The sequence below is a fragment of the Castanea sativa genome, chromosome 4 (assembly GCF_040712315.1).
Source record: "Castanea sativa cultivar Marrone di Chiusa Pesio chromosome 4, ASM4071231v1".
In the NCBI taxonomy this organism is placed as follows: Eukaryota; Viridiplantae; Streptophyta; class Magnoliopsida; order Fagales; family Fagaceae; genus Castanea; species Castanea sativa.
In genome coordinates, this window is record NC_134016.1 from 7,529,972 (window position 1) to 7,602,060 (window position 72,089).

The 72,089-nt window shown below is 36.0% G+C and overlaps 2 protein-coding genes and 1 long non-coding RNA gene across 5 annotated transcripts; all 3 read left to right on the plus strand.

Moving 5' to 3' along the window:
* The first annotated feature begins 7,543 nt into the window (after nt 1–7,543).
* Nucleotides 7,544–11,741, plus strand: LOC142631024 (uncharacterized). Of its 2 annotated transcripts, none has more exons than XR_012843489.1 (4): nt 7,544–7,912; nt 10,116–10,200; nt 10,961–11,374; nt 11,516–11,741. It is a non-coding gene; the product is annotated as an uncharacterized LOC142631024 (long non-coding RNA). The 2 variants fall into 2 exon arrangements; XR_012843490.1 differs by having other exon boundaries at nt 10,964–11,374.
* Nucleotides 11,742–18,421: 6,680 nt separating this feature from the next.
* Nucleotides 18,422–23,612, plus strand: LOC142631353 (zinc finger BED domain-containing protein RICESLEEPER 2-like). The gene is made up of 6 exons (XM_075805494.1): nt 18,422–18,484; nt 20,668–20,722; nt 20,779–21,010; nt 21,176–21,871; nt 21,963–23,254; nt 23,362–23,612. Exons 1-6 carry the CDS (start codon nt 18,422–18,424, stop codon nt 23,460–23,462), a joined length of 2,439 nt encoding a protein of 812 aa, XP_075661609.1. The 3' UTR covers nt 23,463–23,612.
* A 24,810-nt stretch (nt 23,613–48,422) lies between these two features.
* Nucleotides 48,423–59,304, plus strand: LOC142630996 (zinc finger BED domain-containing protein RICESLEEPER 1-like). 2 transcript variants are annotated; one of them, XM_075805048.1, is made up of 8 exons: nt 48,423–48,715; nt 48,792–48,902; nt 50,635–50,733; nt 54,777–54,831; nt 55,674–57,574; nt 57,669–57,759; nt 57,844–57,925; nt 58,940–59,304. In XM_075805048.1, the coding sequence occupies exons 4-8, from the start codon at nt 54,790–54,792 to the stop codon at nt 59,242–59,244; spliced, it is 2,421 nt and encodes an 806-aa protein (XP_075661163.1). In that variant the 5' UTR covers nt 48,423–48,715; nt 48,792–48,902; nt 50,635–50,733; nt 54,777–54,789; the 3' UTR covers nt 59,245–59,304. The 2 variants fall into 2 exon arrangements, with proteins under 2 accessions (XP_075661163.1, XP_075661164.1); XM_075805049.1 differs by lacking the exon at nt 54,777–54,831.
* Nucleotides 59,305–72,089: the final 12,785 nt, after the last annotated feature.

Here is a 72,089-nt window from a genome sequence, read left to right on the forward strand (position 1 = left end):
ATGTTTGGTTTGAGAGAAAATAGAAGGGAAAAGGGCTTTTATGATTGTTTATTTGTTTGATTTTGATGAAAAATTGGTAAGATTTTAGTAGAACCCAGGTATTTTCTCCCTTGTTAACCGCCAAAATGTTTTCTCTTAGAGAGAAAACTTGGGTGATATTTAATTTTTTTTTCAGCCGAATAACTTACTTTTCAGTCCCTCCTAAGTCCTACACCTCTGTTGTAATGTGAACAACGACATCTCTCTCTTTTTGATTTTCTCTGGTTTTTTTTTTTCTTAATTTTTTTTCTTTGTTGGTTGGTTCTTTTTGTGCTCTCTTTCTCTCTCCCCAAATACTGTTTTCTTGTTTTTTTGGTTGACATCGTTTACTTTTTTTTTCTGCTTTTTTTTTCTTTCTTTTTCTACTTGTTCGTGTCAATTTCTGTGCTCTTCTTCTTATTTTTTTCCATTATTTTATAAAAAATGTAATAAATATAATAACAAAGAGAAAATTTTATATAATGTGTATAATGTTTTCATTTTTATAAAATGTTATTTTATCAATTTTAATTGATAAATATGTAATATTTTGTTACAAAGAAATTAATTCTCATATATAATAAAATAAGGACATAAGAGTAAATTTATACAAACTACATTTTCTGTCCTCTCGTCTTTCTTCTCAACTAAGCAAACCAGTTTTCTATCCCTTCCATTTTCTACCCTCCAACCAAATAATATTAAAGAAAACTAAAATCTCTTCTATCTCCCCACTTTTCCATTCCCTCCCAATTTTTTATCCCCTACTTTTCTATCTCCCCAACCAAATGGTCCCTAAATGACAATTAAGGGAAAAAATTGCAATTGCTTTGAATTACATTAGAATTCCAAATATATTGTAACTCAATTTATTCACTACTTTCAAACTATTTTCCATAGAATATATGTGTGAGTGAGGGGCTAGAGAGCAAACTATACCCTTAAAGTTTAAGGGTTTTTAAATTTTATATCTTGAAATTTCAGAATTTGAATTTTATCCCTTGAAGTAATATCTTGTTTGCATCAACAACCCTTTGTTTATATTTTCTATTAAGTGCCACATAAGCATGTGTTTAATTCATCAAATAAAATGATGTCATGTCATTTTTGTAGCTTAAAAAACCTTTAAATAATTAAAACAAAAATGAGTGACATCATTTGATTAGATGAACTAAACACAACAAACTTACATGGCACTTAACATAAAATATTGACGAATAGGCTGCTGATGCAAACAAAACATAATTTCAAGAGATAAAATCCTAATTCTGAAATTTTAGAATGTAAAATCTAAAAACCCCCCAATCTTAGAGATATATTTTGAAATTTAACCTATATATATATTTAAATGTTTTGTTTTCACTCAACCATCTTAGACAAAACAAAATGACTGCCACCATTCTACCTGTATTAATATTGACGCATATACGGTGTCAGCAATTCCACTAAAAAGTAAAACCCTTAAACCCAACCAAATGTTCTTAATTTATTTGTATTTTGTAATACAACAAGTTATAGTTGAAACTAGGTATCAACTTAGTTTTGTGTGTGAGTGTCGTGGGATGCCTAACATTTGTTATGTATAACTGAACAACTGGATATATGTTTCTAGTTCAAGACAAATTTCTGCCTAATTTAGATTATACTATTATAGGACCTTAGAGCATTCGCACCCGGGATTGTAAATATTATATGTAAGGTTTATTTAGCATTTTTCTCTCAAAAACCTCCCACATCTAGAATTGCTAATGCTCAGAATTGTAAACAATTTTACAATCTTGCTACAATGCCATTCTACATGTAGAATGGCACTGTAGACTATTGGATATGTTTTCTTAATTTGATTTATTCTTTCTCTCTCCTTTATCAGACTTCTCAACTCTCTCTCTTTCCTCACATTTTGTCTTCCTCTCTCTCTCTTTGAATTGCTCTCAACTCTCAATCTCTCTCTCTTTGTGCCGGTGGTTGGATCTCCACACCGGTGGATCAGCAGGTTTTGTGGTTTTGTTTTTTTTGTTGTGACTGGTGCTTAAAGGAGATTGGCATGGGTCACAGTGAGGTCATGGCGAGGTCTACAGATGAGGTTGTGCTTGGTCAACGAGGTCTGGGTCCTGCATTTTTTTTTTCTTCTGTTGTAATACTGTGTTTTTTTTTTTTTTTTAATATGGGTTTTGTTCCGATGGGATTTTGGTGGGCAATGGGCAATGGTGGTGTGGTGGGCATGGTGGAGGCGCGATGGTGGTTACTGGGCAGTGGAGGCACGGTGATAGAGGTTGAGGGAAGGTGGAGGAGAAAATTGGGAAAAAACAAAAAACAAAAAATATATTTTATCGTGTGGATATATTATTTTAATAACGTGACATGCTAAATTTGGAATGTTGTGAATTTTTATTGTATCCTTAGCAATTTGTTTTTTTTTTTTTTTTTTGTTATGAAACTTGTAACTTTATTATAACGAAGATAGATTCAATACATCATGAGTAATAGCTAACTCAATCAGCGGTAGATTTTCTTTTATCCAGGTTACAAAAAGATATAGTTTTCAACAACTTTTATGTCAAATGTGTGAGAAAAAGCTAAAAGATAATTTATTTCCAAAAGCTAAAAATTGGATTATTTGCAAAACATATCTAAGAAAAAAGAAAAAGGAGAAAATGTTTTTTAAACAAAACCCAAATGCACACTTAGTGTTTGTTTGGGTACCCTACAATATTAAGTACCTTATTTGCATAATATTTATCAAAATATATTTTAATAATTTTATGTCAAATTTGTGATAAAACACTAAAAGCTAATTTTTTTTTTAAAAGAGCTAAAAATTAGTTTATTTGTCAAAGGGTGAGACAAAAGCAAAAGAGTGAAATTTTTTTGTCTTTTCCCAACCACTCTGTTAATTGTGTTTATTATTGAATGATTATCATTGAGTTTCAGATTGGTTGTAGTCTTGAAATTTCAGGTGTATTTACTTCACAAAGTTTAGATTATCTTTGTTTAAAAAAAAAAAAAAAAAACCTAAGTGTAAACTACACCTCTAAATTTTGGGAGTGTTTGACTTTTTATACCTTAAAATTGTAGAATTTTGATTTTACCCCCTCAAAATATATTTTGTTTGCATCAACAACCTATATATCTATATTTTCCATTAAACACCATATAAGCTTGTTATACATGTTTAGTTTGTTCAATAAAGTTATTACGTGCCACTTAACAGATGGGTTGCCACTTGCTGATACAACTAAAATATATAAAATCAAAATTTTGAAAATTCAAGGTGTAAAGAATTTAAGTACTGAACACTTTAGGTTCTAAGTTTAATGTTTGTCTCTTTGGAAAAAAAAAAAAAATTGATAGTAAGAAAGAAAAAGTGAAAAACACAACAGTACAATGACTTTCATGGGCCAATGATAGTGAGACCCACGTACTGCTACCCTCCACCTGAAAATGGTTTAAAGCCAACTTAGTGCAATTTTTAGAGAAGTGAAGTGTGCGATGCTCTTTACATAGGAGGTGGGTCTTGATTTGGTAGAGTTTGAAGGCGACTCTATGAAGGGAATTTAACCTAATTTTCTAAACATGTGAGAAGTGAAAATAGAGAAAATTACGCAAAGAACAATCACACAACACAAATTAAGATTTATATGATTCACCATTAGGGCTAGGTCTATAGAGTTGCAACAATTTTCACAGCGTCATAGAGAATGATACAAAGGCGGCTTACAATGATACATAAAACCCTAATTTTGTAGCAACAAATATATAACCCAAACTAGTTAGCACTAGCATTAGGGATTGTAAAAACCCCCAATTGCGATTTTATAACCTAAAAGCATAAAATAAAATTAAAAAATTAAAAGAAAAACCCACTACATACGGGTGGGTATATCCAAATTTTTTTGCAACCTTGCTACAGTGGGTTCTTATAAATAAGAACCCATTGTAGCAAGTTGTAACACTACAAAAAAAATGCCTATTAGCGACCAAGAATTTTCGACGGACCCAAAAAGCCCTCTCAAGAAATATTATTTGTGATGGCAAAATAAAGCCCTCGCAAATACTTGGTAAAATGTGAAATATTTGTGACCAACAAAAAAAGCTATCGCAATTATGTGTTATAGCCGTCACAAATACTAATATTTTGGAGGGAAATTTTCCCTCCATATTATTTGCGAGGGACAGTTAAAAATCTATCGCAAAAAGTGTAATAATTGTGACGGTTTAAAAAATGCCGTCACTAATACTAAATTATTTGCGAGGGCTAAGATTGACCTTCACAAATAATCATTAAAATGTAAAAAATTTTGGAGGGAAATGTTCCCACCAAATTATTTCCGAGGGACAATAAAAATTCCTTGCAAAAAGTTTATTTTTTGTGTGAGTTAAAAATATACCCTCACTAATACTAAATTATTTGCAAGGGCCATAATTGGCTTTCGCAAAAAAATCATTAAAATATAAATTTTCTTTTGAGATAAAAGTAATTCTAAAATTCAAAGAAAAATAAAAAGAAACATATAAACATATAGAACTTTGTATTCTTTAGATGAACCTTTTTTTTACAGTCTAAAAAAAAAAAAACCTTTTATATATATCCTATATAAGAAAGGTCTGTCCTTATTTTCTAAACAATTGTACCCAAAAAAAAATGATAACACTTTCAACTTCAAAATGGTAGCCTAAAATTCAAGAATTTCAGCCTTTTGTACTCTCTCTCTCTCTCTCTCTCTCTCTGAAAAGTGAATAAAATTTTTTTCCCATTAAAATAATGCATAAAAGATAAGTTTAAAGATCAAATGGTAAATTACACCCGATTGACATGAAAATTGGCACGCATGTGAAGAACATATAGAACATGTAATCCAATGGTTGGATTTTCAAAATATGAATTCAATAATAAGTTATTTTTTGGTGTAACATTTTTTAAAGTTACATTAAGTATAACTTGAACCCTATCTTATATTTCTTAATTCAATGTGAATTTTGACAAATCTACCGTTAGATTACATTATCTTCATATATTTTTCATGATTACAAAATTTCAAGGGGATCAAAGATTAATAGTCATGTCATCAATCAATTGTTTAAATTTAAGTTTTTGTAATTTAAAATAATGCATAAAAGATGAGTTTAAAGATCAAATGGTAAATTGCGCCCGATTGGCATGACAATTGGCATGCATGTTAATAACATATATAGCATGTAATCCAACGGTTGAATTTTCAAAATATGAATTTAATAATAAGTTATTGGATGGTGTAACATTTTTTAAAATTACATCAGGTGTAACTTGAACCCAACTCTATATTTCTTAATTCGATGTGAATTTTAACAGATCTATCATGAGATTACATTATCTTCATATATTTTTCACGCTTAAAAGTTTTTAAGGTGATCAAAGATTAATAGCCATGCCATCAATCAATTGTCTAGATTCAAGTTTTAGTAATTTAAAATAATGCATAAAAGATGAGTTTAAAGATCAAATGGTAAATTACATCTGATTGGCATGAAAATTGGCATGCATGTTAAGAACATATAGAAAATGTAATCTAACGGTTGGATTTTCAAAATATGAATTCAATAATAAATTATTGGGTGGTGTAACATTTTTTAGAGTTACATCAAGTGTAACTCGAACCCAACCCTATATTTCTTAATTCGATGTGAATTTTGACAAATATACCGTTAGATTACATTATCTTCATATATTTTCATGATTAAAAAATTTCAAGGTGATCAAAGATTAATAGCCATGTCATCAACCAATTGTCTAGGTTCAAGTTTTAGTAGTTTAAAATAATGCATAAAATATAAGTTTATAGATCAAATGGTAAATTACATCCGACTAGCATAAAAATTGGCATGCATGTTAAGAACAAATAAAACATATAATCCAACAGTTGGATTTTCAAAATATGAATTCAATAGTAAGTTATTGGGTGGTGTAACATTTTTTAGAGTTACGTTAGGTGTAACTCGAACCCAACCCTATATTTCTTAATTCGATGTGAATTTTGACAAATCTACCGTTAGATTATATTATCTTCATATATTTTTCATGCTTACAAAATTTCAAGGTGATCAAAGATTAATAGTCATCTCATCAATCAATTGTCTAGATTCAAGTTTTAGTGGTTTAAAATAATGCATAAAATATGAGTTTAAAGATCAAATAGTAAATTACATCCGATTGACATGAAAATTGGCATGCATGTTAAGAACATATAGAACATGTAATCCAACGGTTTGATTTTCAAAAAATGAATTCAATAATAAGTTATTGGTTGGTGTAACATTTTTTAGAGTTACATTTAGTGTAACTTGAACCTAATCTTATATTTCTTAATTCAATATGAATTTTGACAAATCTACCGTTAGATTACATTCTCTTCATATATTTGCCATGATTACAAACTTTCAAGGGGATCAAAGATTAATAGTCATGTCATCAATCAATTGTTTAAATTCTAGTTTTTATAGTTTAAAATAACGCATTAAAGATGCGTTTAAAGATTAAATGGTAAATTACACTTGATTGGCATGAAAATTAGCATGCATGTTAAGACCATATAGAATATGTAATCCAACGGTTAGATTTTCGAAATATAAATTCAATAATAAGTTATTGGTTGGTGTAACATTTTTTAGAGTTATATTAAGTGTAACTTGAATCCAACCCTATATTTCTTAATCTGATTTGAATTTTGACACATCTACCATTAGATTACATTATCTTCATATATTTTTCATACTTCCAAAATTTTAAGGTGATCAAAGATTAATAACCATGTCATCAATCAATTGTCTAAATTCAAGTTTTTGTAGTTTAAAATAGCGTATAAAAGATGAGTTTAAAGATCAAATGGTAAATTACATCTGATTGGCATGCATGTTAAGAACATATAGAACATGTAATCCAATGGTTGGATTTTCAAAATATAAATTCAATAATAAAGTATTGGTTGTGGCTGGAGTTTTTTTTTGAGTGCATGATTGTGTGAGAAAATGCTTAGTAAAAAGTTGTTTTAATTCATTGTTATTGATCGAAGAAATGAGTTATATTTTGTGGCCCTCTACGCGGTGGTATTAAAAACCGTCGCAATATAAATGTTTCAGTGACAATTCTATTACTTATAGTGGCGGTTTAGTGCACAATATTTTTAATATTAATTTAATAAAATTGGTAAATCAAATGTCAATGGTGAAAAATGTTTTTTCTCTTTAAAATTTGGGGTGAAGTGTAGCTTTTCCAAATCCCAAAATTTCAAAGTAACAACTACCAAAGAGAGGTAGTTTTGCCAAAAAAATATATACAAATTTTATTTTTTATTTTTTAAATATTGAGATTAAATTTCCGTAAATTAAATTCACTTACACAATTTTTTTTTTATTATTTTAAATAAATCCCCCCGCCCCAATATCGTTTTTACCTAAAAAACAAAAAAGAAAAACCCTATCTCCCCCCCCCCCCCCCCCCCACCCCCCCACAAAAAAAAAAAAAAAAAAAAAAAAAAAGGCGCCCAATTTTTTCCAATCCCCCGCCAGGTCTCTCCATCTCACTAAAAAAAAACCTTTACTTGACAAAAAAAAAAAGAAAAAAAAAATCTCCCTCAAACGCCTCTCCTTCTCTAACCAAGCCCTAAATCCCAAATCTCCAAACACAAATGCCTCTCCCTCAAATGCCTCTCTCTCTAACCAAACCCAAAATCCCCATTCAAACCCAAACTTAAACACCTTTCCTGCATAAACCACAAACCCCAACTCTCCAAATACAAACTCCCAACTAGCTACCATTACTGTACGGATCTGCAGAATTTCCAACTATTGCTGCAAAGAGGCCAACCACGCCACCTTGAGAGCTTTGTTGTTGTCTATGCTGCTATCAAACACGGTGTAGGTACATTTGCTAACCCTCTCAATTCTTTAAATGATACCCATAACCCATGTATTGGTTGACTTAGTCGTAGTTCTTAAAATGCAATGCTAGGTGTTTTGTTTCAATTCATATTTAGATATATAAGTTCCCTTGGGTGTTGTCTATTTGAGATGCCATCTGTATGTGGGGTGCAGGGATGGACCTAGTAGGGGGCCCGGGTCCCCCTGTCCTTATGTGAAAAAATAAAATCAAAGCCAAAAATTATCTTAAAATTAAGAGTGATTTACTTACCGGCCCCCCTAGAATTTTGGAAAAAAATAACTTCAGACCTCAAATAGTTTCACACTTTCAATCCAAAGAGAAAATTTTGATATAAAGAACCCAGAATCAAAAATAAAATTTGGCCATCATTGAGTTTTTGACCCATAGCTCCTCCAAAATAAGCAACAAAATAACTTTAATAAATTCAAACAATCACAAAGGGATAAATAGAAAAAATAAACCCAAATCTTTTCTATTTAGGACTCTTAAATCAAGAGATTCAAGACTCCTAATAAAAATTGGGGAAAAAAACTCATCTTTTTATATGTGTATATATATATATATATCAAACAAACAATCCCATCCTTCTCTCATCGCCGCTTGCTGCAATGAGCTCCATTAAGTTGAAGATTTGACCAGCCAACCAGCGACGATCGGCACAAATCTAGCCTCCAGGCCCTCTACGGCTCCACTGCTGTATTTATCTCTCTTTGAATCCCTCTCTTTGTTTGTATATTCAAATGTGTTCACTTTAAGTTTAAGACAGCTGCTCTTTGTTTTGGTAAAGTGATGGAAAACTATAGTAACTCATAAAATAGTAATATAAAATAGGATTGTTAATTATATTATTATTTTATTGATTGATATTTTTCATTGATGAACATAGGTTGATATGTTGATACGTGTAGTTCAATCAAGCAAAATAAGATCACTATGTAGTACTGTAGAGGACTAGTGGCTATATTGTTAACTTGTGAGTGATCATCAATTTGCTTTATATTCAATGTAATTTTTATGTCTACATTGCAATCTCAATGTAAACTTACATGACAGACATACAAAAAGTAATAAATACTGTACATATTTGTAAAGAAATGGTAAATATTGTATATTTTTTACAAATGTATACAATATTTGCCATTTTTTTTGTGTGTATACAATATAAATTTACATTATATGTACAATGTAAAAGAAGAATTTTCCTATATTTTAAATTAATAATAGTGTTTCTATAATAATAGTATTTGCTTGAGCAATTAAATTAAGCCATTCACTCATTCTTATAGACTTGTTTATTAATTTTGTAGAATAAAATATTTTTTTGTCTTGATTTTTTTTAAGTTAAAATTTTTTATTATCTCTGGCTTGGCCTCCTATAAAATATTTTTGACTTTGCCACTGACTATATGGATACTTATTTGAAATTTGGTTTTTTACACATTCTTTGCCCCCCCCTAACTTCAAATCTTGGGTCCGTCCTTGGTGGGGTGGGCTATGTGTCTTAAAATGGTAAATCTTGAAGTTTTCAAATATCTAAACCCTCACAATTCCTTCTAAACTAAAAGTTTTATATTAATTATTATGTGAATTAGTTTAATGGCCTTGTCATTGCAATACTTCTCAATTTAGACAAAAATGAACTAGTAACTAGGTATTAGATTCATATTATTTCAATAGCTTCTAAAAAAAATTATAGATTAATAAATATCAATTCAATATCTCATACAAATATATGAATAATTTTCTATAGATTGGTTTTTTACTGTTTTTACCTTGCCAATCCTGTTTTGAATGTACCTATTATATGATTTATATCATTATCATATAAAATATGAGTGGGTTGGGGGGTTAAATTGTGCTTATTCTTCTTTGATGATTGCTTACTATAAGGTTATACCACATGCATGTTTGAGTCTAAACAAATCCTTATCCTTTGTTCTGTGTTTTAGGACTATGTATGATTTGTTGTCCTGTTTGAATTTTTTATTAGTTTTTTTTTTTTTTTTTTGAGTAAAGAGACGAATTTTTTATTAGTAATGTAGATAATGCAAGTTAATTTAATTTCTTTGATTGACTTGATTTCATGTAATATAATTCAGATCCTCAGACCTGCCTTATTTACCAATATTATTGACAAAGTTTTATTATAATGAAAGTTGTTTGTTATGTTCTATAATTTCAGAGCTCTAACACAAGAGTTCCTTTTTTCCCTCTACTTGGATCAAGCCGCATTGGTTTTTGGTGGACTTAGGAAGAATTTTGCAAGGGTAGGTCATTTATATTATGCATAAAATACAAAGTTCAATTTATTATCTATGTTTTCTTTTAGAATAAACCCATAAAGTAATTAGTTATATATATCTATACTGAAATTGATTGAAGCTATTTATTTATATATGTGTTTTTTTTATCTCGTATACAGGCAAATACAAACTTTTGTATCTTATTGAAAATATATATATTGTGGTAATTTTCGGAACACTATAAGGAATGTTAAATGTGGAAATTTTGTAGAGTTCTCTGATGTGAGTTTTAAATGCCCAATCTCAATTGTTTGGCTTGAGATTTGCTTTAGGTTGTGTTAATATTTCTATTTTGTGGCCAAATATGCGAATTCTTGATATTTCTATTTTACAAGACCCAATGTTAACTATACTAGTTATTTTTAAGAGTTCATAATTATACATGTGTTAGCAACCGTTATTGTTGTTAGTTATATATTATGATGCTTTATAGGGAGTAGATAAAATGTTAGTTGATAAATTTTGGATGTATCATTCTACTAGATATATTAAAGGGGTTGAAAATTTTCTTGAGTATGCATTTAAACATTCAATAAATAAAGATATGCAAAACAATTATTTGTGTGTTGATTGTAGCAATAAGTATTGTTGGATTGAGGATAAGGTCTAGTATCATCTTATACTAGAGTATCATCTTTTACTAGTGGGTCATGTCTTTAACACAATCATATTGGAAATACATATTTATATTATATACTTTCATCATATTAATACTAACTAATAGTAGGTAGACGTGGCAAGGGCTTATCACAACAAAAAAAAGGTAGACATGGCAAGGGAAGGTAAAAGTAAACGCAGAATCATCACACCAAAAGCTACTCAAGAGATTACTATTCTTTTTTACCAAAGACTGAAAGGAGCTTGGACGACTTTTAGTGAATACCCAAGATCTGAGCTTGAAACTCTATATGCTTGCTATAGAGCTCAACATTTTCAGCATAAGCAACCAGATGAGGAAGTGAAGAAAGAATTTGTAGAATTGGTGAAACGATGTTATTCTAATTGGATGTTTCACATTAAAAGTCCTATTTTTAAGAAGTACACAGAGAAAGAAGATCGTTATAAGAATGGTCCTTCTTTCATTCCTACACTCTTTTGGAAAAAGATGGTGGATAAATGGATGGATGGAAATTAGAGGGTGAGTATAAATGAAATACATGTCATGAATTCTCTCTATCTCTCTTGCACTTTCTTTAACCATTATTTGTTATTATTTTTATAAAAGCTAATATTCTAGTGAATTATGTTTAAAGTTTTGTTTTGTTTTGTTTTTTTTAAGGATGGTACTAGTAGGGATGAAGAGGACAACTCAATCAATCACACGAGGGAGGTTGAAAACAACTTGGAGGGTAACTCGTAGGAAGCTTGGAGGGTAACTCGCAGGAAGACTAGTATAGATCTTGTCGTAATTCTAGTTGTTTAAGTTTAAAACAAGGTTTAATTTTAAGATTTCTTTGTATATACTATATTTTAAAGTTTGAACTTATATGAATTTTTATCTTTCAATTGATCAATTTTTAATAATTACAATTAACATGATGGTTAAAAAATAATAATAATAAAATATTTCAAAAATTATATAAAATATTATCATCGATGACATAAAAATTTGGTCATAAATAATTTTATAGTGACGACAAAGTTTCTCGCAATTTATAGAATAGCGATGCCACTTAACCCTTTACAAAAACATTTTAAGCGATAGTTTAATGTCGTCACTATTATTTCTAACTAATTGTGAGGGGTTAAAAGCTCTTATAAATAAATTTTAGTGACGACATTATTATTTGTCTCTAAAAAGTATGTCGTCAATTTGGAATTCACAAATAACTAATTGCGAGGGTATAAAGGTCCTCACAAATAGTTGTTAACGATGACTGTTTTCCCTCGCTAAAAATAAGTCGTCGACTTTTCTCGTCGTTTGATAATATATTTGTGAGGGCAGATTTGTTCAGTAGCGACGGTGGATTGCCCTCATAAATTATTTATTTGCGAAGGTATGGTCGCAAAATCTCTTTTAGCAACAAGAGCAAATACGACGGCTTTCGAGGGCCATATGCCCTCGCTAATAACCTTTTGCGACGATATTTGAATTTTTGCGAGGGTATTCTATCCTCGCTAGTAGACTCTTTTTTTGTAGTGTAAAGAATTCTTTGATATAAAAATATTCTCTCTCTCTCTCTCTTCCCTATTGTTTGAGTTAGATTTTATATTATTTTATTGTGTAGTTATATTATTTTAATATGTTATATGTAAAAATAAAAATTGGGATGTAGGATGTATTGTTTCTAAAAAAAAAAAAGATATAGGATGTATCGTAAAGTGAATTGGTATAATAGATAAAGTAGATTTATAAATAGTAAAATACCAACTTTTATACCATCTCCAATGCTAGCACTTAGCTTGTGCCCATGGACTAAGCTAGCCTCACAAAAAAACCTCATTTAAAACTGTAATACTTCCAAGTCAGATCGGATTCAAACCAAATTGAACAGAAAACCAAGCTACACATAACCCATAAGTCTAAACTGGTTGTGAAGTATCCCTTAAACTCGGCCCCTATTTTATCAATGTAAGGTCACATTTAATCTCGGCGAAAATGGGCAAATGCCCCATTTCCCAAACTAATTAAAGAAATGCTCCTTTTTTGAAACTCGATTTTCTCAAAATCGAATTTCAAAAAAAAAATCTGGAGCCCTATAGCAACATTTTAAGGAGCCTATAGTGACGTTTTAAAGACCTATAGCGGCGTTTTGTAACTTGACTTCCATGAAATCAAGTTACATGCAAGTTTTTCTTCTTCTTTTTTTACATATAACTCGACTTCATGGAGCTCGAGTTACAAAACGCCGCTATAGGTCCTTAAAAATGTCACTATAGACTCTTTAAAACGTCACTATAGGGCTTAACTTGATTTTGAAAAAATCAAGTTTCAAAAGAGGAGCATTTCCTTAATTATTTTGGAAAAGAGGAAAAAATGCCGGATTGTTTTTTTGAAAAGGGCAAAAGTCCATTTTCTCCCCATTTATCTCTAAAGCCAAGGTTGTTGGCAGTTGGTTTAGGTATAGTATAAAGTTTTCCCATGTAAGATGCTAAGCGAATGCTTTAGCGTGTGCTTTGGTTAAGTAATATTGAATTGCAATTATTAGAAAGTTTCCCAAGTAAAACTTTGAAATGTAGACTTGTTATCGGATTTTCATTACATCTGCTTTGACCTTACTCTATTGGCTCAAGTATATATGAATTCCTAAAAAGTAATTGAAGTCGATCTCATTTTACATTGTATTGGGACCAAAATACCAAATGCCTCACCACGTTTTACTAAAGGTCATGCTAATGAATTCCCTTAGGGCATCGGTTAAAAATCCATTTTAGGAAAGTTTTGACATCACTTTTATGGGAAATGAAAAAAGCTATCAAAACATTAATTGCCCTTTTTTCTTTTCCAATAAAAACTTTCTTTAAATAGATTATTAACCAATGCCCTGAGGGCATTCGTTAGCATTTCCCTTTTACTAATTTAATTTCTTCTTTGCTTCGTTGGAGATGGTGACTAGTGAGACTCATCTCAGTTGCCACGTTAATGTGTATGGTGTGGTTGAAGCCACAAATGATTTAATAAAATATCCTCTTATAAAAAATAAATTATTTCTTTAGTTACAAGACAATATCTACGACCCACTACAGGCCAAAATGGCCAAATACCACAATTTTCAGAAATTTGTAGCAAAAAAACACTGTTTTGGAACTAAATAGGGAAATACCACTTTTATGGTACTCGAGTTTGGCAAACTCGAGTACCATTTGGAACTCGAGTTTAAGACACTTGAGTTCCTAGAAGTTTTGCCACCCTGGCACTGCTGAGGTGGAAATTGGGCGATTAAAAAAAATAATGTGGTACTCGAGCTTGGTATACTCGAGTACCATGCAAAACAATACTCGAGTATGTCATGCTCGAGTACCTTTTATAAATAAAATGCTGTTTATTTTATTTCTACGGTACTCGAGCTCACCAAGCTCGAGTACCTTGTAACTTTTTTTTTTTTTTTGGATTATCGACAAATAAACATAAACATAAAATGCTGCTTATTTTATTTCTACAGTACTCGAGCTCACCAAGCTCGAGTACCTTGTAACTTTTTTTTTTCTGGAGTATCGACAAATAAACATAAACATAAAATGCTGCTTATTTTATTTCTACAGTACTCGAGCTCACTAAGCTCGAGTACCTTGTAACTTTTTTTTTTCTGGAGTATCGACAAATAAACATAAACATAAAATGCTGCTTATTTTATTTCTACAGTACTCAAGCTCACTAAGCTCGAGTACCTTGTAACTTTTTTTTTCCTGGAGTATCGACAAATAAACATAAACATAAAATGTTGTTTATCTTATTTCTACAGTACTCGAGCTCACCAAGCTTAAGTGCCTTGTAACTTTTTTTTTTGGGATTATCAACAAATAAACATAAACATAAAATGCTATTTATTTTATTTCTACAGTTCCCCAGCTCACTAAGCTCGAGTACCTTGTAACTTTTCTTTTCTTTTCTTTTTTTGGGATTATCGACAAATAAGCATTAATATAAAAATAAGCAGCTTTTTTATGTTTTTATTTATTTAAATAGAAGCATTGTAAAACATAGAGATTTTCATTTCAAAATATGAATTTAATTTCTACATTAAGTAAAACTGTTCACTGTTTTCTCATAAAAATTTTTCATTATTTTCTACATAAACTATTTCTAGGATTCTGAATAAAAATATTTTATGTTTAGCATTATTTAAAAAAATTATTCACTCTCTTTTTTGCGTAAATTATTTTCTGTTCACTACTTAAAAAATTGTTCGCTATTTTCTCTTAAAACACCTAGTGAAATCGTGTTTTCTAAATTTAAACATCAAATCTGAATCCTTTTTCATGTTTGAATTTCACAATAATCGAACCTATTTTTCTGCATTGATAAAATCTGTTTCTACATTAATAAAATTTGCTCTCTGCACATCATGTTTACTACAATTGGGAAATTTTGTGTTTACAACAATGAACAATTTTAAAATAGTGAACAGAAAATAATTTACGCAGAAAAGAGAGTGAATAATTTTTTAAACAATGTTGAAGAGAAAATAATTTTATGCAGAATGCTAGAAATAGTTTATGCAGAAAACAGTGAACAATTTTACTTAGTGCAAAAAAAAAAGATTTTACGAATGCTGTAAGCAGATTCGAATATACAGTAAACATGATGTGCAGAGAGCAAATTTTATTAATGTAGAAACAGATTTTATCAATGCAGAAAAATAGATTCGATTATTGTGAAATTCAAACATGAAAAAACATTTAGATTTGGCGTTTAAATTTAGAAAACACGATTTCACTAGGTGTTTTATGAGAAAACAGCGAACAATTTTTTAAATATGGAACAGAAAATAATTTACACAGAAAAGAGAGCGAACAATTTTTTAAATAATACTGAACAAAAAATAATTTTATGCAGAATGGTAGAAATCGTTTATGCAGAAAACAGTGAATAATTTTTATGAGAATACAGTGAACAGTTTTACTTAATGTAGAAATTAAATTCATATTTTGAAATGAAAATCTCTATATTTTACAATGCTTCTATTTAAATAAATAAAAACATAAAAAAAACTACGTATTTTTATATTTATGCTTATTTGTCGATAATCCCAAAAAAAGAAAAGAAAAGAAAAGTTACAAGGTACTCGAGCTTGGTGAGCTGGGGTACTATAGAAATAAAATAAACAGCATTTTATGTTTATGTTTATTTGTCGATAATCCCAAAAAAAAAAAAAAAAAGTTACAAGGTACTCGAGTTTGGTGAGCTCAAGTACTGTAGAAATAAGATAAACAGCATTTTATGTTTATGTTTATTTGTCGATAATCCAAAAAAAAAAAAAAAAGTTACAAGGTACTCGAGCTTAGTGAGCTCGAGTACTATAGAAATAAAATAAGCAGCATTTTATGTTAATGTTTATTTGTGGATAATCCCAAAAAAAAAAAAAGTTACAAGGTACTCGAGCTTGGTGAGCTCGAGTACTGTAGAAATAAAATAAACAGCATTTTATTTATAAAAGGTACTTGAGCATAACATACTCGAGTATTGTTTTGCATGGTACTCGAGAATACCAAGCTCGAGTACCACATTATTTTTTTTAATCACCCAATTTCCACCTCAGCAATGCCACGGTGGCAAAACTTCTAGGAACTCGAGTGTCTTAAACTCGAGTTCCAAATGGTACTCGAGTTTGCCAAACTCGAGTAACATAAAAGTGGTATTTCCCTGTTTAGTTTTGAAACAGTGTTTTTTTACTACAAATTTCTGAAAATTGTGGTATTTGGCCATTTTGGCCCCCACTACAAGTAAGGTTAACTTTAGGCAGTACACAAAAGACTTGAGCTGGTTCTCGGATTTAATCCGCTCCGAAATGCAAAATCTAGTCTCTTTTTTTTTCTCAGTGCGTTGGCTTTGTCTATCCTATCATTTCCCGTTTACTAATATTAATTTCTTCTTTGCTTCGTTGGAGATGGTGACTAGTGAGACTCATCTCAATTGCCACGTTAATGTGTATGGTGTGGTGGAAGCCACAAATAATTTAATAAAATATCCTCTTATAAAAAATAAATTATTTATTTAGTTACAAGACAATATCAATGACCCACTACAAGTAAGGTTAACTTTAGGCAGTACACAAAAGACTTGAGCTGGTTCTCGGATTTAATCCGCTCCGAAATGCAAAATCTAGTCTCTTTTCTTTTCTCAGTGTGTTGGCTTTGTCCATCCTGTCATTTACGCAATGAATTCTGGGCAAAATTTGCCAAACAATATAATTCTGAAAAAAATTTAGGCAGATGGCATGCGTTCAAAGTTTATTAGTTAGTTGGACTCTTTTTTGGAAATCGAGTATAATAAAATCAACTTCCAGCCAAAATTGCCAAAATTAAGTTTAATATACTCGACTTCCTATCGAAAATTAGCTCTGAGATGGATAAAAAATGAAGTCGAGTATAGCAAACTCGATTTTGGCTGGAATTTTGGCTGGAAGTCGATTTTGCTGTACTCGATTTCCAAAAAACAGTCCAACTAACTAATAAACTTTGAACGCATGCCATCTGCCTAAAATTTTCCCAATATTGTACTGTTTGGCAAATTTTGCCTGAATTCTGTCTAGAAAGGACAAATGTTTCAAATGATTTTTTTTTATTTATAAGTTACCCTTCAAATGATATTTATCTCTCCAAATTTATTACCGACTAAACCTTAATCCTTATAACTTGGAAAATAAGAGTCGAGAGATAGTAAATTATAATACAAAATTACATATACCATGTATGGGTTAATTAAAAAATATTGTATAAATTAGACAAAATCATCTTTTTGGCTCTTATATTTTGCGGTATTTTCATTTTGGTTCTTATGTTTCGAAGACTTTTAACTTGGTTCATGAGTTTTTTAACAAATTTTTATTTTGGTCTTTACCATTATTTCAATGATAGAAACTGCTTACCTGATTGATGGTTTACAGATTTAGTATACTTATGTGGCTCATAAATTTTTTAAAATAATTAATTAATTAATTGATAGGCAAAACATGGATTACTATCTTGTGAAAGAGCCCTGAACTAACATGGATAGGTATCTCATTATGTTTTGGGACATAGAATCTTTTTAAATAATTTAATTATTAAAACAAGTGGAGAATGAGATATTTGGACTCTAATTATTATTAACAAAATAGAAGAAAGTACAATCTCAACTAAACCATACAAAATATATGTGAAATAAACGACTTCCTGTCATACACAAATACACAAGCATTTTATTAATGGAGACAATACAATCTCAATGAAACTGTACAAATATATAGGAAGTAAACAATTTCGTGTTAAACAGAAACACAGAAGCATTTTATGAGATAGGAAATGTTTACTTCAAATTTAGTTTGATAAAATTTCTTCCAATCCAATTTGTGATAATTAATAAAAAAATTCATGTATATTTTTAATTATATGATCTATTTAACGAGTCTGTGATTTGATTAAATAATACATTTGAATGGTTTTTTAAGCTGTCCTGTAATGGATTGGAGTAGATTTCTCTATACTGATTTGAAAGAATTTTTTCTCTTTTCATATAAAAATATTACTATAAATAGCCAAAAACATGGAGTCTCCCAACAACATAATTATATCAGACCTGAACTACACGAAGCGGAATACAAAAACGGTGAGTAATAAGACACCATACATAGCCCAACTGAAAAACTTGAGGCTCAGCGGCATGGGTATCGAAATTCCAAGGAAGAATGCAGTGATCAGAAAGAAGACTGCAACTTTCTCTACCACTTGAGCCTGGACCGGAAACTTGGAGCTGATTAGTTTGGCGACAAAGAGAGTAGAGAAGGCAAGTATTACAGTGAGAGAGCAAATGGAAAGATAAAGGAAGTTGGGATGGAACTTGTGGGGATTGGAGTGCAATTCCAAGGGCTGATGTGAAGCAAAACCCAAATATTAAGCCTTGCCATTGTAGGTTTCGCTGTTCCATGTTTTGCCTAGCAACAACTGGAGCTTAGGGATGGCAATTTAAATCCGACCCGTGGATACCCGGTCTAGCCCGACCCTAATGGGCCGGGTTTTACCCGGTCCGATAAAGAATAGGGTCGGGTATGGATTTTTTTTTTAAAAACCCGAAGCGGGTCCGGGTTTTATCAAAAAAATCCAGACCCGACCCGAAACCCGACCCGGATAAATACCCGGTTAAATACCCAGTATATTAAATTACTAAAATACCCCTTATATATATATATATATATATATTTTTTTTTTTCTTCTGATTTTGTATTGTAAACCCTAAGTCTCTACTCTCTACTCACTGCACACACACAGCCAGCCGCCTCTCTCACACTCAGCCCTGCCCTCTCGCCTCTCTCACACTCAGCCCTGCCCTCTCGCCAGCCGCCCTTTTGCCTCAACACACAGCCCTCTCGCCTCGTGGCCTCGCCTCAGCCCGCAGCTCTCGCCTCGCCTCGCCGTCTCGCCTCGCCTCGCCGTCTCGCCTCGCGTCGCACTCTCGCGTCGCGGTCTCGCCTCGGGGCCTCGCCTCGCCTCGCGTCGCCGTCTCGCCTCGTGGCCAAAAGGTACCATAATAATATGTATGTGTGTATTTTTGATTAGTGTTTGTTTGACTTGTCCAACTTTCTGAGACGGACCAATAAACACATACATTGGTTGGACTTTATGTGGTATGAATTTTTATTTTGATATTTTCGTTATTTCTATAAAAGATCAAGAACGAGGTATATGGCTTTATTAACATTTTAATAGCAAGTGTAATGTATGTATATCACACATGATCCAAAGTGACACCATGTTTTCAAAAAAATTTCTCAACATTCATCTCCTGCCTTCATGTGATCCTCCACAACTAACTAATACAAACGCAATAAACTGAAAACCAAGCAAAACACAGTACCTTACATTTATTTATTTATTTTCTTCTATCAGCAAAGAAATTGAAACCGAGAATATACCAATCAATTAGCAACTCCATGTCCCTTAAAATATCCTAAACATATTCGAAAAACAGCCAATTTCTTAATATATCATGACCTTATGGATTTCCTATGAAATTAAACTTAATATATCATGACCTTAAGAATTTCCTATGAAATTAAACTGACCCTACCTTCTTTCTTCTGATTAATCCTTGTTTCAAATGTCTTTAAGAAAAAAAAATCCCAATTGATAATTTTTTGCTTACTGATCCCAATTGATAATTATATCATATAATTACACTGCTACACATATGACCCTATAAAAAATCACTTCAAAATTATTAGTCTATCAAGTAATTATCAACGATCAGAAACCAAAATAAAAATAAGTGAATCATCGATTCCACAACATCCAAATTGTGAGCAACAGCAACAAAAACAATGAATACGGATTCTCAAATTCTGTCTCCAAGTTCAAGCCTTTGTTTAATAATTACACAAAGAATTGGAAAAAAAGAAATGAGCTTTGCTTACAGGCATCAATTTCATCGTCCATGTCATCGGAGGCAACACCACGGTTGCGTGAAAAATTCTTAGGGTTTATGACCTTTCCTCTCTTACCCATTGCTACAAAGATTCAAAGTAGTAAAATTAATTAAATAAAATTAACAAAACCCCTATATCATAAATTCGTAGTTCTCTTTATTTACATAGCTTACTGGAGTTATTAAAAACAAGGTGATATGAATAGCCATTACTTTGATCTTTTATTTATGTGATATGAATTTTTATTGTGTAAATTGTAATAGTAGATGATTAGTCAAAAAATTATACAAAGAAATCTAATGAAAATTGATATTATAGTGCTTAATATTTGCTGGAGTGAATACTTTTTGGTTTGGAATTTTCATGTTAGGTTTTGGTAATTTTGAATTTTGTGGTTAAACAGTTTGTTGAATTTGAAATATGGGGTATGTGGGTTTTGGGTAATTCATGTCACATGATTTTGTGTTTGTTGTGAATGCAGAGCCTAAAACGGAGATGGAAAACACAAACAAATCTAGTTCTTCCTCGCCGAGCGGCTCTCCCTTGAGAAACAAATCTAGTTCTTCCTCGCCAAGCGGCTCTCCCTTGAGAACCGAACGTTTTCCTTTGCCAGCTATGCGGCCTTCTTCACCATTTTCACGTTCACCCTCACCATTGTCGCCTGGCAGCTCACCCTCAGGATCACCATCACCTTTATGCCCATTAAACAACAAGTATTGGAATTTGTAGTTAATCATGTTTAATTATGTTTGGGTTGATAGAATTTGTGAATCTGTGTATTTATGAATTTGTGTGTATTAATCAATGAGTATGTCACATAATAAATTTAAGTATATTTGTTGTGATTCTAATTCCTAAACTTTTGAACCAATTAGGAGTCCAAAATCCCCAACGGTGGACTTAGGAGAAGACTTAGAGTTAGAGGAACAAGAAGGGGGAGAGGGAGAGCGAGAGCGAGAGCCTACAAATGAGGGCTTGGAGTTGGATACAACTAGAAAAAGAAAGACTACCTCAGATGTTTGGGATCATTTTACAAGGAAGAAAGTTGATGGAAAAATTAAAGCCCAATGTCATCATTGTAGCAAACTTTACTTGGGTGATTCTAGCCAAGGTACAACCCATTTACGTAATCATTTAGCAAGATGTCCACGGTTGAAGTTTAAAGATATAAGGGATATGCGACAACAAGTGTTAATTAAACAACAAAATAAGGTGGATGGAACTATGAGTTTAAATGCTTATCAATTTGATCAAGGCAAAGTGAGGAATAATCTTGCTCGTATGGTCATCCTACATGAATACCCCCTTTCAATAGTTGACCACATTGGGTTTAGAGAATTTGTGGTTTCTCTTCAACCGTTGTTTAAACTTGTCACAAGAAATACTTTGAAGAGTGACATTCTTAAAATCTATGATAATGAGAGGGAGAAAGCTTTGAAGATGACGGACAAGAATGGAAGTACGATGACAATTACAACTGATATGTGGACTTCAAGTAATAAAAAGAGAGGGTTTATGGTCATTACCGCTCATTTTATTGATCATACTTGGACGTTGCAAAGCCGGGTTTTAAGGTAATTTTTTTATCTATAAATTGAATGTTAAAGACTTTACATTTAGAATGTTTATTGAGTTATGTTATAATTATTCCTATTATTTTTTTAGGTTTGTTTATGTTCCTTCTCCACACACAAAAGATGTCCTTGCTGATGTCCTTGTTGATTGCTTTTTAGAGTGGAATATTGATAGGAAGTTGTCCACAATAACCGTTGATAATTGTAGTACTAATGATGCTATGATAAGACTTCTCTTGAATAAGCTTGATAGTAGTTCTCTCATGTTGGGTGGGTCTATGTTGCATATGAGATGTGCTGCACATATTTTGAATTTAATTGTTCAAGATGGGTTGTCTCTTATTGGTGATGGTATTGAAAGGATTCGTGATAGTGTGATTTATTGGATTGGATCACCAAAAAGGAGGCAAAAATTTGAAGAAAATGCATGTCAATTGCGTGTTCAATGCACCAAAGAGTTAGTCTTAGATTGTAAAACTCGTTGGAATTCAACTTACTTAATGCTTTCTACTGCATTGATTTATAAAGATGTTTTTCCTCATTTGGCTAAACGTGAAACATCTTATTCTTCTTTTCCATATGATCATGATTGGGAGTTAGCTAAAGATATTTGTGGGAAGTTGGAGTTGTTTCATAGTGTGACTGAGTTTTTTTCAGGTCGTAAGTACCCCACAACTAATATGTATTTTACTTTGGTATGTGAGTTGAAAATTGCATTGAATGAATGGAGTTTGTCTTCAAATGAGATGATAGCTACAATGGCAGAAAGCATGCTTGCTAAATTTAATTCTTATTGGGCTAATGTTAGTGTTGTTATGGCTGTTGTTGCTATCTTCGATCCAAGATATAAGATGAAGTTATTGGAGTTTTATTATCCTAACATTTATGGTGATAATTCAAATTTGGAGATTGAAAAAATAAAGAATCTTTGTTATGATTTGCTTGATGAGTATGGAGATCTAGATGAGTCCCTTGCAAATAATGAAGGAAGTTCTCATATTCCTGCAAGTAGTGCTTCAAGCCCTACGGCTCAAATGAAGTTTAGGTTGAGTGGGGCAATGTCATGTTTTGATTTGTTTGTGAACAATAGTTCAAAGAGACATGGGAGTGATAGAATGGAATTTGATTATTTCATTGATGAGGGAGTGTTGAAGAGAAGTGAAGATTTTGATATTTTGGGATGGTGTAAAAGTAATGGTCTCAAGTATCCTACTTTACAAAGGATTGCAAGAGATATTTTAGTCACTCCTGTCACAACTGTTGCTTCAGGATCTGCCTTTAGCACTAGTAGGAGGCTTTTAAGTCCACACCGTAGTAGGCTACATCCCAAGACTATAGAGGCAATAATGTGTGCTCAGAATTGGTTATGGAGTGAAATCAACGGTTAGTAATTGTCTAATTTTTATTTATAAAATCAAAATTGTATTTTTATTTTTGCTTGTTACAAATTGATGAAGTTTATTCCATTTTTTAATTCATTGTTGTTGTAGGTTCTTCAACTATGTCTGGTGATTGTGATCTTCAAACAATTCTTGATGATGGGGAGCCTAATGAAGAGGATGGGAGTTGTGTCACAGTTGTGGACGATTAAACATTTTGTAATAATTTAGTAGCCGTTTTAATTTCTTAGACTTGTTAGATTAATTTGTTGGTTTGTAATTATTCTAAACCATTTGTAATTTCTTAGTCTTTTTAATTTGTTGATTTGTGGAGGATAAGACATTTTGTAATTTCTTAGACTTGTGAGATTTATTTTGTAGCTTTTTAAGTAATTTATTGCCATATAAGATGATTTTGGGTGCCATATAATGATATAAATGGAGGTAAATGATTTGGCTACCATATAACAGGGCAAATTTTGGCATTTGGGCCATGTTAAATGACTTGAATGGGCTTGAATTTAGGGGAAAAAATTTAATGGGCTTCAAATTTTTTTTTTTTTTTGGTTGGGCTAAATTTGGGCCCAATAAGTTAAACGGGGCTCGCGGGGCCTGGCGGGGCGGGTCTGGGCCCCGAGAAAAAAACCCGATTATTATTCGGGCCGGGTCCGAGTTTCGGGTCTTGGCCCGCGGGTTGGGTCCGGGTATGCAAAAACCCGGCCCGAACCCGACTCGTTGCCATTCCTACTAGAGCTGGAGTTACCAGTGGTGATCCAGGTCTGTAGTTTGTGAAGGTTGTGGCTGTGTTGGTGGCGAGTGAGATGATCTAGGTAGGAGTTGGGACATTAAGATAGATAGAAGGAATTCTTTGAAACTATGGACAATGTTCGTGTTGGATGTAGATATGCATGTAGATTTACGATAACATGCTTTATTTATATGGCATCGAAGAAAGAGAAATGCACGACTTATTAGATATGCATAGGTCTAAAAGGCCATCGGGTTGAAAGTCGGATTTTTTTTTTTTTGGGGATGAAAATTCGGATAGTTTTATTTTTATATAAAGTCGGATCTTCTTAATCTATAAGGTTGTATTTAGATCCGAGAATTTTAAATTAACAAATTTCAAGATCAATATTGTTTCTATAATTTGTTTATTATAAACTTAAAACAAGGTATGGTTGATTTGATTGTTAAGGAATATAAACATTTATGTTATGAATTTAATATTCTTCCATTTAATCATTTAAATCTTTCTATTGATGACTCTATTTATGAATTTTATCAATATACAAATTCTTTACACTGAACACTTTATTCAACTCATTCAAACTAAAACTAAAAATCAAAGTCTTTATTTCCATACAAAAGAACTTTGCAAGAGCATTAGCATTAGTTGTTCTAAAAACAAATTTTATTTCAACACATCAAAAAATTACTTTATTTATTTTAGCATAACATTTACAATACATCTTACATTACATCTCTTATTTTAGCAAATCAATTTTTAAAACAACTTTTAAAAAAAAAACCTCCTACCTTCTCTTAAAATGAAATAAAAACCCCACTAGCAACAGTAGCCAGCCACCTATTATCAGCATTTTATTTTATAAAATTACACGTTTCCCCCCTTAACATTATCATGGATTCTTTTAAGAGTGATATTATAGCCTTAAAGATTTCTACAACATCTTTACAAATTATTGAGGTAGCAAATTCTTATTAGTTCGAATATGGTCTACTACTTACACCACTTTTTTACTTATCAATAACCACTCACCACATTACCAAATTGTAAAAAAATTTGTAACTCTAGCATTTTCCTCCTTTTAAAAACTATACGAAAAAAAAATCAATAGATCTAAAATCTAAAAAAAATATATATAAATCCAAAAAAATTAGCCCAACAACAAAAATTACATGTATTAAAGATAAACAAAACTAAATCCAATCAACCAATTCTACCAAAACAAACAACCCAGCCCTTAAAAAAATTTAAATAAAATAATTTTTTCATTCCCCAATAGCAGACACACACATCAAATTAAAGACAAAAAAATAAAAAATAAAATAAAAACCTTTCAAGCAGTTAAGCAACAGCAGAGCCGAAGGCTGGAGCCGCTGCACACAGCCAACAACAGAGCTACTCCAAGTTCTAGCTTCGTCACTGCATATATGCCATGCTATAGTAAAAAGTATCTATATATATTTGGCAATGACTAAAGAACCAAAAGTCACTTTATTAGTGGTCGAGCTAGGATTTTTTTTTTTTTTTTTTTTGGTATAAAGATTTTGGTTTAAAGAGGAAAAATCATGCTAAAATATTGAAAACAAAATTAACTCAATAATGATTATTAATATAAAAAAAATTACTTCTTTTAAAAAAAAAATGATTGACATAGAAAATATAATATAAATATATTAGAGTTAGTATAATCATTGCATTGCTTAAGCTACTTCATAGAATAAGTTTGTTATGAATTAATATATATATATATATATATATATATATTTATTTATTTATGTTAAGGACATATTTTTATGTAATTGACATATCTTTTGATAAAACGCACTTTATTTGTATTTGGGTAAATCTAAGTAGGTTTAAAATGATCATTACAAATGGTTACATTGAAAACATGAAGAATACTCAATAACTACTCAAGAAAAGTACAATTTGTAGGTCTTGATACATCCTCAACAGAAGCTCGATCTGTAGAGATTCATTAAAGCTTGACACATGTCTTGATCTATCAAGCTTACGGGATTCAGACTATAGTCACCAATGTTTTTATTCTAAATGGCCTTTTGTTTATGGGTTTGTATAATTCTTATTGGATTAGGAAAGCCCAAGGTTTGTGTAAACCTATTTGGAATAGGAGAGCCCATTAAGCTCCTATTTAAAGAATGTGGGAAAAGAAAAACTTAACCCTAAAGAGCTTCATAAGGTTTTCTTTTTGAAACCCTAGCCTCTTTCTACAGAAGAAAGAGTTCTTGATGCGTTTCTTATACGTTTTTGAGTTTTGTAACTAAGCAAAGTCTCTTACACCAACATTAAAGATCTTATTGGTGTTTGTACGTGAAACTGTTGCAAATAAACTACATCAATCAAAGAGTTGCTGTGGTGTTAGTCACTTACTGAGATCCGTGCATCGATTGGTTAGCCACGTACTAGGATTCGTGCATTGAACGAAGAGATTGCTACTACATTGCAAGTCCAATTGGATATTGAGGTAAGGGTTCAACTGTAAGTTGGTATTAGGTACTAGGATTCCTTTTATTTGTAACTGCTTGTTTTGATAATAGTGGATTCTTAGGAATAGTGACCTTAAATTCACCCGGTGGGGTTTTACCTCAGAGGTTTTCCCTATTTGTAAGCAAATCACCGTGTCAAATTTATTTTCTGTTGTATTTAGCTTAGTTGGTGATTTGTTTCTGCTACCACGCTTATTGCATATTAAATTGACTTAATTAATTAACTCGGATAATTAATTAATTAATTTGCCAAATGGGTCAATACATTTTTTGCCTATCAATATATATATATATCAAAAAAAGTAATCCATAAATAGTCATTTGAATACTTAAAATTAAAATAAAATAAAATTAACTTAGAAATATTAACAACATTATCATATACTTGAAAATTACAAATGTTTTGTGTATGCCTTGATTTTTTAAAGATATATATATGTGGGGAGTAAAAGGACCCAAGTGGGCATATGGGCCTTTGGGCTGTAACATGGAGGGCCGACCTGCTCCAGGGTTAAACTCTATGAGTTGGCCCATGCGCCGAGGGTCCAAGGATACAGCCGAGGGAGAGTTTCACCTCGGACAGATCCAAGAGAACTCAAGATTTCATTATAGAGGTCAAGGCACAACTCTGGAAAGACTAATGGTTAAAAGGGGACATCCTGAATCTTCTAGATGCACCAGTATTAAAGAAAATATCAAGAGTAAAGGCTGCCACCTCCGCATTAAAGGCTCTGCACCTACCTCCCTGGCCGCATTAATGGGGAGGTGACCCCTGAACAGTGAGGTGGAAACTTCTAGTCACTGTTCAAAAAGTATCAGGGAAAGAAGTATAAAAGGGGGGTAAAGGCCAAGGAGAAGGGGGATCAAAAAACTAAGAAAGAAAATTAAGAAATTGTAAATCTTTAAGGAAGAAAGAGGAATAATAAAGAAGCAGTCCTCGGCTCGAGTCCGAGGAGATCCTTTTACAATCGTCGTTCGTTATTTACCTATACTTGTTTCTAAAAACCTGTTATCAAGCTCCCAGTACTTCTAACCTAAGTTTCAAGTCCACACTCTACAAATTTTATTGTTTAAGGCTCATTGGGCCTGAGCCCGTGACTGTCTTTGGGTCCAGGTGCAATTGTGCACTTACAATTGGCGCCGTCTGTGGGAAGTCTAGTCTAGAAGGAGTGGGAATACTATGGCAGGCTTAGGTTCTCCCCATGCAGAGTCACAGGGATCACAGCCGGAGGATCTTTTCGAGCGTCTTGAGCGTCGAAGGGATCGTGAGGGAAGCGTCCACACAGAATACCCAGGGGCTAGCCATACTCATGGTGGGGGTAGCACTACCCACGAGGAGGGTTCTAAGTCCATGCAGAGGGAAATCAATCGTTTGAAGAGAATGTTACGCCGTGCTAAGCGTAGGTTTTCACCGTCCTCATCTAATCCTTCCTCAGAGGAGGATAGGGAAGGTGGCTACAGCTCAAGGTCGTGCTCTCCCACCAGTGCAACGTCCTCCGGTGAGGAGGACGACCAGCCAACTCGCAGACGTAAGAAGCTTCATTCTAGGGGCTTAGGCAACGATGCTATGAGTAGGGCGTTGCACCAACTCTCCAAATCTCCGTTTACACGGAGGATTGAGAAAGGAAGGCTTCCCAGAAGGTTTACCCAGCCCACTTTTACCATCTACAATGGCCGGACTGATCCGGTGGAGCACGTGAGTCACTTTAACCAGAGGATGGCGGTGCACTCTCACAACGAGACCCTGATGTGTAAAGTTTTCCCCTCTAGCCTGGGACCTGTTGCTATAAGGTGGTTCAACGGCCTTAAATCGGGGTCTATAGGTTCGTTTGGGGAGCTTACTAGAGCATTCGCTTCGCGGTTCAATACGTGTAGCAGAGTACCTCGGCCATTGGATTCACTGTTATCCATGACCATGAGGGAAGGGGAGACGTTGAAAGCATACTCCGACCGTTATTGGGAGATGTTTAATGAAATAGATGGCGACTTTGATGAGGTGGCGCTCAATACCTTTAAGGTGGGTCTTCCTACTGATCACGACTTGAGAAAGTCGTTGACCAAAAAGCCCGTCCGCAGCGTACGTCGTCTTATGGATCGTATTGACGAGTACAAGAGGGTGGAGGAAGACCAACAACAAGGAAAGGGAAAGGAGAAGGTTATCCCGCAGGAGAGAAGGGATTTCAGGTCGGACAGGTACCACAATAACAGGCCGATGAGAGATTACGTTGGGCAGTCCGGCTCGACAGCACCTCAGGCCGTGAGCACTGTGTTCCGAGAACCAGTGCATCAGTTGTTGGAGAAAGTTCGTAAGGAGCCCTTTTTCAAATGGCCTAGTAAGATGTCAGGGGACCCTGCGAAGAGGAATCAGAACCTCTTTTGTCAGTACCATCAGGATATGGGCCACACTACCGAGAACTGTCGGACCCTTTGGAACCATTTGGAGCAGCTTGTCAGTGAAGGAAAACTGAAGCAGCACTTGTGTCAACCTACTGGGCAGGGCAGCCAGTTTGGCTCAAACAATCAGAGGAACAATTCGTCTCCGCCGGCATTGGGAACAATCAATGTTATCTTCGCTGCACCTGGTAGGACCGGCTCAGGTCCCACTAGGGTGATGGCGGTTTCCCATTCTCAGGCCGAGGATGTTGGCAGCAGGCCGAAGAGGTTGAAGGGCACTTTGCCCGTCTTAGGATTCTCCGACGAGGATAAGGTAGGGACTATCCAGCCCCATGATGATGCCCTTGTAGTTACGCTTAGGATAGGGAATTATGATGTGAGGAGGGTGATGATAGATCAGGGCAGCGGTGCAGATATCATGTACCCTGATCTATTTAAGGGGTTAAGGTTGAAGTTGGAAGATCTTACCCCTTATGATTCGCCGCTTATAAGCTTTGAAGGGAGAGCCGTTGTGCCGAAGGGACAGATTCGTTTGCCCGTTCAATCCGGCTCAGAAACGGTTGAGGTGGATTTCATTGTGGTTGACGCGTACTCTCCATATACAGCCATCCTCGCCAGGCCTTGGCTGCACGCACTTGGAGCTGTCTCCTCTACCTTACATGTTAAAGTTAAATTCCCCTCGGGGGAATGTGTTGAGGAAATCCTCGGCAGCCAATCGGTAGCCAGGCAGTGCGTATCGGCTGCAGTACTGCATCAGACAGAAGCCGAGCCTTCAGCTTTAATCACCAAAGACTTATAGCAGTTAACAGCTCCTGATTCATCTGGAATGGTGACGGGAGAGGAGACATATTGTGAGGAGTTAGAGAAGTTTCCAGTAGCCGATGACCCAGAGAGGTTCTTCCAAGTCGGCATACTTTTGCCACACCAAGAGAAGATCGAATTGTTGGAATTTCTGAAGGACAATATTGATGTTTTTGCGTGGGATCCTTACGAAGCTCCAGGCGTCGATCCGAGCTTCATTTGTCATCATTTAAATGTCAACCCAGCTATTGTTCCGAGAAGACAGCCACCTCGGCGTTCTTCTAGGGAACATTCTGAGGCTGTGAAGGAAGAGGTGCTTAAACTCAAGAGGGCTGGGGCTATCAAAGAAGTTTTCTACCCCGAATGGTTGGCCCATACAGTTGTTGTTAAAAAGAAGAACGGAACGTGGAGGGTGTGTGTGGACTTTACTGATCTGAATAAGGCCTGTCCCAAAGATTCGTTCCCAATGCCGCGTATTGATCAACTGGTGGATGCCATTGTCGGACATCCTCGGATGAGTTTTTTGGACGCCTTTCAGGGTTACCACCAAATTCCCTTGGCATTGGAGGATCAAGAGAAGACTGTCTTCATTACTCCGACGGGGAATTATCATTATAAGGTCATGCCATTTGGTTTGAAAAATGCTGGGGTTACCTACCAAAGGATGATGACTAGAATGTTCGAACAGCAACTGGGGAAGACCGTTGAAGTATATGTGGATGATATGGTGGTTAAGAGCAAAACAATACCCTCACACATGAGAGATCTAGCCAACACCTTCCAGGTGCTAAGAAAGTACAAACTGCGCCTTAACGCCTCAAAATGCTCTTTTGGCGTGGGATCCGGAAAGTTTTTGGTATACATGATTACCCATAGAGGCATCGAGGTGAACCCAGCACAGGTCAAGGCTATTCAGAATTTGCAGCCGCCTCAGAACCCAAAAGAGATCCAGAAATAGACCGGAATGATTGCTGCATTGAATAGATTTATCTCTCGGTCAGCTGACCGGTGCCGTCCTTTCTTCCAATTGTTGAATAAATGGAAAGGGTTCCAATGGACCGAGGACTGCGCGTTAGCTTTCCAACAACTCAAGCAATATCTTTCTCGGCCACCCATTTTGTCTCGCCCCGAGGCGGGAGAGGTTTTGTTTGCTTATCTGGCAGTGGTTGTCCACGCGGTCAGCCTGGTCCTTATAAGGAATGAAAGCGGGGTGCAAAGACCGGTCTACTACATTAGTAAGTCTTTGAATGAGGCCGAGGTGCGCTATCTGCCCTTGGAAAAAGCGCTTCTGGCCGTAGTCCACACCACGCGCAAACTTCCTCATTATTTCCAGTCTCATACTGTGGTAGTTCTGACCCAATTGACTCTCAAGGCGGTGTTACGCAGTGCTGATTACTCTGGCAGGGTGGAAAAATGGGGAACCATTTTGGGAGCCTTTGATGTTAAGTACAAGCCTCGCACCTCGGTGAAGGGCCAGGTCCTCGCTGACTTGGTGGCAGAGTTTACCGAACCATTGCTAGAAGAAACTCCAAAAGAAGCACACATGGGTGAAAAATCAGTTGGTGTGATTACAGCTGCAATGCCTTCGATTTGGAAAGTGTATGTGGATGGGGCGGCTAATCAGAAAGGATCAGGTGTTGGGCTTGTCCTGATCTCCCCTGAGGGAATTGTTTTCGAAAAATCTCTGAGATTGGCGTTCTCAGCCACTAATAATGAGGCCGAATACGAAGCAGTCTTGGTAGGCATGAAAATGGTACATAGAATGGGAGGAAAGGAAATCCATGTGTTCTCGGACTCTCAACTGGTGGTCGGCCAGGTCACGGGGACCATGGAGGCTAGGGATCCAAGGATGCAGGAATATTTGGCCCAGGTCAAGCGTCAGCAAGCTGAATTTGACTCCTTCTTCTTAGCTCATATTTCTAGGAGTGCAAACACTCATGCAGATTCTTTGGCTACGTTGGCGACTTCCTCGGTTTAGGACTTGCCTAGGGTTATCCTCGTGGAGGATTTGTTGGAGCCAACTCTTACTGTCGTCAGCACAGTTCACATCCATCTAATAAGGCCTGGACCTAGTTGGATCGACCCGGTCATATCTTTTCTTAGGAATGATATCCTTCCTGAGGACAAATCTGAAGCAGATAAGATACGTCGAAAGGCGCCACGTTTCTGGTTGTCCGAGGACCAGAAATTGTACAAACGATCCTTCACAGGACCGTACTTGTTGTGTGTGCACCCTGAATCAACGGAAGCACTTCTGGAGGAACTGCATGAAGGGATTTGTGGAAGTCACACTGGGGGAAGGTCCTTAGCCCATAGGGCCTGACTCAGGGTTATTGGTGGCCCAATATGCAGAGAGAGGCTCAAGACTATGCCAGAAAATGTGATAAATGCCAGAGGTTCGCCCCTAATATTCATCAGCCTGGTGGGGTTCTTAACCCTCTCTCCAGTCCTTGGCCTTTTGCCCAATGGGGACTGGATATAGTGGGGCCATTTCCGAGAGCTGCCGGAAACAAAAGATGGCTTCTTGTGGAACAGACTATTCACTAAATGGGTTGAGGCCGAGCCCTTAGCCAATATCAGAGATGTTGATTCCAAGAAATTTATCTGGAAAAATATTGTCACTAGATTCGGTATACCACATACACTTGTCTCAGACAATGGCGTTCAATTTGACAGCAAGGCCTTTAGGCAATATTGTGGTGACATGGGTATCATAAATAGATACTCCACCCCAGCCTATCCTCAGGGAAATGGGCAAGCCGAGGCCGTTAACAAGGTCATAGTTAGTGGGCTTAAGAAAAGGTTGGACGATGCGAAAGGTAGATGGGTAGAAGAACTCCCTCATGTTTTGTGGACGTATCGGACCACCCCGCGTAGGTCCACGGGAGAAACGCCATTCTCTATGACATATGGAGCCGAGGCGGTGATACCTCTGGAATCTGGTTTTCCCACCCTAAAGACAAGTTCTTTTAGCCCGGAGAATAACAATGGACTCTTGGAGAAAGGTCTTGATTTACTCGAGGAACGACGCGAGGCAGCCATGGTCCAAATGGCTTATTATCAACAGAAGCTAAAACGGGGATATGATGCCCACATGAAGCTAAGACCACTTGCACCTGGTGATCTTGTACTAAGGAAAGTTGTAGGCACTTCTAAGAACCCAGCTTGGGGTAAGCTGGGACCCAACTGGGAAGGCCCCTATCGCATTGTTTCAGTAGCAGGCATAGGGTCATATCGGCTAGCTGACCTAGACGAAAGAATTGTACCACGCCCTTGGAATGTAAATAATCTTAGAAGGTATTATTATTAATAAAATGTGCTTTTGTCAGTTAATATTTCAAAGTTATGAGTACCTCTGACGCTTGCAGTTATTATTCTTAAGAATCAAACAGAAACTTGGTTAAGTGCAGTCCTCGGACCACAAACCTTGTGGAAATTGATATCTTGTCATTTGTTAAACAGAACCTTAGTTATGTCGGGTCCTCGGACCTCCTACTTTGGGAAAATTAACATTTGAAGTTGCTGATCTTGAGAATCAAACAGAAACTTGGTTAAGTGTCGTCCTCGGACCACAAACCTTGTGAAAATTGATATCTTGTCATTTGTTAAACAGAACCTTAATTATGTCGGGTCCTCGGACCTCCTACTTTGGGAAAATTAATATTTGAAGTTATTGTTCTTAAGAATCAAACAGAAACTTGGTTAAGTGTCGTCCTCGGACCACAAACCTTGTGGAAATTGATATCTTGTCATTTGTTAAACAGAGCCTTAGTTATGTCGGGTCCTCGAACCTCCTACTTTGGGAAAATTAACATTTGAAGTTGCTGATCTTGAGAATCAAACAGAAACTTGGTTAAGTGTCGTCCTCGGACCACAAACCTTGTGGAAATTGATATCTTGTCATTTGTTAAACAGAACCTTAGTTATGTCGAGTCCTCGGACCTCCTACTTTGGGAAAATTAACATTTGAAGTTATTGTTCTTAAGAATCAAACAGAAACTTGGTTAAGTGTCGTCCTTGGACCACAAATCTTATGGAAATTGATATCTTGTCATTTGTTGAACAGAACCTTAGTTATGTCGGGTCCTCGGACCTCCTACTTTGGGAAAATTAACATTTAAGGTTACTGATCTTGAGAATCAAATAGGAAATTGGTTAAGTCTTGTCCTCGGACCACAAACTTGATTAAAGTTAATTTCTTATTGCGTCTGGAAATTAGTGCCTTACTGGTCATTAACTCGGATCTTAAGTTCTATATATTTAAGCGTTAAGCAAATTTATATAAGGAATGGTCCTCGGATCTTACATCCTACTGAAAACAATACCACAAATTATAAGGGTTTAATCGTTATATGAGGTCTTCTTTTTTTTAACCAAGGCATTGTTTAAAATATCTCAACCATGTCATCTGCTGTTAAGTTTTTAATGCTAAAACATGCGCATGACTGCGTGGAGGTTATGATTGTGCAATCCTTGGAGTTAGATTTGTTTACTCTGACCTTTTTTTTTTAGCTATGTACTAATGGGAAACTTTTGCGACAAGTACAAAAAGAATAAAGTAAAAATAGATACAACACGAGTGAAAATCAAACAAAATTGTTCTTCATTAATCATTTAGATATGCATTACATATTAAGTCTGAATATAGAGAAAGAGAAGTCCTAAGCTAGATCCTAAGCTTTTGGAGGAGGATCTTGCTGAGAAGTGCTGGTTGCCTCAGTCTCTTTCAGCTCCAACTCAAAAGGAGACAGAACTTGCTTTCCTTTGTCTGCTGCCTTCGTTGGAGGGACATTGGATTCTATGGTTTGGCTCAGGCCCTTCTCGGCACCCTCGCCTCCTTCCTTTTCTTTATTGGAACCTGAAAGTTCTGTAGGATCTGGAATTAGCTTTGGGACCATGGGAGGAAGAGCAGGAAGAGTTGTTTCAGGGGTAGGAACAGCAGCAGGAGCCTCTTCAATCTCCTGTATCTCCAGGGGAAGCCAAACATTATCGGACTTCCTCAGCTCCGAGGCTAGAGGAACTCCTGCTATGTTTAGAGCTTCCCCCCAGACTTTCTGACAGTATTCCCGGCACAAGGCCGCGAAAGCCTCTGTCAGCTGCTCCTCGGTGGCAGCTACCCCTTCCTCGTAACTCGCCTGCTTGGCAGCTTCTAAAGAGCGTTGAAATGCGCCGGCTTCTTTCTTCATCAGCGCAAGTTCCTTTTCCAAATCTGAGCGTTCCCTTTGGACTCGGGAGAGCTCATCATCTTTTTCATGAAGGAGCTTACGCTGCCCTTCTATCTGGGTCTTCATGGTCTTCAGGCTTGCCTTGGCCCCATTCCTCTCTCTTTTTAGCTCAGCCACCTCAGAGATAAGCTTCTCATTTTCAGCAATGGCCGTGCCTAAGGACTTCTCAGTCTCCATCCGAATTTCAAGCTCTGTTCTGGCCTTCTTCCTAGTATCTTCTATAAACTTCTCGGCCATGAAGACTTCCTGAACGGCCTGCAATAAAGTATGAGGAAATTAGGTATAGCAGGACACTCATGAATAATCTAATGCTGTTAAAAATGTAATCTTCCTAAAAAGTTAAACTTACCAGGGCTAGATCCCTTTTTAGAGACAGGAATAATTGAGGTTGGCTCATCCTCTCCAAGGTCTCCATATCTTTCGGCAGCAGAAGAGGGCGTTCCAACACTTCTGCCAAGTGATGGGCATGACCTTGCTGGGCCGCCCTGATACTGGACTGGCAAGAGATAGGTGCGCCGTCCAGTCTTAAATCAGGGGACCAGGTGGCCGGTGCTCGGCGCACTTCGGCCATGTCCCTGATCTCCCCGCTTTCAACTGAGCGGGCCCTGCCTTTGCCTTTATCCAGCTTCCGCTGCTGAACGAGTGGCGGTTGTTGTCGCGATTTCTTTGGTTCCTTGCTGCCTGTCTCCTCAGCCTCCCCCTTTCTTTTCTTTTTGGGATCCTCGGCTGGAAGTTTTGGCTCAGCTGGAGGAGGGGGAGGTGGCAAAGATGAAAGAGCTTGGGACCCCCCCGTCTTTCTCTCAGCAACCTTCGTAGCCCTCGTGGTTAGGAGACCCTTCATCCTGTCCATATCCTCCTCGGATTCGTCCTCTGGTTGGGCAACGACTAACCCTGCAATCCCAGAGGCCTCAGTGGCTTCTTCTTCCTCGTCAGAAAGTACAACGAACTGGTTCCCTCGAGGTCTTTCGGTGTCTTCAAGTTGGAACTGTTCTATCTCCTCGTCTAGCGTGTTTGAAGAAGACACTTGCTCCTCTGGGACAACAGTTGCCTGGGAGTGTGTAGCTAGAGGGACCGCAGCAATCGGTTGTAAATACAGTATGGTGTTAGGGCTGTCAGGGAGGTCGTGATCGTCCAGGAAGTGAGGTCTGGCTACGTTGATCTTCCTACGCCGCCGGTCACCTGCAATAATGGCGTTCTCTATTGCCTAGAAGTCTGAGGATACAGGATCGTACCCTAGAATCAAGTGAGCGGCCCTAAGTTGTAGGTCCTCGCTGACAAACACCTCGGAGCGCAGTACCCGGTTTAGATCTGCAACGTTGCAGTGGCTCAAGCGCGGGCGCACGTGTTGCTTATCTGCAAAGAAAGACATCAAAGCAAACGAACATGGTCAGATTCACACAACATATAATAAACTTAAATAAACGTGAATATATGTGAATACGCATTTTTGTGAGTGTTAGAGGAGTTTGTGCGGGGGGGAGGTTAATCCTAAGGTGTCGCACCTGGATCTTCCCACTCAACTGGGCAGTGGAGGCCGTCGTGCCAGTTCCCAGAGACGATCAGGTAGTCGTCCTTCATGCCTTTGTTGGATTTGGGCAAACAGGAGATTAGCCTAATGACACTGGAGCGAGATTTAATGTAGTAACCTAAATTGGTAAGTTTATGGGACTCGTACAGAAAGACGACATCGTGCCAGGTGAGGTTTAGACCCATTTGCTCGTTTAGAGCATCGACGCTACCCAAAACTCTAAAAACGTTTAGGAGGCACTGATCGGGACACAACCGGTGGTTGCGAAGGTACTCCCTAGTTACAGGCTTCATTGGGAGGGTCATCCCACCCTCTACAAAGGCTACCATTGGGATGATAACCTCTCCCTCCTTTCTAGAGCCAGCCACGGCTTCTGCCGGGCAATATTTTAAACCTACATCGCCGGGAATGTGATACTTGGCTCTGAAGCCTTTCATTCCAGCGGCGGTATCAACTAGACACTTGAACTTTCCCATCAAATGTGAACGAAAGGTTAAATTCTAAAAGGGGGAATGATTGTAAGGAGAGCCGAGGACAGGGTCCGAGGAGAAAGGGTTAAGAGAAAAAAGGAATAAGAACTTACAGACTTGAAGTTGTGCGAGTTTCCACGGAGTTGTGTAGACAAAAGGTGATTGCTGATGTTTTCATGGGATTAGTCTCTGGAGAAATAAATGAAGGCGCAGGTTCCCGAAGCGTCACGACGTGCGGGAAGCGGCCTCGAAATTGTATTTGTCCCCCCCCAAATTTTCATGGAATGATAAGGACCGTTGGATGTTCATCTCACCGTTGAACGTGGGGGACAAGGTATAACTTACGGTAATAAATGCGCGCGTTTTTGAAAATAAAACCGCCAAGTGTCACCCTCCGGAACGCGAAACGGTTTTCACACGTGTGGTTATTTGCAGAAAGTGTGGAGGAGGTGTTCGTTGGATCAAAACCCTATTTTTCTCCTCGGATGATGAAAAATAGAGTTTTGAGGGGCTATTGTGGGGAGTAAAAGGACCCAAGTGGGCATATGGGCCTTTGGGCTGTAACATAGAGGGCCGACCTGCTCCAGGGTTAAACTCTATGAGTTGGCCCATGCGCCGAGGGTCCAAGGATACAGCCGAGGGAGAGTTTCACCTAGGACAGATCCAAGAGAACTCAAGATTTCATTATAGAGGTCAAGGCACAACTCTGGAAAGACTAATGGTTAAAAGGGGACATCCTGAATCTTCTAGATGCACCAGTATTAAAGAAAATATCAAGAGTAAAGGCTGCCACCTCCGCATTAAAGGCTCTGCACCTACCTCCCTGGCCGCATTAATGGGGAGGTGACCCCTGAACAGTGAGGTGGAAACTTCTAGTCACTGTTCAAAAAGTATCAGAGAAAGAAGTATAAAAGGGGGTAAAGGCCAAGGAGAAGGGGGATCAAAAACTAAGAAAGAAAATTAAGAAATTGTAAATCTTTAAGGAAGAAAGAGGAATAATAAAGAAGCAGTCCTCGGCTCGAGTCCGAGGAGATCCTTTTACAATCGTCGTTCGTTATTTACCTATACTTGTTTCTAAAAACCTGTTATCAAGCTCTCAGTACTTCTAACCTAAGTTTCAAGCCCACACTCTACAAATTTTATTGTTTAAGGCTCATTGGGCCTGAGCCCGTGACTGTCTTTGGGTCCAGGTGCAATTGTGCACTTACAATATATATGAATTTTTCATTTTGAATTAATTTTAAAGCATCAATGTTTGATTTTGACCATCTTAGACTTCATTTCCAATTTTAAAGGGAAAAAAAAAGGGTTTCTTATAAAAGATCCTAAAAATTAAATAACATTGTAAAAGATTTTAATATATATATACTAGTAAGTACATTGGTTAGGAGATTGTTTGTTGTTGTGACGATTCAATAATTACAACTTGGTGAAGAATTTGAATCTTTGATGCATGAATGCATTACATTAAGAAGTATCAATCTTTGATGCATGAAAGCATTATATTGATAGTGGGTTCTAATTAACTTAAATAGTAAAGTGTCTGATTGTTGAATAAGAGATCTAGGGTTCAATTCCTGCCTACATCAAAAACCGATTGGTACCTTGGTTTAATAATAATGAGCTATCATCAGAAGCCGACACCACAAGCTAAAACTTTCTAAGAAAAAAAAAGGCTCTTGATAATATAACATGTTAAGTTTTTTTTTTTGGATTGTTTAGGTGTTAAAAGTTATTATCAATAAACAAATTTTGAGTTGAAATATTAATAAAAAAATGTTTTTTTAGAAAATACACAAGCCTTGGGGGTTAGTACTTGGGTCCCCGACCAGAGTGAGTCGCGACCCACCTGCTGCTAAAAGAGCCAGAAAAGGTCCAGTTTCAACGTTAAAGCCACCCAAAACTTGCTTTGCAAATTAACAAGAGTGAGTCGTGACGCATGTGTTGTTTCAATTTTTTGCTTGCATACCGGGCAGATGAGTCCGGTTAATTTTACACGCAGTACACAAATAGTCTTGAGATTGGTTTTATCGGATTTAATCCGCTCCGAAATGCCAATGACCCCAAAAGCAAGGCATATTATACAGTATACACGCTTTGAATTTTTAACAAATATATAGGTAAGAAGTTTCCCTAACTTGACTAAAATAAATTAGTTGATGGGTTCTTGTTTTCGAGATTAACTTTTGTAGTCGGCAACGTGAATTTCAAATCTTAAAAAGAGTTTCCCAAGTGCTTTTGTAAACAAATGTACACCACTTATCGGATCTCATTACATGATCCGATTTGACCCTATCGGTTCAAGTATGAACTTGCAGAAAATAACTAAAGCGGATTTCATTACATCCGATTTGACGCTATTTCCTAAGTAATAGGATTTAATTACATCCGCATCTGACCAAATTGCTCAACACTTTTTTAATTAATTTTTTCCTTGGTGCGTTAGAGACTGGAGGTAATATTCTTCAAGATTAGTGAGCTTATCTCAGCCACACTAATTTGTGGGATTGAAGTTACAAATAATTTAATATTTGGAGAATTTGACTCCATAGAAACAAGGTGGTTTTTAAATTCACGTGTGAACCTTGTGCTTGTTAGGGAAGTAAAGCATGTCGCTTTGTAATATTCTGAACAAAATATCCTTTTAGTTTCTATATTTTGGAGTTACTATTTAAATTGGTTCATACATTTTAGTAGTAGTCATTTGATCCATATTAATTTCAACTTGCCATCAATTTGGTCCTTATCATTAAATTATAGCTTTTTTTTAGCACTTTCTCAACAAAAAAAAAAAAAATCAAATTTACCAGTATTCAACTCTAGTAAACACAAATCAACTACTACCATAATGGTATTTTTGCCTAATATTTTTTTACACTACTTGGTCTTGTGTGAGAAAGAATAAACAAGTAGTGAGAGTGAAATAGACCAAAATAGATGAAGCTTGATACAAATTAAACATTGATATCTCTTTATAGGTGGTGGAGGTATTATCTAGGACCACATATGCCTTTGGATTGTGGATTGTTAGATTAAATGATTAAATTCATCATTTCCTAACAATTTAATCTTTTTGGAAATTTGATAATTTATCATGATATCAAAGCATAAAATTGTGGGTTCAAACCTTGTCCTCATCTTACCTCCTATTTAAAAAAAATGGTCACCTAATAAGGTAATTTAGGCTCACACGTGAAGGAAAAATATTAAATTAAATTATTAAACTTGATCCATAAGTGCGGCTACTATTGTTGATGCAGAGCTTTGGAATATTAGAGTAGGCCTTAAGTTGTGCATAAACCTTAATTTGCTAGTGGTAGAAATTGAAATCGATGCTTATATAGTTCTTGGTTGGGTTAGTGATACTTGTAGAAACAATTTACATCATGCATGTTTCTATCTTGGATTGCAAGAACCTTTTCAAACAAACAACATTGCTTTCGTGAGGCCAACCTGTGTGCATATATGCTCCTACTAGAAATGAATGAATTTTCAACAGAAATTAGTTGTTTTTAATAGTCCTCCTATAGATGCTTATATTTTACTTTATTATGACATTGTGGGTAATTATTATGAGAGGTTTTATTCTAATTCTGCTTTAATTAGTTAATATATGCTAGTCCTTTGTTTTCCAAAAAAAAGAAAAAAGAGACAAATAATATTTAAAATATCTTCTAAAACAAACAATTTCTTCTTTATAATTCCTTCGGACTCTAAGTCTATGACAATAGGATCTAGGGTCCACTATGAACAGGTAATTATTAATTTTTTTTTTTTTATTTTTTTATTATAGAACTAAGATGGCTTTGCTTAGTTGGGATAAGGTTTTTACATCAAAGGAAGAGAGTGGTTTAGGCTTTCGTGATGGTATAGCTTTTAATCTGGCACTCTTAGCCAAGTAGGGTTGGCCTCTTCACACAAATAAATTATCTCTGGTCCATAGAGTTTTGAAAGCTTGTTATTTCGGAGAGAGTGACTTTCTTGGGGCGGAGCTGGGGTCTCGTCCATCTTTTGCATAGAGAAATATTATGGCTACACAAAAAATTGTAAGACAAGGTTCTAGGTGGCAAGTGGGTGATGGAGCTTCAATAGGAATATGGTATGACAAATGGCTACATGAACCATCCACATCTAGAGTGTTCTCTCGGCCTAACACCATACCGCCTAATTATTCAAGGGCCAACTCTCTCATTGATATTCACACACATGAATGGAGAACAGAACTGGTAAGGCAAGTCTTCCATCCTGCTGATGCCCGCTCTATCCTAGCCAGGGACGGAACCAGGATTCAAACCTAAGGGGGGCCAAAGCTTAAAATATTTTTTTTTTATGAAAATAAAAACTAACATCTATTTCATATTGAACAAAATATTACATATAAAATAAATGTTTCTTAAACATTTGATATTATAAAAATGTCAACAAAGTATAATATATAAAATAAGTGTTTCTTAAACATTTCAACACAATTATCAAAATGGAACTCGACGCTATTTCAGAGGAGATCCATATATATATATATATATATATATATATATATATATATATATATATATATATATATATATATATATATATTGTAAGTGCACAATTTGTACCCGGTCCAATCCCTAGATGGACTCAGGCCCAAAGAGTTTTATACAATGAAATTTGTAGAGTATGGGTTTGAAACCTAGGTTAGAGATATTGGAGAATTAATAAACAGGCTAGAATGCCGCAATCTATGCAAATAATAGATGAATATGACAAAAAACTCTCCTCGGACATAAGCCGAGGACCACTTGTATGGCATTTCTTTCTCTAAGCAAAATATTACAATTTTTAGTTTCCAAAAAAGGTGTGGCAATTCCTCTACCCATTGCGTCATCCAGCCTCTTCTTAAGTCCACTAACTATAACTTTGTTAACGGCCTCGGCCTGCCCATTTCCTTAATGATAAGCTAGAATGGAGTATCTATTTGTGATGCCCAAGTCATTATAGTATTTCCTGAAATCTTTACTATCAAATTGCATGCCATTATCTGAAATAAGTGTGTGAGGTACCCCAAATCTAGTGATAATGTTCCTCCAGATAAATTTTTTGGAGTCCACATCCCTAATATTTGATAAAGGCTCAGCTTCGACCCACTTAGTGAAGTAATCAGTTCCCACGAGTAGCCATCTTTTGTTTCCCATAGCCCTCAGAAAAGGCCCAACTATATCCAGTCTCCATTGAGCGAATGGCCAAGGACTAGACAAAGGATTAAGGACACCACCAGGCTGATGAATATTGGGAGCAAACCTCTGGCATTGGTCACATTTTCTTGTGGAGTCTTGAGCTTCTCTCTACATATTGGGCCACCAATATCCCTGAGTTAGAGCTCTATGGGCTAAGGATCTCCCCCCAGTATGGCTTCCACAAATTCCCTCGTGCAATTCTTCCAAAAGTGCCTCCGTCGCTTCAGGATGTACACATAGCAGATATGGTCCGGAAAAGGAGCGTTTATACAGCTTCTGATCCTCGGACAACCAGAATCGAGGTGCCTTTCGACGAATTTTATCTGCTTCAGACTTCTCCTCGGGCAGAACATCGCTTTTTAGAAAAGAAACCACGAGGTCCATTTAGCTAGGTCCGGGCCTTATCAGATGGATATGGATGGCACTTGTGGTGGTTAAAGTTGGTTTCAATAAGTCTTCGACGAGGATAATCCTAGGCAAACATTGAGCCGAGGACATCGCCAAAGTGACCAACGAGTCCGCATGCGTGTTTCCACTTCTAGAAACATGCGAAAGGATGAAAGAATCAAACTTGGATTGTGAACATTTGACCTGGGTCAGGTACTCTTGCATTCTTGGATCCCTAGCCTCCATGGTCCCCATTACTTAGCCCACGACTAATTGAGAATCCGAGGACATATGAACTACCTTTCCCCCCATTCTCCAGACCATATCCATATCGACTAAAAGAGCTTCGTACTCAGTCTCGTTATTAGTGGCATAGAACGCTAATCTCAATGATTTCTCAAAGGTAATTCCTTCAGGAGATACCAAAACAAGTCCAACGCCTGATCCCCTCTGGTTTGCTGCCCCATCAACATACGCTTTCCAAATTGGAGGCCCTTTGCATGTGATCATGCCAACTGATTTTTCATCCTTATGCAATTCCTTTGCAGTTTCTTCTAATGATGGTTCGGCGAATTCTGCCACCAAATCAGTGAGGACCTGGCCCTTTACCGAGGTGCGTGGTATTTATTTGATATCAAAAGCTCCCAGAATAGTTCCCCACTTGGCTACCCTCCCAGAGTAGTCAGCACTTCACAATACTGACTTGAGAGGCAGTTAAGTCAAAACCACGACGGTGTGGGATTGGAAGTAATGAGGAAGCTTTCGTGTAGCATGGACTACAACCAGAATTGCCTTCTCCAAAGGCAACTAACGCACCTTAGCTTCATTCAAAGATTTGCTAATATAATAAACCAGTCTTTGTACCCCACCGTCGTCCCTTATCAGAACCAAGCTGACTGTATGGATAGCTACAGCTAGGTATGCAAACAGGATTTCATCGACCTCTGGCTGAGACATGATAGGTGGCTGGGAAAGATATTCCTTCAATTGCTGAATAGCTAAAGTGCACTCCTTGGACCATTAGAATCATTTCCATTTATTTAACAATTGGAAAAAAGGTCTACACCTATCAGCAGACCAAGAGATAAATCTATTGAGAGCAGTAGTCATCCCGGTCAATTTCTGAACTTTCTTCGGATTCCGAAGTGGTTGCAAGCCCTGAATGGCTCTGACCTGTGCCGGATTCACCTCTATTCCTCTATGAGTCACCATGTAACCTAGGAACTTTCTGGAACCCACCCCAAAAGAACACTTTGAGGCGTTCAGGCGCAGCTTGTACTTCCTAAGTATTTGAAAGGTGTCGTCCAAATCTTTCACATGCATAGGTACTGTCTTACTTTTCACTACCATATCATCCACATATATCTCAATGGTCTTCCCAAGCTGTGATTCGAACATCCTGGTCATCATCCTTTGGTAAGTAGCCCCTGTATTTTTCAAACCGAATGACATCACTTTATAGTGATAATTCCCCGTAGGAGTAATGAAGGCAGTCTTCTCCTGATCACCCAACGCCAAAGGTATTTGGTGATAACCTTGGAAGGCATCTAAAAAACTCATCCGAGGACGTCCAACCGTAGCATCCACTAGCTGATCGATGCGAGGCATCGAGAATGAGTCTTTTAGGCAGGCTTTGTTCAGGTCTGTGAAGTCCACATATACTCTCCACTTTCTGCTCTTCTTTTTTACTACGATAGTGTGTGCCAACCATTCTGGGTAGAAAACTTCTTTAATAGCCCCAGCCCTTTTGAGCTTGAGCACCTCTTCTTTGACGGCCTTGGCATGTTCTTTCGAAGAACGTCGAGGTGGTTGCCTCTTGGGAATAACGGCAGGGTTGACGTTCAAGTGATGGCAAATGAAACTTGGGTCAACACCTGGAGCCTCATAGGGATCCCATGCAAACATATCGATATTGTTTTTCAAAAACATCACCAATTCCATCTTCTCTTGGTGTGGTAGCCGTATCCCAACTTGAAAGAACCTTTCGGGGTCATCATTTATGAGAAATATTTCCAACTCTTCACACGTGGCCTCCTCTGCTATCACCGCACCAAGTGCATTCAGAGTTGTTAATTGCTATAAGTCTTCCACAGCTGAGGTCGAGGATTCTAATTCGGCTTGATGCAATACTGCGCCTGATATGCATTGCCTTACTACTGACTGGCTACCAAGAATTTCTTCAATCAATCCACCCGAGGGAAATTTTACTTTAACGTGTAATGTCGAGGAGACAGCACCCAAAGCATGCAGCCAAGGCCTAGCGACGATGGCCGTGTATGGAGAATATGCATCAATCACAATGAAATCTACATCTACCGTTTCTGGGCCCGACTGTACAGGCAAATGAATTTGTCCTTTTGGTATGACAGCCTTCCCTTCAAAGCTTATCAATGGCGAATCATAGGGAGTGGGATCCTCTAGCCCTAACTTAAGCCCTTTGAATAAGTCAGGGTACAATATCCGCACCGCTACCCTGATCGACCATCACCCTCTTGACATCATAATTCCCTATCCTCAATGTGACCACCAGGGCATCGTCATGTGGTTGAATAATCCCAACCTTATCCTTATCGGAGAATCCCAAAATAGGCGTACTCCCTTTGATCCTCTTCGGACTCGAGCCAGACTCCTCAGCTTGGAAATGTGACACAGCCATCACCCTTGTAGGACAGAAACCGGTCCTGCCAGGTGCAGCGAAGATGACATTAATCGTTCCCAAGGGCGGCCGAAATAAGTTGTTCTTCTGATTATTTGAACCCGAATGATTTCCTTGTCCGTTAGGTTGATACATGTGCTGCTTCAACTTTTCCTCGCCAACAAGCTACTCTAAATGGTTTCAAAGGGTCCGACAATTCTCGGTAGTATGACCCGCATCCTGATGATATTGGCAAAAGAGGTTCTGATTCCGTTTTGTAAGGTCCCCCGCCATTTTACTGGGCCACTTGAAGTAGGGTTCCTTACGAACTTTCTCCAGCAATTGGTGCACTGGTTCTCGGAATACGGTATTAACTACTTGAGGAGTGGCTGAACCAGATTGCCTAGAGAAATCTCTCATCGTCTTATTGTTATGGTACCTGTCCGACCTAAAATCCCTTTTCTCTTGAGGGATAACCTTCGCCTTACCCTTACCTTGTTGTTGATCTTCCTCAACCCTTTTGTATTCGTCAATGCGATCTATAAGGCGACGTACACTCTGTGCAGGCTTTTTGGTCAGAGATTTCCTTAAATCATGATCAGTTGGGAGGCCCACTTTGAAAGTGTTAATCGCCACTTCGTCAAAATCACCGTCGATTTCATTAAACATTTCCCAATATCTGTCAAAATACGCTTTCAAAGTCTCACCCTCCCTTATGGCCATGGATAACAATGAGTCCCCTCTTCTTTCCTCTCTCATCTTTTTATAACCTTTTTCTTCTTCCCTGTTTCATCCACGTGTAATACAGATTTTCCTCCTAGATACTTGTCCCATCCACTACCTTCTTAAAGTCTTCAAATAATAGCTGAAAGGCTGAATATTACTGTTCAGAGGTTATTTCTCTATTAATGCGGCCAAGGAGGTAGATGTAGGGCCTTTAATGCGGTGGTAGCAGCTTTTTTCTCAGATATTTCTCACACGTTCCTCCTTCTAACGAGTGCTTGGATCACATTTTTACCCAACAGATCTTCCAGAATTCTGTCTCTAAACCCTTTAGCACGTCCTATGGCCTTTACTGGGCCCGTCTAAGGAGATTCGAGGAGATACTCCTCGGAAAAATCCTCTGCCCTTTGTAGCGTGGACTGGCCTGTGGGCCTCGAAGACTCTGATTGAACAGACTTATACCAACTAACCAGGCCCAAGGCCCAAACGTGCATTTAAGCATTTTTACCCCCTACATATATATAAGGGCAAATCTTAATTTTTCAAATTAAATATGTATACCGGTTTTTTTGTTTTTAATTGGGGGCTATTAAGACCAAAATTTAAAATTTCAATATATATATTTCCAAGTTTTTTTTGGGTGAGGGGGGGGGGGGCCTATAGATCTGTCACTGATCCTAGCCATCCCATTGAGCAATCATTTACCACCTAACAGAGTAGTTTGGGCCTACTCCCCAAAGGGCAAATTTACAGTTTGCAATGCTTACAAGCTTGCCTTGGCTGAGTTTGAAAACAACACAAGAGAAACTTCAAATAATTCAAATCACAAGACCTTCTGGCAGACTGTTTGGGGTCTAAATTTTCCAAATAAGATCAAGACTTTTGGGTGAAGATTGTGCAAGAACATTTTACCCACCAAAGCGAATCTGTGCCATCATTAAGTTATAGGCGAAGCTGTGTGTGAGGCTTGTGGGTCGTGTGATGAGACTAGTGGACATTTATTTTGGGAGTGTGAGACAGCTAGTGAGGTGTAGCTTTAATCTGGAATTACCTTTGATATGCAGGGAGTTCGGTATTGTGAATTTCTGGACTTGGTCTGGTATTTGGTGTTTGTGCAGCATATTGGTAGCAACCTCTTGGAATTGATATTTATGATAGCTTGGTGTATGTGGTTTAGTAGGAATGCCACTAGACATGGCAGCCCTCGACAAATTGCAGCTACAATTGTACAAAAGCCTCGAGCTATTCTAGACGAGTTCAATATTGCCAATCATTCTATTCAACAACGGCAAGGTAATTTGTAGGAATTTTGGACCTTACCACCTAAACATAGCTATAAAGTCAATATGGGCAGGACATTCTTTGCTCATATTTAGCAAGCTGGTGTCGGTGTGGTTATCAAAGACCATGAGGGTAAGGTGATAGCAGTAATCAGCTAAATGATTCACCCGTCGCTTGGGCCTTTGGAGATTGAAGCAAAAGCCATGGAGGAAGGAATTTTTTTTGCTTGGGATGTTGGTATATGTGGGGTGGTCTTGGAGTGTGATTCAAAGTTTGTTTCTAATACTCTTATGGGTAGGGGTGTCCACGGGTCAGGTCTATGCCCAACCCAGACTCGACCCGAATAATTCGAGTGCAAAAGAATATGACTTGAAACCGACCCGAATGATCTGGTTGGATTTTTTGGTTCGGGTCTTGTCAATTTCGGGATGTATCAGGTCGGTCTCGAATTTCATCACAGGGGCCGATATTTGGCCGGATCCGTCGAGATCTGGCCTAAATTTGGCAGGATCCATCGAGATCTAATCGAAATCTGGTCGAATCCATTAAGATCTGACCTAGATTTCGTCGGATAACGGTGAGATCTTGCTGAATCTCTAAGGATTTGGACCAGATCTCGACGGATCTTAACGAGATCTTGCCGGATTTGGTCCGGAAGCTTAATAATTCACAGGATTTCGATTCCGGTCGGGTTTCACGAGTTTTGAGATGAAAATCGACAACCGACCTGCTGGGGTCGGGTTAGCGAGGTCAAAACCTGCGTCCGACTGCTGGAGTTGTCAAATCAAGTGGTGGCGGGTCGGACGGGTTGCCGGTTTGCATGGACACTCCTACTTATGGGTTCTTGTGTTCCATCAATTACCATTTCAAACATTTTGGATGGGATGAAGTAGAAACTTCTAGCTTTTCGATCAGCCTGTTCTCTCATGTGAAATGACAAGAAAATAAACCAACACATATCTTAACAAATATGCCAAAGAGGTAGACATTTTTTATAGTTTTGTAATCTGAATAAAGAAAAATCCATCATCGATTGAGTTCGTTGTTACTCATGATGTATTGTTTTTATTTTCTTTAATAAAGTTATAATATACTCATTAAAATAAAAAATGTTTTGCTTGAATGAGAATGAACCGGTTAATTTTACACAGTACACAAAAAGGTCAGATTGGTTTTCGGATATAATCCGCTCCGAAATGCTAGTAGCCGCAAAAATGATTTTTTTTAGCGTTCGCATACTTTCTCGCCCTAGGGGGACACAGTGATGACACGAGTCATGTGGAAAATTAGTTGTAGCTCAGCTAAAGAAACCGTGTACTCTGGAGACCCACCACTCTTTCTTTTTGACAAAGAGGTGAAGATGACAAGGCCACTAGGGACGCGCAAATTTTTATTGATGATTCCTATCCTATCTATTTTTTTTGAGCGGTGACTGGTGACGGAGACAAGGTGGGAGCCCCATATCGCCTGTCTACTGAAGGCTTTAGTGTTGCTCTCTACTCTCTGCAGAGCACAATAGAATACAGTTTCTCGAAATATTGTTTCTTATGGTAAGTTTTCGACTTTTAATTTCAGATCCTGGGCGTAAAAGTGTTACAATTTTAATTTTATGTTTTCTTTTTGAAGAGCGGTGGTGCTGGTGGTGGAGTGGGTGTGCCTCAAGGGAGCTCAAACATGTTCTTGTGTTGCGCAATTACTCTGTACTCATGTCTTTCTTCTTTGTCCTCTTCTTCACCTGTATGTTGGCTAGGTTTTATTTTTGTGTTTGCTTTTATAATGTTTCAAAGCTTGAGTTTTTACCATTAATTGGCTTAGATTTTTAAAATTGAAATTTGATGTGGGTTTTAATTAATTTGTGGGTTTCGGTGCTGTAAGTGCTTGTCAAAGTTCTGTTCGCCTCTATGGCAAAATATCCAGAAAAGTTTTCAGTGAAAGGCGGTTAGAAAATAGTAATTTATGGTGTGGAGAGGCATTTGTGTTCGTTAGAATTAAGAGGGAAGGGAAACGAAAGTGCCTTTAAAATATGTTCAAGAAAACTCAGTCACGAATTCTTTGGTGTTTCCTTGTTCTCTGGGAAATTAATCAAGTTTTTTTTTTTTTTTCGGACACATGAGACAAAAAATTCAAAAAGCAGATCTACAATTTAGTGCAAGTGGATGTTTTAGAGAAAGTGGATGTTTGTAACAAATTAAATAGGAGTTAGGCCTTTTTGTTTGTTATTGATCTTTGCATTGGAAGTTGTTGGAACTTGGAAGGAGCTATGGTTATTGTACAGTGAAGAGAGTAGTATTAAATTAATTAAAAGTACTTTACCCTTGTTTTATAACCTCTTTCTCTTTCATTTTCATTTTCCTTTTCCTTTTCCTTTGTGTACGTGTGTTTGTTTGTTTCTTAAATAAAAAAAATAAAAAATAAAACTTGTATTAGACCAGAGTAGATAAAAGATAAATATGTTTTTATTTTTAACAAAAAAAGAAGAAATTAAATATGATTAAAAATAATAATTTCAATTTTGTTTAGTTTTGAGGAAGTTTTAAACTATATTAAAGGATTCTTTTTTAGAGTGTAAAGAATTGGAGTCAAATACTTTAGTTCAAATAATTTATAAAGTTATTTATTTGCTCGAATTCTACTATTAGTTGAAGGAGTAGCATTTTTAAGTACATGTGATTGATGCCAATTGTCCAGAACCTTGTATAGCTCAACTCATTGGCATCCTGGTGTATTCATAACATTCGAATTTTGAATCTTCCCCCCATATTGTAACTATTAAAAAAAAAAAAAAACATGGATTGGTTTGATTTTTAAAGGTAGCTTACTTAATTAAAAAAGAACATGTGATTAGTAATTTAAATGTAGCTTATCTTGTTTCTAAAAAAAAGTAGCTTGTCTTAAAAAAAAAAAAAATGACATGAAATATTATCTCTATATATTAAAAGAATTCAAAAAGTTAGTTATCAGTTATAAAAAAGTGTTAAAAATACCTCTAATCTAATTAGATAATCTTTATTTCTAAAAAATAAAAACATGGTTAGAATTATAATTCAAAAACAAAAAACTACTCGAGAAACTCCTTTCCTAAAAAATAGCACGCATTCTATTTAAATATATCTCACACATTTTTTATACATTTTTTCATAAATATTAGCATACACCAAACTCAACGGTTTACTTATTTTCAAAATTCAAAATTTTAGCTTTTTAAAAATCTCTTCCTGTGTAATCTTACAAACAAAAACAAATTCAAATTTAAAAATTACGACATTAAACTCAAAATTAAAAAAAAAAAAAAATTGTCTCATCACACGTGTGGAGTGCATGTGATGAGATCAATATAATTTATCTAATTGCTCATATTTTATTATTTTAGAAACAAGTGGTATTAACTATTTTTTTTATTTTCTTTTATTTTTATTTTGAGAGAAACAAGTGGTATTAACTATTAAGTACACGCAATTGGTATTTTCAGGAGCACGTAAAAGTCAATCAAGCACATCCCTGATTGAAGTGTACGAGTAAAAATCACTAGCTACCTCCACTTCTAAGGCTCTCTTTCGCACTCTTACAGGTATCTGATGATTGTTTCTATTGCATTTCTTTCTTTTCAACTGCAGGTTGATTGTTTGCAAAATGAAACTAAAAGATTAGCTTTTTGTTTGTTTGATTTTTGCCATTCTTGGTTTTGTTTTTCTTTAAGGGATATTACAGATTTTATTACATCATGTCTTACATAATTTATTTAATATATATATAATAATAGGCAAAGTTAAGAGAAAATCCAATTAGATTTTAAATTAGAATTCAATTAGAGTCTAATTTTGCGTCATGTGTTTTATCTAATCTAAATTTTAAATTTTTGTATCAAGTAAGTCAATTTAATGTAAAAATTGGATTTCAATTACAGTTTAATTTTGTGCTACATGTCCTATCTAATATTTTTTTTTTTTAATTTTTGTGCTAAATGAGTTAACTTAGTGTAGAAAACGAAGAATCCAATATAAAAAAACCATAAAAAACCTAATCATATAATTAAAAAAATTCAAATTTATAAGTCATTTATGTAATATACAATGACTATGTAATATATATATATATATATATATATATATATATATATATATATATATATATATATATATATATATATAAATTTAGAGAAAATTCAATTATAATCAAAATTGTTTAGATTTTTGCTTTTTTTTTTTTTATTGAACTTATGAGCATATTTTTTATACCGTTTTTATTCAGATATTTTGTATATGAAGATATTGAACGTAACAAACTGTAATTATGCTATATGATTTCATACACACATACCCTTTTAATTTATGAGATACTATTTGACCAGTTTATTGTTTTAATTTGTGTTGTATTTAATAGAATTTCGCAGACAATAATTATGAATTGATATTACATATGTAATTTATATATCTTTATATATAACAATAGGTAAAGCTGAGATAAACTTAAATTAAAATTTCAAATTAGAGTTTCAATTTTGTGCAATGTGTCCTGAATTATTTATTTTTAAAGAGTTTTATTTCTTAATTTAAAATTAAATATGGGACCACATTATAAATATTCATCCAAGTAAGTTATTAAGTACAAAAATTAAAGAGTCTAGAATAAATGATATGCACTTTTCACAATTAAAAAAAAGGACTATTTACATATTATACCTAATAATATCCTTACAATTTTTTTAAAGAGTTAACAAAATATAAAAATGACTATCAATAGTATTTAAATTATATATATATATATATATATATATATATAGGAATTATATTATGCATCTTATTGTATATCTTTAAGTGTATCTATTCATATGCATAGAGTTACAAGTTAGTATATATTAATTGGTAAAACTGAAAGAAAATTCAATTAAATTTTAAATTGAAATTCAATTAGAATCTAATTTTGCATCATGTGTCCTATTTAGTCTAAGTTTTTAAATTTTTGTGCCAAATTATTCTAAAAATTGGAATTCAATTAGAGTTTAATTTTCCGCCATGTGTCTCATTTAATGTAAATTTTTTAATTTTTGTGCCAAGTGAGTTAATTTAATGTAGAAAATGAGGAGTTTAGTATAAATAAATTATAAAAAACCTAATTATATATATGTATATATATATAACCAATATTTAGAGAAAATTTAATTAGATTCAAAATTGAATTTTGCTTTTGTTAGCTTTCTATACATATTGAATTATTTAAATTTTTACTGTTATTTTTTCTCAGAACTAATAAGCATATTTTTTTACACTATTTTTATTTAGATGTTATGTATACAAGGATCTTGAACATAACAAAATGTAATTGAGTTGAACGATCCCATGAACCTATTTTTATTCAATTTAGGAGATATTATTGGATCAATTTATTCTTTTATTTTTTGTGTTGTATTTAGTAAAATTCACGAACAGTGATTGGGAATTGATATTGTATATGTAGTATCCAATAGTGATTTTTAAAATTATATACATAATAACAGTGTAATGAGAAACTTGACGTAACCAATATCATGAAAAATGCAAGAAAAATTTATTTTAGTACCTCCAAATGTCCTAGTCGAACTAATATTCTATACGTTTTACAATCTAAGCTAACATCAATAGCACCACTACAATTCATCATTACTGTGTGTAAGCATGAGTTACATACTAGTATATTAATAATGTAACACCAATTATATTTATATTTTTTACATCATCCAATTTATTTTAATTGGTAAGCCTTTTATAATAAAAATTGTAATCCTTTTCTTATTGATATTTTTGGGTGTTCGGGAGAATGAGAGTTTTGCACTACTGTGTTATGGCCTATGGGTTCTTTTTTTCAAGGGACAGATTCATGACAAAAAAAATTAAGTAGTATATGCTAATCTATTTAAAGTTAAAACTTAAAAAAAAAAAATCATACATGACCCCTCCAAAATAAAAAATGAGCCTCAAGATTTAAAGTTAACCCAAAAAACTCAAAAATTAAAGTAATTAGATCCATATTTGTGATTAGCAACCCCTTCTAAACATAGCAACAACAAAAAAATAAATATATAAAAAATCCATTTTTACAAATAATATATAAACAAATCCCAGATAAGAAAATCTTCGCTAAGGAAAAAGCAAATAACTTGTACATTTTAACTATTCGTTTGGCATAATGCTGTGATTATCTTTTTTAGGATTCAAAATTAAAATTTTAAAATTTTGGGATTTGGATGCAGCTGTAGTGGAGTTCCACCTAAAATATTGTTATGGTAACATTTATTATTATTGTAAAGTTTTAGACCCCTTAACATAATTTGATTAACCTAATATTAAGCCAAGTTGATTAACAAGTTTGTTAATTAACACTAGGTTAAACCAATATGTGTAAAACAAATATAATGTGAAAAATATAAAGAACACAAAGATCTGATGACCTAAGAAAACAAAATAGGTAAAAAATCTGGGGAGAATTTAACCTAGCTATTCTCAAGGTAAAACAAATCCATTATGAAAGAATTGAAGTTTATACAATAGAACTTAGATTGCTAACATCCTATTGCTACCTGCAGTAGAAAACTTGCTACCACGACCACGTGACAGCTCCGAGTCCACGGACTATTTCTTTCTCTTGATTCATAGCAACCACAAGTTTTCCTACTTGTGAATCTTGATCTTCTTGAATGTTCTTTTTGCAGCAACTGAAACGATCACTAAGCTCTTGACATTAATCTTGATCTTGATAACCCTAAGTATGTATAAAAGTAAACACCTCTAGATCTCACAAGAGATCCACACACATAACATATCAAAAGCTTTCTTAAACGTAGGTAGGGTTTTTTTTTTTTTTAATATATATATGAGAAGTAAAGCATAAAACCTTACCCATCAAACGGGCTTAGACTAAGTTGGAAATTTTGTAGAAAAAACAATTTGCACGATTCTCGATCGATCGAATCTAATTTTCGATCGATCGAGCCTTGCAGAATTTGTCCACTAATTTCTGCAATCACTTGATTCCAATTTTACAGCGAAACATACTTTGAGCAAGCCTAACCTAGAGTCTATGTTTTGATCATGGTTTGCTAACACAATACCCATTAAAGTTTTAATATATTAGTCCTTAAAATCTTAGAACCTAACAATTATTATTATTTATTTTTTCACCATTAGCAAGATAACTTTATTATACCACCGTATACCCTTGGCGCGATGGTGATTTCACAAATACAAAGTTTTTGTGAGGTTGGAGGGTGCAAGAGCTGAGTTCAAGTCTTTAGAAGAGAGTTTAACGCACATATACAATTAGATCAGACTAGAGTATAATTTATATTCTTGTTAAAAAAAGAATAGAAAGGCAAGGTGACTTTACGATTTAGTATCATTATAGATTAAATATTTTCTATTATGTGAAAAATTCTTAATTACAGCAATTGAATATTGATTTAGCGAGCATGTAGTTACTTATTATTATCCCTAACACTGATCTATTACTTGAACCGCAAACTTCTATGCCATTTTGGTTCCCATGTATTGTGATCAATTCAAAATGATGGCTAGATTGATCTGTAATCATATATGAAATAGCGGACAATATACATTTATAGTATCACTTGTTTTTCAGGACCTGTTGGGACATGTCAAATGCTTTCTTTCTAAAGCTTCAAATACACCCAAAAGTAGGTTATTAAAATGGCTCATTATCTGTTACCAAATATTTTTACTTACTCCTAAATTAATTTGTTTTGGTAGTGGTTTGAGTGATTTCTAAGTTATTTAGTTCCAATTTTATTGTAATCAATAACTAATATCTTTCAAAGATAAATGCATAACTCTTTCAAATAATATTTATTTGGTTGCTTTAAACTTATTTTACTGATGCTATTCTGCATATTTATTGTGCATTTGAATATCGCTTATTTTGCTGAAAATTGAAAACAATATGGTTACTGTTCACATGAACAGTGGATTGTTCATTTGTCTTGATGCACTATTCATGTCCCATGAACAGTGCACCAGGCGTTGATCAAAAAAAGAAAAAGAAAAAAGAAGCCATATGCAGACGAAAACCATTCAAAACGCAAACCAAATGGACGCTTATAAGAACCAATGTTGCTAAACCATGTCAAGAGCCCTTTATAGCTCAATTATTACTTCTTAGTGTTTCCAAAAAAAATGTCTCAGGTTTAAATTTTCCATCCATAGTTGTAACTTTACAACTACTAAAAAAAATGGTTATTAAACTATCACAGAGAAACTTAACTCTTCAGAGAGTTAAATGAGGCATAACAATTTAGTTCCAACAATATCATTACTTAAATTATTTTTATTTTTTACAATTATGAAATTTTGACTATGCTTTATTGACCTATCTGCCTCTCGCTCTTTAGCTTGTCCTTCATTGTTGTGGCATGCAAATATTTATAGTACATTTTGGACATTTTAAACGTCAATCTTTTAAGCACAAATTAGTTTAAATATGTCTGAGCATTTGTTCTATTACTTTTGTTTGTCTTGATAGGAAGTAAACAAAATGCAACGTTCAGAGATCTCAGCATCTTCTATGATACAATATGAGGTAACTTCAGCACTTCCGACTTCTAAAAAAAGAAAGTCACCATCTACGGTTTGGAACCACTTCAAACAGGTTAAAGATGATGATGGGAAGGCCTGGGCCATATGTGAACGTTGTGGGAAGTGCTTTTCAGGGTCAAGCAAAGACGGGACCTCACACTTGAACAATCACTTGAAAACCAAAAAATGTTTGGCTGCAAAAATTGGAGAATCACATAAAGAAATGATGTCTTCTAGCAAAACAGGTGATATAGAAAATCCAACTGTCACCAATGGAAATTGCATTTTTGATGAAGAAAGGAGTGGCCTGGATTTGGTAAGAATGATTATTAAGAATGGGTATTCATTGAATATGGTTGAGCATGAGGACTTCAAAATTTTTGTGAAGAATTTACAACCATTGTTCAAACTTCCTTCACAAGACACTTTAAAGGATAAGATTTTTCGTGCCTACCGTGAAGAAAAGGAGAGACTCCTCAAACAGATTGATAAGGTCTTGAGCTTCAGTTTAATACTTAATTTTTGGACAGGTCATGGTAAAAAGAATAAGTATTGTTCTTTTACTTTGCAATTTATTGAAGATGGTCTGAAACTGAAGAAGAAGACTATTGCCCTAAAAGAGGTAGAATATAATTATACAGGAGAAGCTCTTTCTGAGATAGTAAAATGTCTGCTTCTGGATTTGAACATTGACAAGAAATTGGGCTCTATAACTGTTGAAAGTTCTTCCGCAAATGATCAAATGGTAGAAATCATAAAACTCTGGCTTGGTGATCAAGGTAATTACCATCCTTTTAGAGGGAAAATCTTTCACATCCCTTGCATTATGCATATAATAAATCTCCTTGTTCAGGATGGCTTCGATGAGATAGATTATATTCTTCCTAAGATAAGGAAGGCTATCAAATACATTAGTGAAACAACAATTGGAAAGCAAAAGTTTGAAGAGGCTGTTAAGAAATTAAATTTAGGAGGCAAGAACATTACTTTTGAAGGTGTTCCTCTAAGGTGGGATTCCACCTTTTTCATGCTTCAAATTGCATTGGAGTTAAGGGAAGCATTTGTTGGCCTACAGAGTAGTGATTGTGACTTATCTATGGAGGAATGGGATAAGGCAGAAGTCATGCGCAAATGTTTGAAAGTTTTCTATGAAAGCAAATGCAGCTTTTTGGGAAGCAATTGTCTTAGTACGAATGTGTATTTTATTAAGATTTTTGAAATTTATGGCAGTTTGCGTAAATGGCAAAAAAGTGACATTTCAAAGAAAATGATAGACACATTTGAAAAGTACTTTGACTGTTGTACTTTTGTTTCCGCAATTGCAGCAGTTTTTGACCCACGTACAAATTGGAACTTTTTGCACTTCTCTTTTGAAGCTTTATATGGTAAAGATACTAAGAAACACAAAGCGATTGGTGATGCTCTTAGCCATATTTTTGGTGCATATGCCAAAGACCTTTGCAGTCAGGAGTTATCTTCTTCCTTCCCTAATAATGATAATAGCTTTTCCTCATATGGTGATAATCCTTGTAATATGCTAGATATGTGGAACAAGGCGCAAAGAGGTTCACAAACAACAGAACTTGATCTATATTATCAAGAGCCTCGTTTTCGTTCTGAGGGAGAATTTGATATATTGGGTTGGTGGCAAACCAAGGGTCAAAATTTTCCAACTCTTAGGACGATGGCTTGTGATATCTTGGCAATTCCAATGTCAACTTCTATATCAAATTCTGCTTTCTGTATTGAAACTAGGACAATCAATCCCATCTTCAATGGATTGGATGATCCTGACATTATAGAGGCATTGGTTTGTGGGAAGGATTGGTTGGACAATCCTATAAGGATGTAAGTATGATTTTCATTCATTTTGATTTTAAGATTCCTTAAATATGCCTTCTGTGCATTATTTAACTCACTTTTTCATTCTATTTGACTTCAGCACGCCAAACAAGGACAATGAACACTCTCTTGAACTCACTCAGACTTCATTTGTTTTGGCGGGGTCTTCTATAAGCTTGGAATCTAAAGAGGCAAAATCTTAGTTGGTCATTTGTTTTACCGTCTTCATTTCTTATAGGAAATGAAGTTTTTGATTACATTTCTTCCACTTGCAGAAACATGCTTCCTCTATTGCCAACACGGAAGTCATGCTTGCAAATCGTAGTTCATCTGCACGCCTTGAACCACTTCCAACTAGTGAGTCCCATTCTTATTAGGTTAAGTAGCTGAAAAGAAAAGTTAACACCATTACCTTATGCAATTTCGTGTGAAGCAGTTTGCTTTGTTTTGTTCTGCTTTATGTATATATAGTAATTTACTTTTTAAGCTATAGTCTTGAGTATATTTCATCTAAATCTTCTATCATAAATTCTATTAACCCTATATAAGCATCACTCGGTTATCTAATTTATTTTAAATGAAATGAAACTTAAATGAAACATTTTGAAAATTTAAGGTTTCCATAAAAGATATCTAGAACTCTTTAAGGTTCAAATAAAGCTATATAAACTATAAAGGGATGCTTGTCATTTTGGTGGTTTTAGGAGTATTTTAGTCCTATCGAAGGTTTTGAATTTTTTTTTTCCTCATTTTTTGGGTTCAAGAGTATTTCTATATTTTGGACATTTTGAAGATACTTTGGTCATTTTGGAGATTTTTATGACATATTTCAATCATTTTTTTTAGTATACTCTAGTCATTTTAACCGTTTAAGGGTATCTTCTTTGTTTTGGAACTTCGAGGTTTTAGTTACACACTAATTCTATTAGAATTGGTGTAAATTCACTTTCACGTTATTTCACCGATGAAACACTGCACCAATCACATGTCATTTAAAGTCTAAATAATTATGAAAAAAAAAAAGTTGTGGCAGTGGACTTGATAAGTTGTTTTATTTTATTTTTTAAATCTTTATAAAAAGTTCATGTGGGGAGTACGATATGTCCTCTAATGAGTGGGGCCATCTTGCAACAATTCGTGAGTGCCATGTGGTCAAATTGGACGTCAACAATAGATGTATAGATGTAGCTAAGGACGAGGTACTCAAAAGTGCTATTAAATGCATTCATCAAAAAAAAAAAAAAGTGCTATTAAATGCGTTTCCTCAATAGGAATTTATGATTTTGTCTTGGTTGTGTGTGAATATTATTGCATCAGTAATGATTCCACCTGGCTATCAGTGTGCTGAGATTTCCTGTGTTTCTATTGCAGGTATCGTCAACAAATCATCTGATCATGGTTCTAGTGTCAATGATGCTGAGTTGCTGAGCCGTATTACAACAATGGAAAAAAAGCTTGAAGCTGAGAAGGTTGACAGGGAAAAGGAGAGGGCACGGTATGAGGTCCAGTTGGCAAAAAAGGACCTTAAATATATTGCTGATACGGTTGATCTACAGAAGCAGATCGATGATTTATTGTCTCGGCAGAACATTCTGAATCAGCAGCTTAATCTTTTTCCAGTCCCTGACACGCCGATGTATGATAGTGATGAGGGTTTATGGGCATACAAAATATAAACAGCTTAATCAGCAGCTTAATCTTTTTCATTGAGCATTCGCTGATAGAACTATAAATTATTTAGCTACACTGTCAAAAAACTTACTTTATTTATTTTTATTATTATTATTTTTTTTTATAAAATTTTTAATATTAATGCTTTTATTTTAAGTTTCAACACAATAAAATAATATATTTATCTAATAAAATATATATATATATGCTACAATAAACCATTTATTTATTTATTATTTTTTTTCTTCCCAAACACAAACCCAGCAACCTCAAATAAGCCAAAAACACAAACCCCCACGGCAGGACCCATCCACCACACCCACGAACCCGATGACCCACCACAACCACACCCACACCCACACCCACACCCACACCCATGGCATGACCCACCACATCCACACCCATTCGGCAAAAGCAGAGACCCTCACACAGCAGAGAAAATTTGAGAAGAAAAAGAAAAAATATTGAGAAGAAGAGAGAAGAGGAAGATTGAGAGACAGAGAGGGGCGGAGAACAAAGAAAAGATAAAAGAAAATAAAATATTAAAATAAGAAAGTGTGAGAGAGAGAGAGGGGCGGAGAACAAGGAAAAGAGAAAAGAAAAAAATATTAAAATATTCTTATCAGCGTTAATGAAACAAAATATATATATATATATATATATATATATATATATATATATATATAAAATATGAGAGTGAGATAAAATTACAATTTAAATAAAAAAATATACTAACTGGCCCCTAAAATTTTGGAATTTGGCTTTATCAAAATTTAAAATTTAGTTCTATCAGAAAATTCACAGCAGTGGAGCTAAATAGCTATATTGCTATTTTAGCTCCACTCAAACCCCAAAAACCCACCTGCAACAGTGGAGGCAAAGCTAAAAAATTTTAGCTTTGCGCTACAGTGCTCATGTATCAATACATGAGCACTGTAGCTGAAAGTTATAAAAAAAAAAAAAAAACTTTTATTCGGGCATGATTAAAAAAGATAGATCACTCTCTCTGAAGCTACTCTTTCCATTTCCATTTCCATGTCACTCTCTCCATTTCCATTTCCATTTCACACTCTCCTCTCCATTTCCATTTCACAATCACACTCTGAAGCTCACCGCCGCCGACGCCGCCTTCAACGTCAGCTGAGACCCACGCCGACGCCGATCAGCTGAGACCCACGCAAGCTCACCGCCGATCAGACCCACGCCGATTCAGCTCCACGCAAGCTCACCGCCGATCAGACCCACACCGATCAGCTTCACTCTCAATGCTCACCCAACGCCGATTCACCGCCAATCCGCCGATCAGACCTCCGCCTCAATCCACTTCTCTTCCGCCGATCAGACCCACGCCGACATTGTCCTCCTCACCGAAGCCCAGCTCTATGATTGATGATTTTTATTTTGTTTTATAATTGGTGATTTTGTTTGGTCTGAGTTGAGGAAAAAGATTGGAGATTTCGGTTTGTTTTTTTTTTTTTTTTTTTTTTGCTGCTGTGGACTGGTGGTGGTGGTGGTGGTGGTGGTGGTGGTGGTTGTGACTGTGGCTGATGGTAAAGGTGGTTGTGGTTGGTTGTATGAATGTTTTTTGAGTTGTGGGATATATTATTTTATTGTAGGAGATATATTATTTTATTGTGATGTTTATATTATTTTATTGTGTTGAAAGCTAAAATAGATCCACTGCTGCAGCATATGTGTAGATATGTATAGGTAAAATAGATAAAGTAACCTTTGGTAAAGCTAAAAAGCTAATTTTTTAGCTCCACTGTTGTGGATGCTCTCACAAAGGGGAAAAAAAAAAAAAAAAAAAAAAAAAAAAAACACTTCAACTTTTCATAATTGATCCCTAAAACTTCTGAACCAGTCCATAGAAACCCTTCAAAAAAAATTAAATTGGTACAAAAACAACAAACCCAACAAATAATACAAAATAACAAGGCCATAATGAAAAAAAAACAAAAAATTCTTCAATTACAAATCCCTAATACCCAGAATAAAAATAAATAAAGAAAAGGAAAAGTAAAAACCCAGATGGTGACTACCATGTTGCCTCTGTGCCCCGAGCAGCACCACAACAGCCATGGATGACTGCCGTCGGCTTGCAAGGCCCTTATAGAATGATGTGCTCGCCAATAGCCAAACCAAATCGTATGTCTCCCTCTCTATCTCTATTTGTTGTACCCTACATGTTTTGAGTTTACAATAGTAGTTAACGGCTTTGATTTGTGCTGCATTGTGATTTGTGTGTGCTTGTGGATTTGTGCCATTGGATATTATATTGATTCTTTTATATTGAAATCTATTATATACATATGCAGGTGGACGGAGCTATTCATGGACCATGGGGGGCTATGGACCCTCCAGAATTTTTTTTTTTTTTTTTACCTACCATATATGTTTACATGAGATTTTAGTATCTAGCCTAAGGAAATTCTTTTCGGCCCCCAGTATTCCAACCGACAACGAAATTAAACCCAACAATAACAAAAATATAGATCTCTGGCCCATTTTTATCCCTTCAAAAACAAGGAAAAAAATCACATGGACAGATCCTATTTCTATTAATTTTTTTTATAAAAAAGAAATCTCTAAATTCATACTAATACCTCATACTCATACCAGCCGAATAGAGAGACTCTTGTCTCCTTCACTTCCACTGCATAGCAGTACAAGCCACACCCACACTGCCACACATCCATTCCTTGTAAGTGAGACTCACCTTCAATCTTGCAATTTGAATCACGCTGGCAGAGGCCCAATTTGCTGCTCATTGGTAATTTCTCTCAAAGTCCCGTCTCTCTCTCTCTTTCCGCTCTCTTTTTTCACTCAATTAACTTTCTTTGATCATTCTCTCACTTTACTGTAATGATAGACTGCAATAGTTTTAAACTTTTTTAGTAAAGTCAGTGTCTTGTCTTTTAATTGTTGTTGGTTTACTGAGCTACACTAGATGTGGGGTTGCCTTGCTTGCTTTTATTTTTATTTATTTTGGAGAACATAACGGGGTCACCTTACAATTTATAAGATTGATAGCTTTTGGGCTAATGCCAACTAGATTTAAAATTGTTCAAAACTGACAAGTTTAATCCTTAAACCTAACTTAGTTTTTTTTTTTTTTTTTTTTTTAAAAATAATTACAACATGCTGCTAACCCTGCAACTTGAACCATTTTCCCCATAGACCCCTAAGTATTTTGTACATGGGGAGGTGTCAATTCAGCTACAAGGTTTTTGGCAACCTAACTTAGTTCTTTAACTAAAGAGTGTTAACTATATTTTACCCAAGTTTGTAATATGTGTTCATATTCATTAAATATTATGGCATTCATTGGCTTACTAAATAGCCTTCTTCATATATATATATAGATATTTTTTTTAAAAAATCTTTGGATTTTTTTTTCTTATCTTCTTATGTACTTAGAAAAATTAATTAGTCTTTTTCTTAGAAGACTACATGACATATAATAAGATAATAAACATAGATTATTGTATTGCAACATAATAAGAAACAATTATTTTGTTAATACTAAATGAATGCTAATTTGGATTCACCCTTTTTTTTATAGTTCAGCCCCTCTCAATTGGAACCCTGGCTCCGTCCCTGTACATATGGATTATTTGTGTTTGTGTTTGTGTTGGTCTTTTCTTTTTTGGCTAAATTAATAGTGCTGCTTCTTGAAATATTCTAATATGTATGAAGTTGTAAATAATGGTTTGAGTTGTTCGATTATCATCTTAGTACTTTTTAAGTGAATGTCTAATGCCTTCTCAAAAAAAAGTAAATGTCTAATGGTATATACAGAAAAGCAGACTATTAGGAAAATTTATTTCAAAATCAATTATAAATTATTGTAATACTACGAAAGAAAATGTATGAGACAACTTTATTGGGGGCAAACTTAATTTATGGAATAAAAGTATTTTCTTAAGTATAATTTTGTTTGTACTTAAGAATTTTGTTATATTTAGATTGGCCCTGGAAAAAATTCATGGCTTTGCCGTTGGTCCTACTAGCATTATTATTTTTTATTCTACTAAAAGGAGCTTGAAATGCATAAGCTGCCATTTGGGCTCAACAGGATACAAATAGGAACTTTATTTAATGTTAAAATTACAAGGTAAAATAATTAAATTCACCATCTCCTAAAAGCATTAGCATCCGAGATTGTAAAAAAGTTATATTTTACCATCTAAAAAGCTATTTTATCTATTATATTATCCTACTTTACAATACACCCAATATCAAATATTTTATTTTTACATATAATACATTAAAATAATATAAACTACACAATAATAAGCCACACCATTTAAAACCCATACACAATAAACACCAGACCCACCACGACTATGCCACTACCGCGCCACCATCACCAACCAACCCTACAATCCTGCAATAACCCATACCACAAAACCCATAACACATGTGACCCACAACTTATAACCCCTGTGCCACCACAACCATGCCACCACCACACCACCCCAAAACCCAATTCCAACCCACAACTCATGTGACCCACAACCCACAACGCCTCCACCACATGGTCCTCACTACTGCAACCACCTGACCAACGCCTCCACCATGCTACTACCACACAATTTGAAAGAGAAAAGAGAGAGGGAGTGAAACACAGAGAGAGAGAGAGAGAGAGAGAGAGAGAGAGAGAGAGAGAGAGAGAGAGAGAGATATGGAAAAGTGACAACAAGAGAGAGAAAAAGAGAGAATAAAAAACTATTAAACTAAATTTACAACCATCTACAATAAACTCTATAAATAAGAGCGAATGTAGCTGAGTTGTAAATTTTTTTTAGAAATAGCCCTTCGGATAATGCTCAATTTTTGTGGTTTGAAGGTATAAAATAGCAATTTGGGAGTTTTAGAACTCCTAATGCTAATGCTCTAATAACTTAAGTTTTTGGGAAAATTAGTAATTTGACATGATATCAGAGCAAGTTTGATTTCTATCTCTTCCACTTTACCTACAATTTAAAATCTCATGAAGTGGTGGAGTTAGAAATTTTTTGCAAGGGGCCAAGGTTTAAGTTTAAAAAAAAAAGAGTAAAGTGACTAAAAAAAATGCTTTATTTACAAATTAAATTTAACTCAATAAAATCGCTCCTTACCCTCTTACATGGCACTGAAATCATTTATAAATTATTGATTCTGAACTAAGGTGGCGTTTGGTACGGGGGAATCCATATTACTTCTAGCGTATAGATTTTTATGAACGTGATGCCTTGCAATCTGGATATTTAGGAATGTAACTATTCCTATGTTTGGTTTAATTGAGAATCTAATAAGATTCCTAGGAATGTGAGATTATAATATTTGGTTTATTCTAAGGAATCTTAATTTAGTTATTTATTTTTCACATTCTATCCTTAGATTTGTAAATTTAATATAAGTATTTTTTTTTAAAATAATAATCTTTCTCTAAATAAATAGTGAAAAACAAAATATAAACTATAAATTATGACAAATTCATTAAAACTATAGTCTAAAAGAAGAAAAGATGAATATATCAACAGAGTTGTCTATCCTGTTTATATTGTTTTGGAGGGAAGATATAATGTTGTTTTGGCAGAAAGAGATAAAGACAAAGGAAAAGATATTGATAATTTGTTTTATATTTTATCTTAATTGTTTAAATTATAAGGAAAAAGGATTACAATTGTTAATTTATAAAAAATACAATTTCCTTTAAGTTTGGGAATTTGGATACCAACCTGTTTTAAAGGGAATCCACATTCCTACTGAAAAGGGGTTAAAGGGAGAATCCAGATCTCCCTGACATTTAATTTCCTAGTTTGATTTGCAACCAAACATGAGAATCTTTAAACATTCTTGAAAATCCTAAAACATTACCCCGTACTAAACGCCACATAAACTTTTTAACCAATGCTTTTTCTATATATGTATTTAAATAGTTAATCAAAAACTCATTGAATTTTTCTAAGTGTTTTAAAAACTTGAAGATTTAGGATTTAAGATAGGATTGAGAATCCATTAAATTTGGAATGTTTTTTCTTTTAAAATATGCAACTAGTTTCCCTATGTATTCACGATTTGAAAACTTGAACACTTAATTTTATAATCTCAATACCTAGAATTGATAGAATAAAGAAATATATAACAATAATTTAATTTAATCACTAAAGCAACTACTATCAATTAAATAAAAAATTAGTAAAAGTTACTACTATCAAGTTATAATAAATTGCTATGGTTGTCTAGTTGGAAACCACAAACTCAATAAAGAAAATATAATATAACCTGCGTCATAAATTTTTTTTTTAAAACAATGATAAAGAGAGTGTCATATTTTGTAGACATTTTAAGTGGAGTTGGAGATATATTTTTACCGGGTTGTCTTCAAGTTTTTTCTTTGTTAAATGTAAAATTTTAGGGGTATTTTCGAACCACATAAAAATCCAATCCAAAAAGAAGAATCCCCTTATAAACAATATAGGCAACTTAAAGCCTTGTCTAGTCTAACTTCACACTACTTCTATATATAAAAAGTGTGAATGATTAAAGCAATAGTGCATTTGATTTATTCAAGTGGTACTGTTTCGCTAGCCCTTTCTTTTTTTCTTTTTTAATATTTCCTGTAAGTGCACAATTGTACCCGGTCCCAAACAAGTGTTGGGCTCAAGCCCAATGAGCCTTATGCAATAAGATTTGTAGAGTGTGGATTTGAAATCTAGGTTCGAGATGTTGGAGGTTTGATTAACAAGCTAAAGTGCTGTAATCTCTGCAGATGGTGAACGAATGCAACAAAGAAACCTCCTTGGACGTAAGCCGAGGACGATTTGTATCTAAATATATATTCTCTTTCAATGCCAAAGTTTACAACTCTTGGTTCCTGTTTTCTTTCAGCAGAAAGTGTTCCTCCCTTTCTCTCTCATCTCTCATTTCCTTATATACTTCTCCTTCACTGGTTTATCCACGTGTCATACAAATCTTCCCCTTGGATCATTGTCCCCTCCACCGCCTTCTTGAGACCTTCAAACAATAGTAGGGAGGCTGAATTCCACTGTTCATAAGTCACTTCCCCATTAATGCGACCAAGGAGGTAGATGCAGGGTCTTTAATGTGGAGGTAGCAGCCTTTTCTTTAGATATTTCTCTCACATCCTTGCTTCTAGAGGGTGCTTGGATCACCCTCTTACCCATCAGTTTTTCTAGAATTCTGCCTTTAACCTTCTTGGCAAGTCCCAGGGTCATCGTCGGGCCTGTCCGAGGAGACATTACTCCTCAGACAACTCCTCGGACCTTTGCAGTGCAAGTTGACTCGTGGGCTTAGAGGCCCCCTGATAAAAACAAACTAGTACCAACCGATCAGGCCCAAAGCCCAATTGTTTATTTAATCCCCCACAATATCCCCTCAAAACTTTATTTTTCCCTCCCATCCGAGGAGAAAGATAGAGTTTTGAACCAAACAGTACATATCCCACACACTCCGTAGACCGCCATATGTGTGGGGGTCCTTTCGTTCCCTGAAAATGCCTTCTGATGCTTCGAAACCCGGAACGCACACATTTATGACTGCAAGTTACATCCTATTCCCCACGTTCAACGATGAGATGCACATCCAACGGACCAGGTTGGCCCCTGAAAATTTGAGCGGGACAAATTTAATTTCGAGGCTGCCTCCCGCACGTCAAAGCGCTTAGAAACCCGCGCCTTCATTCATTTCTTCAGAAATCAATCGTATCAAAGTATCAATCATCACCTTTTCTCTCCAGAAATTCGTGAAGAATCGCATAACCAACTCTAGTAAGTTTTTGCTTTTCTTTACTCATTCCTTCTCGGTTTCTGTCCTCGGCTCCCATCTAAACTCCCTTTCTTCTTCAAACTTTCATTTTTGCTTGCTCCAAATGGGTAGGTTTAAGTGCCTGGTTGATACCAACGCTGGTATGGAAGGTTTTAGGGCCAAGTATCAGATTCCTAATGATGTAGGTCTAAGGTATTGCCCAGTAGAAGCCGTAGGCAATGCTAGGAGGGAGGGAGAAGTAATCATCCCCATGATTGCCTTTATAGAAGGTGGGATGATTCTCCCCATGAGAAATGTGACTAGTGAATACCTCCGTAACCATAGGTTATGCCCAGACCAATGCGCACCAAATGTGTTTAGGGTCTTAGGTAGTGTCGACGCTCTGAATGAGCAAATGGGCCTAAATCTCACATGGCACGACGTTGCTTTTATGTACGAGTGCCACAAACTCAAAAACATAGGATATTACATTAAGTCACGATCCAACATAGTCAGGTTGATCTCCTGTTTGCCTAAATCCAACAAAGGGATGAAGAATGACTACCTCATCGCCTCAGGAAACTGGCATGATGGCCCTCACTGCCTAGTCGTATGGGGAGATCCAAGTGTGACTCCTTAGGAGTTAAATTCCTTAACCCATGATTCAATCCCGCCGCCTTTACTGCTTTAATCCTTATTACACATTATTGCTTCTAGTCTTCACGTTTACCACTGATCTGACCATGTTTGTCTTCTCGGATGCCTCTTCTCTTAGATAAGCAACACGTACGCCCACGCCTGAGCTTCTGCAACGTTGCCGACCTGAATCGTGTCCTCCGCTCAAAAGTCTTCGTGAGTGAAGATTTACAAGTGAGAGCTGCACACTTGATATTAGAATACGATGCTATATCAGTGGACTTCTGGGAGATTGAGAACGCAATCATCGCGGGGGATAAGCGATGTAGAAGGATAGACGTGGCAAGACCAGGCTTCCTTTCCAACCACGATCTTCTCGACGATCCCACCACCATTCTGTACACACGCCCTATTGCGGCAATTCCCCTCTCGGCGCACTTCCAAACAACCGCCGTCCGAGAAGAGCAAGCGTCCTCGCCGCACTCGTTGGACGAAGAGATAGACAACTTTCAACTTGAGGACGTCGAAAGGCCTCGAGGAAATCTATTCGTCATTCTCTCAGACGAGGAGCACGAGCCTACCGAGACTTCGGGGATACAAGGTTTGGTGATTGCTCGCCCTGACTCCAGCTCCGAAGAAGAAGAAATGGACGCCTTAAAGCAATTAATGCACAAGAGGGGCGCAAGGGTCTCTAAAAAGGGAGCAGGAGGGTCGCAGGTTCCTCCGTCCTTGCCCCCACCCCCTCCTCCCTCTGATCCTTAGCCTCCCGTTGCGGAGCCTAAGAAGAAACGGAAGGGTGAGGCCGAGGAGGTGGATGGGGAGAGGCAGAAGAAGCAGAAACAACAACAACCCCAACAACAGCCCCAACAACAAAAACCTGACAAGGGCAAGGGACGTGCCTCCTCAGTGGAAAGTGGGGAGAATAGGGACCTTGCCGAAGTGCGTCGTGCACCAGCTAACTAGTCTCCCGAGCTTAAGCTAGACGGGGCACCAATCTATAGCCAATCCAACATTAGAGCGTTCCAACAAGGCCGCGCCCTCCACCTGGCCGATGCCTTGGAACGTCCCCTCCTACTGCCCAAGGACATGGAAGCCCTGGATAAGATGAACTGGCCCCATCTGTTCCTTTCGCTAAAAAGGGACTTGCCCTGGTAAGTATTTGAGTCTTATCCTCGCCTTGTTTTTCATTACACCTTACTGCCAAAAATATTCCTATGTAATGGAGACTTGTGTTACTAATAGTGCATTTGTTTTGATATTTCACCATAGGCCATCCAGGAAGTCTTCGCCGCCGAGAAGTGGGTGGAGGATTCTCAGAAGAAGGCTGGACTTGAACTGGAGCTTCGGCTGGAGACCGAGAAGTCCTTAGGCTAGGCCCTTGCGCAGAATGAAAAGCTAACCGCGCAACTGGCGGAGCTAAAAAGAGAAAAAGATGGTGCCGAGGCCAGCCTAAGGATAATGAGGACCCAGGTGAAGGGGCAGCGCAAGCTTCTTCGTCGAAAGGATGAAGAGTTATCCAAAGCTCAACAAGAACACTCCGACTTGAAGAAGGAGCTTGCAAAGATGAAGGACGAGGCCCGCACCTTCAAGGACTCGCTGGAGGCCGCGAAGAAGGCTGCTTATAAGGAAGGGATAGCGGCGACAGAAAACCAGCTGACAGAGGAGTTCGCCGCACTGTGCCGAGAATATTGCCAGCAAGTTTGGGGGGAAGCCTTAAGTGTAGCAGGGATTCCTTCAACTTCCTAGCTGAGGAAGCCCGAGAACATTTGGCTTCCCCTAGACATCCAGGAGATAGAAGAACTTCCTCCTATCGCCCTTGCCCCTGAGACAGCTCCTTCCATGCCCCCTCCTGTGATCCCAGAGCCCATTCCTGCTCCTACAGAGCCTACGAGTTCCAATAAAGAGAAGGAACATGGTGAAGGTGCCGAGAAGGCTACAAGCCAAAGCGACGAGCCTAACGTCCCTCCACTAGCGGCAGCAAACAAGGGAAAACAGGTCCAATCCTCTTTTAAAATGAAGCTAAAAAGCACCGAAGCTGGCAGCACTTCCGAGCAGGACCCTCCTTCAAAAGTTTAGGGCCAAGCCTAGGACTTCTCCCCTTTCTTATTGTGTAACAAAGACTTTCTTTCTCCTTCTTTTTTTTTCTTTTGCTTGTAATGTACATTAGAAGTAATTAATGAAAGACTGTACGGTTTAATCTTCATTTGACTTAGACTTTTTAGTATAAGAATTCCCATTAGCACAAGAATGAATGAGTGGAACAGCTAATTCCACTTTCAATATTTAAACTATCATAACTTTAAACAACAGTACACATGTTTAGCTTATACTTTACAAATCATGCCTCAAGAGTATAACATGTGTGACATAATGATGCACAACTAACAACCTAACTTAGAATTCAATTTGAAGCATACAGTGATCAAAATACTTCATCAACATCTCAACATTAATACGACATGGATTTTTGCTAGTATTTCTAAAGTAAAGGATTCAAGGACCTGATATAAACAAACTTTGCCTTAATGATAAGTACGATATCAATTTGTACAAGGCATACGGGCCGAGAACCATACATATCCAAATTCCTGTTTGATACTTAAGAATTGTAACTTGAAATGTTCATTTCACCAAAGTAGAAGGTCTATGGACCCGACATAACTAAGGTTCTGTTTAACAAATGATAAGATATCAATTTCCACAAGGTATGTGGTCCGAGGACCACCTATGACCAAGTTTCTGTTTGACACTTAGAAATAACAACTTAAGATGTTAATTTTCCCAAAGTAGAAGGTCAGTGGACCTGACATAACTAAGGTTCTGTTTAATAAATGATAAGACATCAATTTCCACAAGGTATGTGGTCCGAGGATCATGCATCACCAAGTTTCTGTTTGATACTTAATAAAATATCAATTTCCACAAGGTATGTGATCCGAGGACCATCCATGACCAAGTTTCTATTTGACACTTAGAAATAGTAACTTAAGATGTTAATTTTCCCAAAGTAGAACGTCAGTGGACCCGACATAACTAAGGTTCTGTTTAACAAATGATAAGACATCAATTTCCACAAGGTATGTGGTCCAAAGACCCTGCATCACCAAGTTTCTGTTTGACACTTAGAAATAGTAACTTAAGATGTTAATTTCTCCAAAGTAGAAGGCCAGTGGACCTGACATAACTAAGGTTCTGTTTAACAAATGATAAGACATCAATTTCCACAAGGTATGTGGTCCGAGGACCCTGCATCACCAAGTTTCTGTTTGACACTTAGAAATAGTAACTTAAGATGTTAATTTCCCCAAAGTAGAAGGCCAATGGACCTGACATAACTAAGGTTCTGTTTAACAAATGATAAGACATCAATTTCCACAAGGTATGTGGTCCGAAGACCCTGCATCACCAAGTTTCTGTTTGACACTTAGAAATAGTAACTTAAGATGTTAATTTCCCCAAAGTAGAAGGTCAGTGGACCTGACATAACTAAGGTTCTGTTTAACAAATGATAAGACATCAATTTCCACAAGGAATGTGGTCCGAGGACCCTGCATCACTAAGTTTCTATTTGATACTTAATAAAATATCAATTTCCACATTGTATGTGGTCCGAGGACCCTGCATCACCAAGTTTCTGTTTGATATTTAATAAAATATCAATTTCCACAAGGTATGTGATCCGAGGACCATGCATCACCAAGTTTCTGTTTGATACTTAGTAATAGTAAGAGATAAACCCAAATACATATTCATAATTTGAACCACGAACGATAAAAGTGTTTTTTATTAATAATAATACATTCGAAGGTTGTTTACATTCTAGGGGCGTTGTACAATTTTTTCATGTAGATCAGCTAGTCGATATGACCTTATGCCTGCTACAGAAATGATCCGATAGGGTCCTTCCCAATTTAGTCCTAGCTTTCTCCACGCTGAGTTTTTGGCAGTATCCATAACTTTTCTTAACACCAGATCCCCAGGCGCTAATGGCCTTAGCTTCACATGGGTATCATACCCTCGTTTAAGCTTATGCTGATAATAAGCCATTTAGACCATAACAGCCTCTCGCCGTTCCTCAACCAAATCCAAGCTTTTCTCCAGGAGACCATCGTTATTTTCTGGACGAAAGGAACTTGTCCTTAGCGTGGGGAAACCAGACTCCAAAGGTATCACCGCTTCGGCCTCATAAGTCATAGAGAATGGTGTTTCTCTAGTGGATCTGCGCGGCGTAGTCCGATACGTCCATAAAACATGCGGTAGCTCCTCTACCCATCTGCCCTTCGCATCATCCAGCCTCTTCTTGAGTCCACTGACTATGACCTTGTTAACGGCCTCGGCTTGCCCATTTCCCTGAGGATAAGCTGGGGTGGAGTATCTATTTGTGATGCCCATGTCATTGCAATACTTCCTGAAAGCTCTACTATCAAATTGAATGCCATTGTCTGAAATGAGTGTGCGA

What these genes read in the sequence shown, in the direction of transcription:
- LOC142631353 (XM_075805494.1), top strand. Translation starts at nt 18,422, where the DNA reads ATGGAGTCTCCCAACAACATAATTATATCAGACCTGAACTACACGAAG. An exon ending in CGAAGCGGAATACAAAAACG is followed by an intron (nt 18,485 to 20,667) that starts GTGAGTAATAAG and finishes TTTTCATGTTAG; the next exon opens with GTTTTGGTAATTTTGAATTT. An exon ending in GTTATGGAGTGAAATCAACG is followed by an intron (nt 23,255 to 23,361) that starts GTTAGTAATTGT and finishes TTGTTGTTGTAG; the next exon opens with GTTCTTCAACTATGTCTGGT.
- LOC142630996 (XM_075805048.1), top strand. Translation starts at nt 54,790, where the DNA reads ATGTCAAATGCTTTCTTTCTAAAGCTTCAAATACACCCAAAA. An exon ending in AGCTTCAAATACACCCAAAA is followed by an intron (nt 54,832 to 55,673) that starts GTAGGTTATTAA and finishes TTGTCTTGATAG; the next exon opens with GAAGTAAACAAAATGCAACG. An exon ending in TAAGCTTGGAATCTAAAGAG is followed by an intron (nt 57,760 to 57,843) that starts GCAAAATCTTAG and finishes TTCCACTTGCAG; the next exon opens with AAACATGCTTCCTCTATTGC.